This window comes from Myxine glutinosa, chromosome 9 (assembly GCF_964187855.1).
Source record: "Myxine glutinosa chromosome 9, kmMyxGlut1.1, whole genome shotgun sequence".
In the NCBI taxonomy this organism is placed as follows: Eukaryota; Metazoa; Chordata; class Myxini; order Myxiniformes; family Myxinidae; genus Myxine; species Myxine glutinosa.
The window spans coordinates 70,147,599-70,208,546 of record NC_136269.1 but is presented as its reverse complement, the minus strand read 5'-3'; the positions used below and the strand labels follow the sequence as shown (position 1 = coordinate 70,208,546).

Below are 60,948 nucleotides of genomic sequence, written 5' to 3'. Positions count from 1 at the left end.
TTTTGTTTTGTTTTTTTTTACGGCAGAAAATGGCACTAAACTCAAAACCAGCAATGATAGCATCAATGAAATATCTCAAAAAAAAAATCTGCTGAACCAGTTCCTCAATGCATCAACCATCTGTTTCCAGGGATGCTTTGTTTTGCTCTGAGGGCAAATATTTAGCCTGAAGGTCAAACCATAATCCACTGACAAGTAAAAGGGGTGGGAGGAGAGAAAGTGGGTGTAAGAGGGGCAGGATGGAGAGGAAATGTATGGATGGTTCGCATGGGACAAGGAAAATGAATCTTCATCTCTTTGCTTTAATTAAATTAAAGTCTCTCTCCCGCACCACTAACCCACAGATGAAACTCATTAACAAGAGTTCTGTACATCGTGACGATAGAACAACTTATTTGAGTCTTCATTTTATATTTATAGTTTTTGCCATTTCCTCTAAATATTTATTGTGATATAATATTAGTTGGAGAGGTGGAGGAGATGTCACTTAGCTATGTGCTCCAGCTGTGTAGTCAAGTATTTGATACCTTATAGAATATAGACGAAGACCATTGGTCTATTTTCATGCCTGTGGTATAGTATTGTGCACTGGATTGTAGTGTCCGTCAAGCATTTGATGAGCTACTTTTTCTTCTGGATGACATGCAATATGCATGGTGGAGATCCAACTATATGAGACAATGTTAGAGCAGGTATCATTGGTCCAAATTCATTGTGTTGGCTCCAAATTCAAACTCCAAACTCAAGCTCCAAATTCATTGTGTTGGTTCCAAATTCAAACTCAAACTCCACATTCATTGTGTTGGTTCCAAATTAAAACTCCAAACTCAAACTTCAAATTCATTGTGTTGGCTCCAAATTCAAACTCCACATTCATTGTGTTGGTTCCAAATTCAAACTCCAAACTCAAACTCCAAATTAATTGTTTTGGTTCCAAATTCAAATTCCAAACTCAAACTCCAAATTAATTGTGTTCGATCCAAATGCAAACTCCACATTCATTGTGTTGGTTCCAAATTCAAACTCCAAACTCAAACTCCAAATTAATTGTTTAGGTTCCAAATTCAAATTCCAAACTCAAACTCCAAATTAATTGTGTTGGATCCAAATTCAAACTCCACATTCATTGTGTTGGTTCCAAATTCAAGCTCCAAATTCATTGTGTTGGTTCCAAATTCATTGTGTTGGTTCCAAATTAATTGTGTTGGTTCCAAATTCATTGTGTTGGTTCCAAATACAAACTCCAAACTCAAGCTCCAAATTCATTGTGTTGGTTCCAAATACAAACTCCAAACTCAAGCTCCAAATTCATTGTGTTGGTTCCAAATTCAAACTCCAAACTCTAGCTCCAAATTCATTGTGTTGGCTCCAAATTCAAGCACTCAAGCTCCAAATTCAAGCACTCAAGCTCCAAATTCATTATGTTGGTTCCAAATTCAAGCACTCAAGCTCCAAATTCATTGTGTTGGATCCAAATTCAAGCTCCAAATTAATTGTGTTGGTTCCAAATTCAAACTCCACATTCATTGTGTTGGTTCCAAATTCAAACTCCAAACTCAAACTCCAAATTAATTGTGTTGGTTCCAAATTCAAACTCCAAATTAATTGTGTTGGTTCCAAATTCAAACTCCACATTCATTGTGTTGGTTCCAAATTCAAACTCCAAACTCAAACTCCAAATTAATTGTGTTGGTTCCAAATTCAAACTCCAAATTAATTGTGTTGGTTCCAAATTCAAATTCCAAACTCAAACTCCAAATTCATTGTGTTGATTCCAAATTCAAATTCCAAACTCAAGCTCCAAATTCAAATTCCAAACTCAAGCTCCAAATTCATTGTGTTGGCTCCAAATTCAAACTCCAAACTCAAACACAAAATTCATTGTGTTGGCTCCAAATTCAAATTCAAGCACTCAAGCTCCAAATTCATTTTGTTGGTTCCAAATTCAAGCACTCAAGCTCCAAATTCATTGTGTTGGCTCCAAATTCTAGCACTCAAGCTCCAAATTCATTGTGTTGGTTCCAAATTCAAGCACTCAAGCTCCAAATTCATTGTGTTGGCTCCAAATTCTAGCACTCAAGCTCCAAATTCATTGTGTTGGTTCCAAATTCAAGCACTCAAGCTGCAAATTCATTGTGTTGGTTCCAAATTCAAGCACTCAAGCTCCAAATTCATTGTGTTGGCTCCAAATTCAAGCACTCAAGCTCCAAATTCATTGTGTTGGTTCCAAATTCAAGCACGCAAGCTCCAAATTCATTGTGTTGGCTCCAAATTCAAGCACTCAAGCTTCAAATTCATTGTGTTGGCTCCAAATTCAAGCACGCAAGCTCCAAATTCATTGTGTTGGCTCCAAATTCAAGCACTCAAGCTCCAAATTCATTGTGTTGGCTCCACATTCAAGCACTCAAGCTTCAAATTCATTGTGTTGGCTCCAAATTCAAGCACGCAAGCTCCAAATTCATTGTGTTGGCTCCAAATTCAAGCACTCAAGCTCCAAATTCATTGTGTTGGCTCCAAATTCAAGCACTCAAGCTCCAAATTCATTTTGTTGGTTCCAAATTCAAGCACTCAAGCTCCAAATTCATTGTGTTGGCTCCAAATTCATTGTGTTGGCTTCAAATTCATTGTGTTGGCTCCAAATTCAAGCACTCAAGCTCCAAATTCATTGTGTTGGCTCCAAATTCAAGCAATCAAGCTCCAAATTCATTGTGTTGGTTCCAAATTCAAGCACTCAAGCTCCAAATTCATTGTGTTGGCTCCAAATTCATTGTGTTGGCTCCAAATTCAAGCACTCAAGCTTCAAATTCATTGTGTTGGCTCCAAATTCAAGCACGCAAGCTCCAAATTCATTGTGTTGGCTCCAAATTCAAGCACTCAAGCTCCAAATTCATTGTGTTGGCTCCACATTCAAGCACTCAAGCTTCAAATTCATTGTGTTGGCTCCAAATTCAAGCACGCAAGCTCCAAATTCATTGTGTTGGCTCCAAATTCAAGCACTCAAGCTCCAAATTCATTGTGTTGGCTCCAAATTCAAGCACTCAAGCTCCAAATTCATTTTGTTGGTTCCAAATTCAAGCACTCAAGCTCCAAATTCATTGTGTTGGCTCCAAATTCATTGTGTTGGCTTCAAATTCATTGTGTTGGCTCCAAATTCAAGCACTCAAGCTCCAAATTCATTGTGTTGGCTCCAAATTCAAGCACTCAAGCTCCAAATTCATTGTGTTGGTTCCAAATTCAAGCACTCAAGCTCCAAATTCATTGTGTTGGCTCCAAATTCAAGCACCCAAGCTCCAAATTCATTGTGTTGGTTCCAAATTGAAGCACTCAAGCTCCAAATTCATTGTGTTGGCTCCAAATTCAAGCACTCAAGCTCCAAATTCATTGTGTTGGCTCCAAATTCAAGCACGCAAGCTCCAAATTCATTGTGTTGGCTCCAAATTCAAGCACTCAAGCTCCAAATTCATTGTGTTGGTTCCAAATTCAAATTCAAGCACTCAAGCTCCAAATTCATTGTGTTGGCTCCAAAATCAAGCACTCAAGCTCCAAATTCATTGTGTTGGCTCCAAATTCAAGCACTCAAGCTCCAAATTCATTGTGTTGGCTCCAAATTCAAGCACGCAAGCTCCAAATTCATTGTGTTGGCTCCAAATTCAAGCACTCAAGCTTCAAATTCATTGTGTTGGCTCCAAATTCAAGCACTCAAGCTCCAAATTCATTGTGTTGGCTCCAAATTCAAGCACCCAAGCTCCAAATTCATTGTGTTGGCTCCAAATTCAAGCACTCAAGCTCCAAATTCATTGTGTTGGCTCCAAATTCATTGTGTTGGCTCCAAATTCAAACTCCAAACTCAAACACAAAATTCATTGTGTTGGCTCCAAATTCAAATTCAAGCACTCAAGCTCCAAATTCATTTTGTTGGTTCCAAATTCAAGCACTCAAGCTCCAAATTCATTGTGTTGGCTCCAAATTCTAGCACTCAAGCTCCAAATTCATTGTGTTGGTTCCAAATTCAAGCACTCAAGCTCCAAATTCATTGTGTTGGCTCCAAATTCTAGCACTCAAGCTCCAAATTCATTGTGTTGGTTCCAAATTCAAGCACTCAAGCTGCAAATTCATTGTGTTGGTTCCAAATTCAAGCACTCAAGCTCCAAATTCATTGTGTTGGCTCCAAATTCAAGCACTCAAGCTCCAAATTCATTGTGTTGGTTCCAAATTCAAGCACGCAAGCTCCAAATTCATTGTGTTGGCTCCAAATTCAAGCACTCAAGCTTCAAATTCATTGTGTTGGCTCCAAATTCAAGCACGCAAGCTCCAAATTCATTGTGTTGGCTCCAAATTCAAGCACTCAAGCTCCAAATTCATTGTGTTGGCTCCACATTCAAGCACTCAAGCTTCAAATTCATTGTGTTGGCTCCAAATTCAAGCACGCAAGCTCCAAATTCATTGTGTTGGCTCCAAATTCAAGCACTCAAGCTCCAAATTCATTGTGTTGGCTCCAAATTCAAGCACTCAAGCTCCAAATTCATTTTGTTGGTTCCAAATTCAAGCACTCAAGCTCCAAATTCATTGTGTTGGCTCCAAATTCATTGTGTTGGCTTCAAATTCATTGTGTTGGCTCCAAATTCAAGCACTCAAGCTCCAAATTCATTGTGTTGGCTCCAAATTCAAGCAATCAAGCTCCAAATTCATTGTGTTGGTTCCAAATTCAAGCACTCAAGCTCCAAATTCATTGTGTTGGCTCCAAATTCATTGTGTTGGCTCCAAATTCAAGCACTCAAGCTTCAAATTCATTGTGTTGGCTCCAAATTCAAGCACGCAAGCTCCAAATTCATTGTGTTGGCTCCAAATTCAAGCACTCAAGCTCCAAATTCATTGTGTTGGCTCCACATTCAAGCACTCAAGCTTCAAATTCATTGTGTTGGCTCCAAATTCAAGCACGCAAGCTCCAAATTCATTGTGTTGGCTCCAAATTCAAGCACTCAAGCTCCAAATTCATTGTGTTGGCTCCAAATTCAAGCACTCAAGCTCCAAATTCATTTTGTTGGTTCCAAATTCAAGCACTCAAGCTCCAAATTCATTGTGTTGGCTCCAAATTCATTGTGTTGGCTTCAAATTCATTGTGTTGGCTCCAAATTCAAGCACTCAAGCTCCAAATTCATTGTGTTGGCTCCAAATTCAAGCACTCAAGCTCCAAATTCATTGTGTTGGTTCCAAATTCAAGCACTCAAGCTCCAAATTCATTGTGTTGGCTCCAAATTCAAGCACCCAAGCTCCAAATTCATTGTGTTGGTTCCAAATTGAAGCACTCAAGCTCCAAATTCATTGTGTTGGCTCCAAATTCAAGCACTCAAGCTCCAAATTCATTGTGTTGGCTCCAAATTCAAGCACGCAAGCTCCAAATTCATTGTGTTGGCTCCAAATTCAAGCACTCAAGCTCCAAATTCATTGTGTTGGTTCCAAATTCAAATTCAAGCACTCAAGCTCCAAATTCATTGTGTTGGCTCCAAAATCAAGCACTCAAGCTCCAAATTCATTGTGTTGGCTCCAAATTCAAGCACTCAAGCTCCAAATTCATTGTGTTGGCTCCAAATTCAAGCACGCAAGCTCCAAATTCATTGTGTTGGCTCCAAATTCAAGCACTCAAGCTTCAAATTCATTGTGTTGGCTCCAAATTCAAGCACTCAAGCTCCAAATTCATTGTGTTGGCTCCAAATTCAAGCACCCAAGCTCCAAATTCATTGTGTTGGCTCCAAATTCAAGCACTCAAGCTCCAAATTCATTGTGTTGGCTCCAAATTCAAGCACGCAAGCTCCAAATTCATTGTGTTGGCTCCAAATTCAAGCACGCAAGCTCCAAATTCATTGTGTTGGCTCCAAATTCAAGCACTCAAGCTTCAAATTAATTGTGTTGGCTCCAAATTCAAGCACTCAAGCTCCAAATTCATTGTGTTGGCTCCAAATTCAAGCACTCAAGCTTCAAATTCATTGTGTTGGCTCCAAATTCAAGCACTCAAGCTCCAAATTCATTGTGTTGGCTCCAAATTCAAGCACTCAAGCTCCAAATTCATTGTGTTGGCTCCAAATTCAAGCATTCAAGCTCGAAATTCATTGTGTTTTTTTTTTGTTGTTGTTGTTGTTTTTTTGTATACAAGATCGAGGCTCGTGAAAGAGCTAACATTAATCACACAAAAAGATAAACCGACACACAAAACACAAAAAACAAGGGGAGCGGCAGACAAGATGGGGAGAGAGGGGGAAGGGCACAAACACAACATTTGAGAGCAGGGACATCAGGAGGACTTGGGGGGAGGTGGGAGAGGAATATAACATATGAACACTGCAAGGACTCTGGGGTGAATTACCGGGGGTAGAAAAGATCAAGGTTTTCGATGGGGGAAGATAAGAGATGGTGGTGAACAGCTGTTTTAAAGACCTGGAGGGAGGAGTGGGATTGAAGGGAGTGGGGGAGTTTGTTCCAAAGGCGGCAGAAAAGGGGAATGAAAGAGTGAAGGTGAGCAGAGAGCCTAGACATTGGCAGTTTAACCATAAGAGGGTTGCAGGCAGATCTTGTGTGGCCTGAAGGAATATTGGGGGGACAGAGCTCAGAGAGAGCTGGGGGAGCAAGGCCGGAGAGGAGTCGGTAGAAGACAGAAAGACCACCAACCTGCCTGCGGTGAGTGAGTGAAAGGCCCTCGGAGTTGACTACATCGCAGGAGATTCCAATGATTCTGAAAGCTTTGGCCTCAACAGCGTGAAGCCGAGCAAGGTGTGAGGCAGGAGCACCAGCCCAGAGGGGGGAACAGTATTCCATTGAGCTGCGGATGAAAGCCTGGTATGTGGTGAGGAGCTCAGGTGTGCCAAGGAAGGACTTCGCACGACGGAGGATGCCCAGTCGGCGACTGGCTTTGGAGGCCAGCTTGGAAATGTGGTTTTCCCAAGAAAGATCATGGCAGATAGTGAGACCCAAAATCTTGAGCGACAGAACTTCTTGGAGAGGATTGTGGAGAAAGTAGATGGGAGGGTTGTCCAGTCGGTCCTTTCGGAGAAAAATTGTAAGAGTGTGAGATTTGTCAGGATTGAAAGATATGTTCCACTTGTTTGACCAGTCTGTGATTTTGTCCAGGTCTGCAGAGAGTGAGGAGGCTGCAGACTGCCGATCTGAGGGATGAGGAATGGAGCGGCAGATAGTGGAGTCATCAGCAAAGAGATGGAGAGGATTTTCCAGAGAGTCGGAGAGGTCATTGATGAAGACCAGAAATAGCACAGGGCCCAGAACACTACCTTGGGGAACTCCAGCCAGAACAGGAAGGGAAGATGAGAGGAATCCATTCAGGGCCACACGTTGCCTACGCCCAGAGAGGAAATCCGCAAGACATGAGTGGAGATTTCCCTGAATACCATAGGAGGTGAGTTTGGTGAGCAGAGCTGGGTGCCAGACCGTATCGAAGGCACGTGATATGTCAAGTGAGACAGCTCTGATTTCCTGTTTGGCATTGAGGACCTCCATCCATTGTTGAGACAGCAGAAGCAACATGTCCAGAGTAGAATGACCTGGTCTGAATCCAAATTGATGATCAGAGATCAAGCCATTGGAGAAGAGGAAGGATTTGATATCTGAAGCAATGATGGATTCCATGACAAATTCAAGTGTTGGCTCCAAATTCAAGCACTCAAGCTCGAAATTCATTGTGTTGGTTCCAACTTCAAACTCCAAATTCATTGTGTTGGTTCCAAATTCATTGTGTTGGTTCCAAATTCATTGTGTTGGTTTCAAATTCATTGTGTTGGTTCCAAATTCATTGTGTTGGTTCCAAATTCAAACTCCAAACTCAAGCTCAAAATTCATTGGGTTGGTTCCAAATTCAAATTCCAAACTCAAGCTCAAAATTCATTGTGTTGGTTTCAAATTCATTGTGTTGGTTCCAAATTCATTGTGTTGGTTCCAAATTCATTGTGTTGGTTCCAAATTCATTGTGTTGGTTCCAAATTCAAACTCCAAACTCAAGCTCAAAATTCATTGGGTTGGTTCCAAATTCAAATTCCAAACTCAAACTCCAAATTAATTGTGTTGGTTCCAAATTCATTGTGTTGGTTCCAAATTCAAACTCCAAACTCAAGCTCAAAATTCATTGGGTTGGTTCCAAATTCATTGTGTTGGTTCCAAATTCATTGTGTTCGTTCCAAATTCAAACTCCAAACTCAAGCTCAAAATTCATTGGGTTGGTTCCAAATTCAAATTCCAAACTCAAACTTCAAATTCATTGTGTTGGATCCAAATTCAAATTCCAAACTCAAACCCCAAATTAATTGTGTTGGTTCCAAATTCATTGTGTTGGTTCCAAATTCAAACTCCAAACTCAAGCTCCAAATTCATTGTGTTGGTTCCAAATTCATTGTGTTGGTTCCAAATTCATTGAGTTGGTTCCAAATTCAAGCTCCAAACTCAAGCTCAAAATTCATTGGGTTGGTTCCAAATTCAAATTCCAAACTCAAACTCCAAATTCATTGTGTTGGATCCAAATTCAAATTCCAAACTCAAACTCCAAATTCATTGTGTTGGATCCAAATTCAAATTCCAAACTCAAACTCCAAATTCATTGTGTTGGATCCAAATTCAAGCTCCAAATTAATTGTGTTGGTTCCAAATTCAAATTCCAAACTCAAACTCCAAATTCATTGTGTTGGATCCAAATTCAAGCTCCAAATTCATTGTGTTGGATCCAAATTCAAGCTCCAAATTAATTGTGTTGGTTCCAAATTCAAATTCCAAACTCAAACTCCAAATTCATTGTGTTGGATCCAAATTCAAGCTCCAAATTCATTGTGTTGGATCCAAATTCAAGCTCCAAATTAATTGTGTTGGTTCCAAATTCAAACTCCACATTCATTGTGTTGGTTCCACATTCAAACTCCAAACTCAAGCTCCAGATTAATTGTGTTGGTTCCAAATTCAAACTCCAAAGTGTTGGTTCCAAATTCAAACTCCAAACTCAAGCTCAAAATTCATTGGGTTGGTTCCAAATTCAAACTCCAAGCTCAAATCCAAATTCATTGTGTTGGTTCCAAATTCAAACTCCAAACTCAAGCTCTGCAGGTAGTCTGCAGCCACCTCAATCTCTGCAGACCTGGACAAAATCACAGACTGGTCAAACAAGTGGAACATGTCTTTCAATCCTGACAAACCTCACACTCTTACTTTGTCTCTCCGAAAAGACCGACTGGAAAACCCTCCCATCTACTTTCTGAACAATCCTTTCCAAGAGGTTCTGTCACTCAATCTCTTGGGTCTCACAATCTGCCATGATCTTTCCTGGGAAAAACGCATTTTAATGCTGGCCTCCAAAGCCAGTCGCCGACTGGGCATCCTCCATCGTACGGAGTCCTTCTTTGGCACTCCTGAGATCCTCACCACATACAAGGCTTTCATCCGCAGCTCAATGGAATACTGCTCTCCCCTCTGGACTGGTGCTCCTGCCTCACACCTAGCTCGGCTTCATGCTGTTGAATCCAAAGCTTTCAGATTCATTGGAATCTCCAGTGATGAAGCTTATTCTGAGGGCCTTTCACTCACTCACCACAGGCAGGTTGGTGGTCTTTCTGTCTGCTACCGACTCCTCTCTGGCCTAGCCCCCCCCCCAGCCCTGTTTGTGCTCTGTACCCCCAAATACTCCTACAGGTCGCACAAGATCTGACTGCAACCCTCTTCTGATTAAACTGCCAAAATCAAGACTTATCTTCCCCCATCCAAAACCTTGATCTTTTCTACCCCTGTTAATTCTCCCCAGATCCACTTTTCTGAAATACCGACTTCTTTCCTGGAAGTCCTAGCTGTGTCCATGTGTTTTGTTTTTTTTACCTCTCCCACCCACACCTGTCTTCTCACACATCCTCCCCCCAAGCCCTCTCCCTCCCACAGATCTCCCTGCTCTCAAATGTTGTACTTGTGTGCTTCCCCCTCTCTCGCCCCATCTTGTCTCCCGCTCCCTTTATTTCGTCTTATGTGTCCGTTTCTTTTTTTGTCATGAATGTTAGCTCTTACACGGGCCTCGATCCTGTATACAAAAAAAAAAAAAAAGCTTCAAATTCAAATTCCAAACTCAAAGTGCAAATTCATTGTGTTGTTTCCAAATTCAATCTCCAAACTCAAGCTCCAAATTCATTGTGTTGGCTCCAAATTCAAATTCCAAACTCAAACTCCAAATTCATTGTGTTGGCTCCAAATTCAAATTCCAAACTCAAACTCCAAATTCATTGTGTTGGCTCCAAATTCAAATTCCAAACTCAAGCTCCAAATTCTCTGTGTTGGTTCCAAATTCAAACTCCAAACTCAAGCTCCAAATTCATTGTGTTGGTTCCAAATTCAAATTCCGAACTCAAGCTCCAAATTCATTGTGTTGGTTCCAAATTCAAATTCCAAACTCAAGCTCCAAATTCATTGTGTTGGTTCCAAATTCAAATTCCAAACTCAAGCTCCAAATTCATTGTGTTGGTTCCAAATTCAAATTCCAAACTCAAGCTCCAAATTCATTGTGTTGGTTCCAAATTCAAATTCCAAACTCAAGCTCCAAATTCATTGTGTTGGTTCCAAATTCAAACTCCAAACTCAAGCTCCAAATTCATTGTGTTGGTTGCAAATTCAAATTCCAAACTCAAGCTCCAAATTCTCTGTGTTGGTTCCAAATTCAAACTCCAAACTCAAGCTCCAAATTCATTGTGTTGGTTCCAAATTCAAATTCCAAACTCAAGCTCCAAATTCATTGTGTTGGTTCCAAATTCAAATTCCAAACTCAAGCTCCAAATTCATTGTGTTGGTTCCAAATTCAAATTCCAAACTCAAGCTCCAAATTCTCTGTGTTGGTTCCAAATTCAAACTCCAAACTCAAGCTCCAAATTCATTGTGTTGGTTCCAAATTCAAACTCCAAACTCAAGCTCCAAATTCTCTGTGTTGGTTCCAAATTCAAATTCCAAACTCAAGCTCCAAATTCTCTGTGTTGGTTCCAAATTCAAACTCCAAACTCAAGCTCCAAATTCATTGTGTTGGTTCCAAATTCCAATTCCAAACTCAAGCTCCAAATTCATTGTGTTGGTTCCAAATTCAAACTCCAAACTCAAGCTCCAAATTCATTGTGTTGGTTCCAAATTCAAACTCCAAACTCAAGCTCCAAATTCATTGTGTTGGCTCCAAATTCAAATTCCAAACTCAAGCTCCAAATTCTCTGTGTTGGTTCCAAATTCAAATTCCAAACTCAAGCTCCAAATTCATTGTGTTGGTTCCAAATTCAAACTCCAAACTCAAGCTCCAAATTCATTGTGTTGGTTCCAAATTCAAATTCCAAACTCAAGCTCCAAATTCTCTGTGTTGGTTCCAAATTCAAACTCCAAACTCAAGCTCCAAATTCATTGTGTTGGTTCCAAATTCAAATTCCAAACTCAAGCTCCAAATTCATTGTGTTGGTTCCAAATTCAAATTCCAAACTCAAGCTCCAAATTCTCTGTGTTGGTTCCAAATTCAAACTCCAAACTCAAGCTCCAAATTCATTGTGTTGGTTCCAAATTCAAACTCCAAACTCAAGCTCCAAATTCATTGTGTTGGTTCCAAATTCAAATTCCAAACTCAAGCTCCAAATTCTCTGTGTTGGTTCCAAATTCAAACTCCAAACTCAAGCTCCAAATTCATTGTGTTGGTTCCAAATTCAAATTCCAAACTCAAGCTCCAAATTCATTGTGTTGGTTCCAAATTCAAATTCCAAACTCAAGCTCCAAATTCTCTGTGTTGGTTCCAAATTCAAACTCCAAACTCAAGCTCCAAATTCATTGTGTTGGTTCCAAATTCAAATTCCAAACTCAAGCTCCAAATTCATTGTGTTGGTTCCAAATTCAAATTCCAAACTCAAGCTCCAAATTCTCTGTGTTGGTTCCAAATTCAAACTCCAAACTCAAGCTCCAAATTCATTGTGTTGGTTCCAAATTCAAACTCCAAACTCAAGCTCCAAATTCATTGTGTTGGTTCCAAATTCAAATTCCAAACTCAAGCTCCAAATTCTCTGTGTTGGTTCCAAATTCAAACTCCAAACTCAAGCTCCAAATTCATTGTGTTGGTTCCAAATTCAAACTCCAAACTCAAGCTCCAAATTCATTGTGTTGGTTCCAAATTCAAATTCCAAACTCAAGCTCCAAATTCTCTGTGTTGGTTCCAAATTCAAACTCCAAACTCAAGCTCCAAATTCATTGTGTTGGTTCCAAATTCAAATTCCAAACTCAAGCTCCAAATTCATTGTGTTGGCTCCAAATTCAAATTCCAAACTCAAGCTCCAAATTCTCTGTGTTGGTTCCAAATTCAAATTCCAAACTCAAGCTCCAAATTCATTGTGTTGGTTCCAAATTCAAATTCCAAACTCAAGCTCCAAATTCATTGTGTTGGTTCAAAATTCAAATTCCAAACTCAAACTCTAAATTCATTGTGTTGGTTCCAAATTCAAATTCCAAACTCAAGCTCCAAATTCATTGTGTTGGTTCCAAATTCAAATTCCAAACTCAAGCTCCAAATTCATTGTGTTGGTTCCAAATTCAAATTCCAAACTCAAGCTCCAAATTCATTGTGTTGGTTCCAAATTCAACTCCAAACTCAAGCTCCAAATTCTCTGTGTTGGTTCCAAATTCAAATTCCAAACTCAAGCTCCAAATTCTCTGTGTTGGTTCCAAATTCAAACTCCAAACTCAAGCTCCAAATTCATTGTGTTGGTTCCAAATTCAAATTCCAAACTCAAGCTCCAAATTCATTGTGTTGGCTCCAAATTCAAATTCCAAACTCAAGCTCCAAATTCATTGTGTTGGTTCCAAATTCAAACTCCAAACTCAAGCTCCAAATTCTCTGTGTTGGTTCCAAATTCAAACTCCAAACTCAAGCTCCAAATTCTCTGTGTTGGTTCCAAATTCAAACTCCAAACTCAAGCTCCAAATTCATTGTGTTGGTTCCAAATTCAAACTCCAAACTCAAGCTCCAAATTCATTGTGTTGGTTCCAAATTCAAATTCCAAACTCAAGCTCCAAATTCTCTGTGTTGGTTCCAAATTCAAACTCCAAACTCAAGCTCCAAATTCATTGTGTTGGTTCCAAATTCAAATTCCAAACTCAAGCTCCAAATTCATTGTGTTGGTTCCAAATTCAAATTCCAAACTCAAGCTCCAAATTCTCTGTGTTGGTTCCAAATTCAAACTCCAAACTCAAGCTCCAAATTCATTGTGTTGGTTCCAAATTCAAATTCCAAACTCAAGCTCCAAATTCATTGTGTTGGTTCCAAATTCAAATTCCAAACTCAAGCTCCAAATTCTCTGTGTTGGTTCCAAATTCAAACTCCAAACTCAAGCTCCAAATTCATTGTGTTGGTTCCAAATTCAAACTCCAAACTCAAGCTCCAAATTCATTGTGTTGGTTCCAAATTCAAATTCCAAACTCAAGCTCCAAATTCTCTGTGTTGGTTCCAAATTCAAACTCCAAACTCAAGCTCCAAATTCATTGTGTTGGTTCCAAATTCAAACTCCAAACTCAAGCTCCAAATTCATTGTGTTGGTTCCAAATTCAAATTCCAAACTCAAGCTCCAAATTCTCTGTGTTGGTTCCAAATTCAAACTCCAAACTCAAGCTCCAAATTCATTGTGTTGGTTCCAAATTCAAACTCCAAACTCAAGCTCCAAATTCTCTGTGTTGGTTCCAAATTCAAACTCCAAACTCAAGCTCCAAATTCATTGTGTTGGTTCCAAATTCAAATTCCAAACTCAAGCTCCAAATTCATTGTGTTGGCTCCAAATTCAAATTCCAAACTCAAGCTCCAAATTCTCTGTGTTGGTTCCAAATTCAAATTCCAAACTCAAGCTCCAAATTCATTGTGTTGGTTCCAAATTCAAATTCCAAACTCAAGCTCCAAATTCATTGTGTTGGTTCAAAATTCAAATTCCAAACTCAAACTCTAAATTCATTGTGTTGGTTCCAAATTCAAATTCCAAACTCAAGCTCCAAATTCATTGTGTTGGTTCCAAATTCAAATTCCAAACTCAAGCTCCAAATTCATTGTGTTGGTTCCAAATTCAAATTCCAAACTCAAGCTCCAAATTCATTGTGTTGGTTCCAAATTCAACTCCAAACTCAAGCTCCAAATTCTCTGTGTTGGTTCCAAATTCAAATTCCAAACTCAAGCTCCAAATTCTCTGTGTTGGTTCCAAATTCAAACTCCAAACTCAAGCTCCAAATTCATTGTGTTGGTTCCAAATTCAAATTCCAAACTCAAGCTCCAAATTCATTGTGTTGGCTCCAAATTCAAATTCCAAACTCAAGCTCCAAATTCATTGTGTTGGTTCCAAATTCAAACTCCAAACTCAAGCTCCAAATTCTCTGTGTTGGTTCCAAATTCAAACTCCAAACTCAAGCTCCAAATTCATTGTGTTGGTTCCAAATTCAAATTCCAAACTCAAGCTCCAAATTCATTGTGTTGGCTCCAAATTCAAATTCCAAACTCAAGCTCCAAATTCTCTGTGTTGGTTCCAAATTCAAATTCCAAACTCAAGCTCCAAATTCATTGTGTTGGTTCCAAATTCAAATTCCAAACTCAAGCTCCAAATTCATTGTGTTGGTTCAAAATTCAAATTCCAAACTCAAACTCCAAATTCATTGTGTTGGTTCCAAATTCAAATTCCAAACTCAAGCTCCAAATTCATTGTGTTGGTTCCAAATTCAAATTCCAAACTCAAGCTCCAAATTCATTGTGTTGGTTCCAAATTCAACTCCAAACTCAAGCTCCAAATTCTCTGTGTTGGTTCCAAATTCAAATTCCAAACTCAAACTCCAAATTCATTGTGTTGGTTCCAAATTCAAATTCCAAACTCAAGCTCCAAATTCATTGTGTTGGTTCCAAATTCAAATTCCAAACTCAAGCTCCAAATTCTCTGTGTTGGTTCCAAATTCAAACTCCAAACTCAAGCTCCACATTCATTGTGTTGGTTCCAAATTCAAATTCCAAACTCAAGCTCCAAATTCATTGTGTTGGTTCCAAATTCAAATTCCAAACTCAAGCTCCAAATTCTCTGTGTTGGTTCCAAATTCAAACTCCAAACTCAAGCTCCACATTCATTGTGTTGGTTCCAAATTCAAATTCCAAACTCAAGCTCCAAATTCATTGTGTTGGTTCCAAATTCAAATTCCAAACTCAAGCTCCAAATTCTCTGTGTTGGTTCCAAATTCAAACTCCAAACTCAAGCTCCACATTCATTGTGTTGGTTCCAAATTCAACTCCAAACTCAAGCTCCACATTCATTGTGTTGGTGGATCTCTTGCCTCATTAATCTATTTGGTGTAGACCAATAAGTGCATGTGTGATGATCCCACAATACGAGTGAAAAACTTGCATCAGATTAAATATCGCTAATTAAATAACTACCATGACCAAAAATCCAACCATCTCCAAACGAGCGATCTACTGGATATTTTTCCTTTTATTCCATCAAGAAAAAAGAAATATGGGGTGCATCACCAAACATGCTGATGAGTAGGTGGTGCTTGGATAATGAATCACGTGATCATGGAGGCGGTTCTTGATATGTTAATGAGTAGGCGGTGCCTGGTTGGGATATAGGCTTTTTATCGCCCTTTAAATACATTCCAGGTTTGTCCAAACCGAATCGTGCCATGATGGCTTTGCTGCATCTTCTTGTGGCTTTTACATCCATTTTCTTACACAGCGCGGAGTGTAAGTAACTTTAAACCTCAGGTTGACAATGGTTTACGTTAACATTTGAATTACTTCTTTAACAGGAACGAAAGTTAGTTGAACGGTGGGACAAATCTCATCTGTTTTGATGAGATTGTTGGGGTCGTTCGGGATTGTTGTCGGATTGTCATTAGGGATTAGGGTTAGGGATTAGGGATTATTATTGTTAGGGATTGTCGTTAGGGATTGTCGTTAGGGATTGTCGTTAGGGATTAGGGATTAGGGATTATTATTGTTAGGGATTGTCGTTAGGGATTAGGGTTAGGGATTAGGGATTATTATTGTTAGGGATTGTCGTTAGGGATTGTTGTTAGGGATTAGGGATTAGGGATTATTATTGTTAGGGATTGTCGTTAGGGATTAGGGTTAGGGATTAGGGATTATTATTGTTAGGGATTGTCGTTAGGGATTAGGGTTAGGGATTAGGGATTATTATTGTTTGGGATTGTCGTTGTTGTTGTCGTTAGGGATTGTTGTCGGATTGTCGTTAGGGATTGTCGTTAGGGATTAGGGATTATTATTGTTAGGGATTGTCGTTGTTGTTGTCGTTCGGGATTGTTGTCGGTTGTCGTTAGGGATTGATTGTTAGGATTGTTAGGGACACACATGCACTTTCATAGATCGAGGTAATTTATCGTTTTATCGATTGGGTGAAATAGTTCATGTTTAATACATCAATAGGTGGAGATAATAAAATCAACCATTGGAGTGAAGCAAGTTAAAGATACTTGTGCCTGAAAAAGTGGTTGAATAACTGTTGTTGTGTGTCCTTGCAGCTCAGGTAATTGTGCCGGAGTCTCATATTGTGCCCAATAAGATTCAAGAGTCCATTGTAATACCATGTTTTGATGAACCATGGAGACCCGGTGTCGACGAAACTTTATACTGGGAGTTCACCTCTTTAGACAAGACAACAGGTGAGATTAGTCGTTCTATAAAACAATATGGTGACTTAATTTTGTACATACCATGGTAAAGTTATAATTATAATAATAATAATGATAATCATAGTAAATAATAATAGGTATCATTATTATTGGTAATTGTCCTTCAGAAGTTTAATGTTACATTTGACTATTGCAAACATATTTCGCTTCATTTTGTCACTTATAATATTCGTGTTATTTTGTTTCCCTTTTTATTAAAACTACAATATAAGAACCGTCGCTTCGCTGACGAAAATAGAAATCGTTGTGTAATTGCAAAAAAAGAAGAGAAAAAAAGAAGAAGATTTTGTTAATGGGGAAAAAATAAAATTCGGCGGTGTATAGATACCGGCCGGCCTCGCTATACACTTAGGGAGCGAGGACATTGTTAATAGTATATTAATCACAGCACTTTTAGATGCTGAATTGCGAATAATATACAATAACACACCAAAAGGAAGATCAAAATAATAATAATTTTTTCATGCTCTCTTCTTTCTTTTGATCAAACTGTCTGGGGTACGGATTGTATTCGTTATGAGCCATGGCAGGCAACAAACTCTGAGGTCTCCTCGTCTCTGCCTTTGCGTAAATGCTAAAAAACATTAAACTGGGCCTGTTTCCTCGGCAGAGCTGTGATGGCTAATCTATGGAGTAAAAACAAAATAAATTAATCCTGGGAGATCCTGCCCTCCATCCGGAGATAACCAGCATCGTAAGTTGGTGTTTGCAGTTTTGCCACGTGTGCCCACGTACCCATTAAAAACAAAGATAAAAAAGAAGATTTTTTGAGTCCCAAACCTTCCCGGGAGTTCCCTGAATCCACTGTAGTTGGATTTATTGAAATCCGTTAATCCGTTCTCAACTTATAACACCACAAACAAACAGACAGACAGACATGACTCCTTTTATAATATAGATATGCAAAGTACCTTTGAACCACCTTTAGAGGCCATTTTCCCCGCTAGAGCGGGGGTTAGGCTTTTTTCGGGCACCGTGGTCCCCTTTTTGAAGCAATGTTTTATGGCCGGATGCCGTTCCTGCCGCCAACCCTGTTTGTCGCCTCTTGCGACACACAGGGAATTAACAGTGAGCTGGTACTCAATTTGCCGACCTCGGAAGGATGACAGACAGATGACAATCAACCCCCCTGGCGTTAATTCAGCGATCGACCGGGATTCGAACCCAGGATCCTAGGTATCCCAAGCCGGCACCCTAACCGCTAAGCCAACACCAGGATTCGAAGTACCTTTGTTTTTTATTAATTATTTTTTATTTCCTACGAAGGTATGACTTGAATTTTACTTTCGAACTGCACATACGAGTGTAGCATGAATGGGATGAGCCAAATGGTGCTTCAGTTTTCTAACTTTCCTTGCCATACTTTGTCGATCAACAAATCATAACTCCTCATCTATTTCGTGCAGTATGCAAGGATAAATTCGATGTCAATGGGCAAACAAATAAGTAGGGAATGAAAGTTAGAATGACTGCACTTTGAAGGTTTAAATTGCTACAAGAGCAGCAAGTAGAAATATGACTTTTGTTCATGTAGTATCTACTATAAATGGATGAGGTGTGTGTGTGTGTGTGTGTGTGTGTGTGTGTGTGTGTGTGTGTGTGTGTGTGTGTGTGTGTGTGTGTATGTGTGTGTGTCATACTTTTTGACATCCATTAATTAATTAATGATGTCGAGTCTCCTCGGGCAATGATGGCGTTTTTGTCCTCGTATTGCCTTTATATGGCTGGTACACACGAGTAAGTGTGTGGTATAGATGGGGGGGGTCACTCCTCTCCGTCCCTCTGCTGGCCATTGGTGAAGTCACCCTCTTCCACCCGTGCTGTTGAAGTTGACTGGACTCTCATCCACCAGATGTGCAAAGCCATCTGACATTTAAACCGCTTGGCTGCGGACTGTTACCCTGGTAAGCGGGGCTGACAGGTACTACACCTTTCCCACAGGTGACCTGGGATTATGCAAGGCAGGGGCATCCATCTCCCCGAGGTATCAAAATACACCCGCATACCCAGATATTGTGAGCAACGAGTAATTATTTCACAAAATGAACAACAGAAGAATTCAACATGTACCGTGACGTGGCAGATATGAATTGAAGCACAACTTTAAAAGATAATGATTTATACCTATCTGGAAATTAAAGGGAGAGAAACGTTTTCAACAGAAACAGAGTCTGTGAAATAAAGTACATACTCATTCCCTCCTGAAGCTTAAGTTGAGTGCGGTTCCAAGATTCCTTGGAAGTAAGGCTCTAAGCCTCCAAGGGAAGGGAGCAATTTGCATCGAAATACAGTAAAGTATATCGTAAAGAAGTATTACAAATTCTATATTGAGCTGTTTATGTGACAAATTCAACAGTAGTATTAGTTATTACGAGCAAATACCACCTGTCACTTCACTGAGAAATATTAAGAGAGGGGAGAGATAGAGGAGTGGTAGTTGGGAAAGAGAGTGAACAGAAGAGAGGGAGGGGTGGGAGAGAGATATAGGGGGAGAGGGAGAGATGGTGTCGGGAGAGAGAGTGAGGAGTAAGAGAGAGATAGAGGGGGAGAGGGAGAGATGGTGTCGGGAGAGAGAGTGAGGAGTAAGAGAGAGATAGAGGGGGAGAGGGAGAGATGGTGTCGGGAGAGAGAGTGAGGAGTAAGAGAGAGATAGAGGGGGAGAGGGAGAGATGGTGTGGGGAGAGAGAATGAGGATTAAGAGAGAGATAAAGGGGGAGAGGGAGAGACGGTGTCGGGAGAGAGTAAGGAGTAAGAGAGAGATAAAGGGGGAGAGGGAGAGACGGTGTCGGGAGAGAGAGTGAGGAGTAAGAGAGAGATAGAGGGGGAGAGGGAGAGATGGTGTAGGGAGAGAGAGTGAGGAGTAAGAGAGAGATAGAGGGGGAGAGGGAGAGATGGTGTGGGGAGAGAGAGTGAGGAGTAAGAGAGAGATAGAGGGGGAGGGGGAGAGACGGTGTAGGGAGAGAGAGTGAGGAGTAAGAGAGAGATAAAGATGGAAGAGAGGAGAGGGGAAGGGAGAGGGAGAGGGAGAGGGACAGGTGGTACAGTGAGAAGGGAGGCGGGGGTTGGGGGAGAGAGTGAGAGCGGTCGCAAATTGACGCTTGCCGTTTCACCACGTGTGCCCATACACAAATCTACCTCTCTTTAAAAAAAATTCTAAAAGCCTTCCTGGGAGTTCCCTGAATCCACCCTCATTTGTTTCATTTAAATCCATTAAACCCTAAAATATGACAAGCAAACAAAGATACAGACAGACAGAGACGGCTCCTTCCATAATTAAATTATTATAGTAATTTGTGAGGGGCACTGCTTTCTATCTAGCACTCCATTGCCCTTCCTAAGTTCTGTTAGACAGTGTCTATGCATAAAGCAGAAGTTGCAGACTGACCTCACATGTGGGAAAGAATTGCATCAGCAGCATTGTCAGCACCAGCAGCATCAGAAAAAGTCATTGCATCAGCAGCACCCTGTTCACCTTGAATTGTAGGCATGATATTTTCAGGGTCAAGTCACATATATTATATGTTTATGACTAGCGGGCACCCAATGCCTCACCAAGGATGCGATAAAAATGTTTCGTTTCATGGTCATTACCGAACCAGCTGTTTTTTTGACAATCCAATAGCAACATCTTTAGTAACGGGGCTGACCTCTCAACTTGCAGGTCTATCACCGTCTACAAAAAATTGTGGCAGTCTGTCTCTCAAACGTGCCCCTCATCTGCTCCTTCACCCCCGAAGATGGAGTCATGATAGTCGCTGCTCATGCTAAGGCTGACTGCCTAATGCTTCAGTCACATTTGGCTCGGCGGCCGTAGGGTCTAAAAAATCTACGGCCACTAGCAATTATAGGGCGGCCGCAGTATTTCCACGGTCACATAATGTAGCAGTCACATGTGTTTTTATTTTTCGGGTAGCCGCACGGGTTATTTAGAAATTGTGGAGACCGAAAACGTGGGGGTGCCGTACGGTCTTTGATTTGATGTCGCACGGTGACCTTAGGGCGTCCCTGCGGCGGCCATAGAATTTTCAGGGCAGACGCAAGGTAGCCTCAAGGTGCCCGCAAGGCGACCGCAGGGGGGCCCTAAGGCGAACGTGCGGCCAGACGGACGGTAACGAGTGGGTATATATACCAGTTCTTTTTCATATGTATAACAGCACTTACAGTTGTCATGGCTACGGCTTGTCGAATTGCTACGGCCACCCTAGAAATGAAAAAAGTTATAACTCCGCGCTATAATTCCACGGCGACCCCTACGGCCTGTAAAAGATAGCCATACGCCCTAGGGCCACCCTGAGGCCACCTCAGAAACTCTGCGGCCGCCGCACGTTTCTGTCAATTTAGGGGGGGTACGGCCGCCGTATCCTAGTCGTAGAGCAAATGTGACTGAGGAGTTAGCAATGCATTTGCAGAAAAGGCCAAAGTGCCAATAATTATATTCCTGTACCCATTCCAAAAGTACCTCCGCACTGAAAAACATCCTACAGAATGTGAACCTTCCACTTGCAAAGGTGCAGACATTTATTGTCTCTCTTACCTCTTCAATAGCTACTGGTCCTGACTGCATGACTGAGATAATAATCAAAAACGATCCATCTGCCTTGTTACAGGTGTTACAGGTATGTTTTCAACCCGATCTGTTTGTCTGTATGTTTGTCTGTTTATTTGTCTGTGAGCAGGACATCTCAATGGTATGGACAGAATCAGATTACGTTTGGTGAACAAGTTGGTTGTGTGACAACGGCTAATTGACTAGATTTTGGTGCAGATCCAGATATGGGACCGGATACTATAATTTAAAAAAAAGAAGAAGATTATTCACCGTTGAGAGATTGGACCAAAAACGATATATAGCACGATATCTCAAAACATCATAGACAGATTCGGAGGAAAATTGGTGGACAGATTGCTTGTGTGACGAGGACGAATTGATTCGATTTTGGTGAAGACCCGAATACGGATCCAGATAGTAGAATTTTTAAAGCGATTCTTCACAATTGGGAGTCGGGGCCAAAAATGATGTCGAGCACGATATCTCAAAAGTAATGGACGGATTCAGACGAAACTTAGTGGACAGGTTCGGTGTCTGACAAGGACGAATTGGTTCAATTTAGGTGAAGATCCGAATCCGGATATGAGAAATTTTTAATTTTATAACTGATTCTTCACCGTTGAGAGAGAAATGGGACCAAAAATGACGTATAGCATGATATTTCAAAAACTTGGGGATGGATTCGTATGATACTTGGTGGATGAGTTGTGTAGGTGATACTGACGACCCGATTAAATTTTGATGAAGATCCAGATGCAGATCTGGCCTATCAGTGGGATACAAAACGTAAACTGTTTAGCCTGGCAGAGGTATGTGCTCCACCAAGTGTCGTTCTCGCCTACTCCTGTTTCTGATATTTTCCGAGAGCCTTGCTTCATGAAAATTCAATATAACGTTATCTGAATTCATAAGAACGCTTTCAAATGGACCATCTTAACTATAGACTAGTGGGCATTCTCCCCATCAAAAGAAAAGTAATGGTGTCCTTTCCCACGATCTTTTCCATTTAGACTGGGGTTCCACAAGGCAGCGTCTTAGGACCTACGTTATTCTTAATCTACATTATGATCTGTCTGACTCTCTTGAAAAAAAACTTTCCCATTTTCCCAATGACTCCACACCATGCAGAACATTACATCACATATGTGATAGGCAAACTCCTGCTGAATCAATTTTGTCAGACCTGAACAAGAGAAACCCCTGGTCAGCTACTTGGAACATGCCGCTTGACACAGGCAAGTCCGATGCTCTCACACTGTCTCTTCATATGCATCAGCAATCAAACTATCCAATCCACTTTGCTGGACAGATAATGAAAGAAGTCCCTGGAACTCCTTGGCCTCACTATCTGTTATAACCTTTTGTGGGAGGAATATATCACCAAGCAAGTATCAAATTATCTGTAGATCTTAGGCATCCCCGAACCACACTGAGCTTGTCAAGGCTTTCAAATGGAACTCCATGGAGTATTTCTCTCCACTCTGGGATGGTGCTCCTGCTTACATTTGCTCCTCTTGAGGTGGTTGAAAACAAGGCCTTCCATACCATTGGTATCTCATGGTAGGAGACAGATTCCCAAGGAATATAACTCTCACTCACTATCACCACTATTCCTGCTCTCTCCTACCTTTGCCCTCTCACCCTCCCAAAGCCCAGTCTGGTTATCCACTTGTATTCCTTCTTCCCCTTATTCTCCCAATATGCAACTTTTGAAATGACACATGATGCTAAATTTGGCCTTTTGTGCATGCGCTGTATGTGTCTACACTGATTCGGTTCAGCTCGCTGGGCACTTTTAATCTGCCATTACTAGCACGAAATATATATGATTCCTCCCAACATGATTGAAAGTAAATATCATCATTTAAAACCCACTCTGCACATTCAAAAGCTCCAGATATGTCCTTGCCATTGGTGTTCAAAACACCTAATCCATATAAACAATCCATTCACTGGTAGCGATCCGTCGGGGGTTTCAACTTCGGCCTTGCACCAGTCCTTGGGTCAGGAGTTTGCAGTATGAGCAGCTGTACATTTGGCACGCTGAGAAAGTTCTCCAAGTTCTTTGTTGAGCTGAGGCACAGCCCTTTCTCTCAGGTACTTTTCCAAGTATTTCTGCATCTCCATTCCCCCATACCCTTTAATACGTTTTTGAACCTCCTCCCCTTTGTCATTGAGCCCCTCCATGAGCCGAGACGCGAATTTATTTCTGCAGTCATCCTCTGGGAGAGATAAATTCCATGGAGAATCTAGTTTTTACTCTCAGGTATAACCTGCATTCTTCCATATAAGCTCAACCACCCGGGAATTATCTGCAGGGCAAAGTTCTTTCTGTGCCATAATTGGCTTATAATAGTATTCGAAGCCTTAATATAGAGTGTCATGAAATATGACTCCTATATGAGAACTGGCGCTGCTGTCTCTAATCTTGTCCACCACTCCTGGAGGCCCTGGAACAGAAGACCCTCAGTGTCATTGGAATCCTGTGATGAGGGTGAATCACAATTCGTTATATTGCTCTCACATCGCAAGGTCGCTCTAGTTACTTTACCACCTTTCCTCTGGTTTAGCTCCCTCTGCTCCCTTAGCCCTTTGATCCTGACTAGAAATTACAGGATGCATGCCGTCCTCCAGTAACCCTCTCCTGATTCCACAATTAAGGCTGACTGCACACCTCAACTTTCATTCCTCAGTTCTCCCATCTGTGGAATTGTCTTCCCGAGGCTGTTCTATCCAACTATTTTCTCCAGGGCTTCAAGCTCGCAGTGCACCACCTTGTCCACAATGGTCAACAAATTTATTCTGCTCTTTCTTTGAAACCTTCCGTGAAGGATGAACTCCGGAATTTTTCTTTTTTTTTAACCTTTTATCCACATTTCCCATGCTAGCCTTGTTACAGGTTGTGTGTTCTGCAGGTTGGTGTGTTTCCTCCCTCATCTCTCTCCTCTTTTCCTGCTCGTTCATTCCCTTGCTTATTGTGTTTAACTGTTGCCCCACCGACACACTGTCATTTCATACCCTCCATCACCTCGCTCTTCCATGGAACTTGTAATGAAAAAATGTCTTATGGTCAGTTTCTTGCTCACTGTAACTAGGTTAGTAGCTTTGTAGTTTTTTACCAACTCTATTTCTCTCTCCCTCCCTCTCTCTCCAAGAGTGAGGCTTCTGGAATGTTCCTCCTGCCCTCTTACCTCTCTCTCTACCCCAGCCCCTGCACCTCCATGTGTTCTGCTCGAAACCATTTACTTGTTACCCTCCACAAGTCTAAACTGAATGCTCACAACCATTCATTCCTTCATATCCCCAATTTCCGTTGTCTCGGGTTCTTCCTTACAGGATTTCCGGTCTGCTGCCCACCATCAGCTCGACTCTTGCACATCCATTATTGAGCTGTTCATTACTGACCCTGTTCTCAGCCTTCTCCTACAATTCCCCTACTTGTGCTGTGGTGCATCCTCTTAACGTCATCTCACTGTTTTTCCTTTGCCCAATATTGTCTTTTGATCCATTTCCCCCTTGCTCTGCTCTTCAATCAGCCTCGATACCTGTATCTAAAAACAATTGCAATTAGACTAGTTTCTGAAAGCTATTGAAACTGCTATGATTATTTGTAATTGAACCAACAACATTTCAGATGCCTTGCTGATATTGCTTCAATGCTGATATTGAAACTGATATTGCTGACTACCCCCTCTATAATTATTGATTCAATGCCATCTAACCTTTGCTTTACCCACCCCAACCTCCTCTCATTCCCAACCTCCCCATTCATATTCAAGAACCACGCCGTGTCATCGTAGAGGCGCTACAAGTGGGAGATAAGGACATCGTCGTTGGGAATGTGGCGGTGGATCACTATGAGGTATCGGCAGAGCAATTGAAGAAAGGGAACCTGTCACTAACTCTCCACAATCCGGGACTTGCCGATTCTGGAACGTACAATTGCAATGTTGGGATTCCTGAAGAAAGGAAAATCGTAGCAAGTATTGAAGTTCATGTTCCAGGTATGTACACAATCTCATTTATGCACAACGAAATGGAATTTCAGTCTTGGATATCTCCGAAACAGAATTGTATTATTTTACAGATACATTGTAAACATAATTTAGTTTTGGTACATCAGAAATTTCCAGTAAAAAAGCTCCAAAAGTAGGTTGAGAACTTTCATTGTGAAAGTATAATCTTAAAAAATTGGAATAATTGTTAATTCTGGAGGAGGAAGTTTTGTAAATAGTCATTGGGAACTCAGGCAGGTTCATCTGGCTCACCTGTCCACCAGTGTTAGAGAGTAACATTATTCACCATTCCAGAGAAGGTTGGCGATTGCGGCTGCCGCAATGTGTACGAGTCCTGCGAGGACTTCCTCTTCTTTGTGGGAGCCGGTGCAACTCTCCCGACACTCTCTCTACTTTTCCCATTGGTTGGTTCAATCATCTGTCCTCCACGTATTCCCCAAATGTTATCACGTACGTATTGATTGACACATGCTCTATTAACACCTTTCTACTGTGCTTTTTTCACCTCGATCTCACTTCCCTTTTTACATAATGGTAGAAAACTTTGATGCCTAAAAAGACAATTCTGCTCAAGCAGTCCTTACTCTGCATCCTCATTTGATGCACAACAACAACACACATCACGCATCAGATAACAATCAGGAATAAAAACAAGACAACGTTTAACAGGGGCGCAGCTGGGCTTGTTTGATACTTTAGTTGAAGAGGATAGTATGACCTGGGTGGAGATACCAGTTAGCAAATAATGTAAGTATTAATTTTTTTTAAAGTTCTGTACGTCTCTAAGCTGTCTGTCACCATGGAAGTGAAGAGATTGCACTTAGACACTCACTGGTTTATTCTATATGTATCGAGTCAACAATGAACCAACCATACACCACTTCAATCCAGTAACTTTGCAGTCATGACAAAGGGATTGGGGTGTTACGATTATATTTATGATATTATTATTATTAACGTTATTATTATTATGAAAACGATATGACTGTATTAAGAAACCTCAGCTAATTTGTCTGAAATGGCTTGAAGGTGAGGCATGAAGCCTAAGGCCTATATGTACTGTGTAGTTGAAAGACCCATAAGGCCTATGCTTTTTATATTTGATAGTCATTTTAACAATAGGTTTGTTTGTGTTTCACACTGCATGAAAAACGAAGAGGTCGAGCATGGCAATTGTGATATATAACAGGTTCGATGATATGTTCGGCCTGAACAACATAGAAATAAAAATGGCGGTGTATGGAATCAGTTGTCGTTAGCCATAATGACATCACAGACTGAATCACATCACCCTGTCATGTGACCAGATCCTCAGCTCTGATTGGTGTACGCTTTTGAGAGACATACATGCACGGACAGACAAACACTGTTTTAAATGGCTTTGCCCTATGGGCTACGCCATAAAAAATGCAAGTACTGTAATAAAGAATGGAGTAGATAAAGGGGAGGAGAGTGTGTAGTGGAAGGAAGGAATAGGTGAACACAATTACGAAGAACCAACACACAAATACCTTACCATACGTGAACAGCTTATTCCCGCTAGTATGTATCTGCATATTTTTTCTACCATTAGGTATTTATCCAATTTGTTTTTGGATAAATTCACTGATATTACTTCCATTACCCTTCCTGGCAAACTTTTCTAAATAACTCCGAAGAGAGAAAGTCCATAACATCTGAGTTCCTGCTTTCCTTTTCATTATTGTCAAGTTATTGTCTTGCCTATACTGTATTTGAGTTATATGCATACCTCTCTGATTGTTTTCACTGTTTTGTATGTCAATACAAGTACATTTTAGTGTTGATATGAACTGGGCATGAACTGTCTGTCATCTTCTGTACATTTGCCATATAATTATCAAAGAGCAACTATATCAAACTACAACAAACTTTATTGAAGCAGACTCGACAGCGTAATGGTTAGAGTGTCCGCTCTTATTCTGTAAGATTAGTGGTTGGAATCCTGGCCGAGTCATACCAAGCACTTTTAAAATGCTATTTGCTGCTTCTTTGCTTGACACTCAGCATTTAGAGGACAGAGCACAGACAAACAATCCTGGAAGGCAATGGCAAACCTTCCAATTAAAAACCCTTGCCAGGAAACTGCTTCGGCAGCACTAATACTATGAAAGAGTTTGGTACATCAAAAATACTTTATTGAACTGAGCTAAACATTTTCATTCAATTTAACCCATGTCATCAGACCATTGATTACAATCCAAGTACAGCAATTGATTATTTTATTTTCTCCATTACATCTGTTTATATTGTGGGTTGATCATATCAATTCCCTTTGTTATTTTTAAATGTGGTTATGAACTTTCCTTTTCTCTGTGTTTTTTAACAGGAAGCGCAATGAAGGCAAAGCTAAGGAGGCAAGTGTGTTTCTCTCTGGTTTTTTTTCTCAGCAAAAACAATTTAAGGTTTGATCACAGATCTCACATAACTTTCTAAGACTGGAAAGGTAGCCTACAGATATGTGTACATGCCTCTGAGCTGTCAAACACAAGTTCGAATCGAGACCCAGCTATAAAATCTGCTGGACGTTTAACGTCGATCCAAAAGGACGGCACACATCAATGTAGGTGTCGTCCTTCGGAGGGACTTTAAACTGGGTGAACTGTGTGATAGCATTAGTTAGTGGACAATAAAGATTTGACTATGTCTTTTGTGAAGAGGAGGTGAGATGTCATCTGCAACCTGAAGAAATGACAAATTCCAGCTTGAATGTCGAAGGACACTGCAGTACATCTGCTCTCAGTAATTAACAGACTTAATTTAAAATTGAATCCCTGTACAATATGCATTCCCTAATGACAGCGCACTACCTAACTTCTCAGCTATAAGTTGTCTCTGGCTTACTTATACAATTACTGACATGAAAAACATGAATAGCTAGATGGTATTCATAGAATACTTACCCTGCGCAGTCAACTTGTTGCGAGCCAACTCTTCTGTTTTTGAACATTTTTTTTCTTTGATCCAATATGGCTGCCAGACCACGTGAGCGATGACATCATAAATTTATATTCCCTAATATAATTGTTGCATAGATCACGCTCAATACATTTCAAACTGATCAGACTAAGCGTTGTCCCTGTCGAATTATGACGTCATAATTATGGCACCAATGACGTCATCGTTAACAACACCTATTTCCCATATGGAGTTCTTTACAATGAGCCATGTTTCAATTTTGTCCATGCAGTGGTTTTGGAGATATAGAGGTGCAACATTTTTCGTTTTTTCCCAGATGGCACCTGTACCACATGACCGATGACGTCATGATTATCATTAAAATATTCCACATGAGGAGGTGCTCCTATGGTGAAAATTTCGTGCCCATCAGACCAACAGTTGCTGAAAAAAAAAAATTCACAATGATCGGATAAGTGTTGTACTTGTCGAATGATGACGTCATAATGAAGGCACCGATGACATCATCATTAACATATCTTATTCTATGAGGGCAGTACTTGACAATGAGCCATGTTTCAATTTTTTCCATGGATCGGTTTCAGAGATATAGAGGTGCAACTTTTTTTGATTTTTTTCCAAGATGGCGTCTGCACCACGTGACCTATGGCGCTATAATTATCATTTAAATATTCTACAGGAGGAGCCGCACATGTTCTGAAAATTTCGTGTCCATCGGACTAACAGTTGCAGAGGAATTTTTGTTTTATTCATATTGATCAGATCAAGCATTGTACTTGTTGAATTATGACGTCATAATTAAGGCACCGATGACATCACCATCAACATATCTTATTCACCATGGTGCGTACTTGACAATGAGCCACGTTTCAATTTTTTCCATTTAGCAGTTTGGGAGATGTAGAGGTGTAACCTTTTTCCAAGATGGCGTCCGTACCACGTGACCTATGACGTCATCATTAAGAATAAAAAATTATACAGGCGGTGGCGCTTCTATGGTAAAATTTCGTGTCGATCGGAAATCAACGGTTGCCGAGAAAATCAATTTTTTTTAAATGGAGACACGTACGGCACACGGCACACGTACACACCTGAATGCTTAACCCCGCTTTTCGCTTTGCGAGCGCAGGGTAATAATGTGGTAAATGTGCAAATTTATTTTAGAGCATTTACATTCATCACACAGATGTGTGCAAATGGAGTTTTTTTAAGTTTAAATGAGCACATCACCATTGTGGTCTATTTATCATGTCCTTCTGAGTACAAAGCTCAAGGCGCTCAGACCCCAGGTCTAAATCCCATATTAACATGCTGATTTGCATATAGTCTACTAGTATCGGTGTAATTCACGTAAGACATCCCTGATATGTCCTCGTTTGACAGGTGATGTATGTACAAGCTCCTGTGTGAACCTAAAACAAAAACTGTTAAATTAAAAAAAATTGTGGCAAGTGAAGGGTGAAATATCTAGATACCTAAGGTAAGAGCACATAAAATATAGCTCCAATAAATCCAGGTATAATACTATTGATATAATTTTTTAACACTACATGATGAGCTAGTTGATGATAAGTATGCAAGGGTGGCGAAAGTGCAATAAAACGAAAGGAAACATATGGACGTGTGACATATTGCCTCGTACTGTAGGTTGGCGAGAGATTAAACGATCCTGAGTCGATATTAGGATTCACTTGTGGACCAATCTGCTGATAAGAGTCCCATGGCTGACATCCAATTTCACTGACGGATATTCCAGGATTGTTGAACCCAATGATTTGCCATCTTTGGGCCTTGCTTTGTCTTATGTGGGCCATAGTAGCACAATCTGTCAATGGAAGTCTTCAATATGCTTACCTTCTCCAAACCTTCACCAGGTGAAAGTGTTTTTTTCAAGTCGATGCCCCTAGTGTGCTGTACGTGCTTGTGTGTACAAAATTGCCTTGGCCTAGTCATGAATGGAAAATATAGCCTGTGCATGGAGGGATCTTTCACCGATGTTTGAATTCGATTCGAATTTTGTTTTTCACGTACTACTATTTTTGAGGTGTGCATAACATTTCCATGTGTAAATCTAAATATGTATGGTGGAGGGAGGAATGGGGTGATAAAGTAATCGGTCTGGTCTGGGTTTCATCCCTGACCCAAATACAACTTTGCGGGCAGGGTGATGCATCAATAGGCATACCATGTATCGGAGGAATGGTAGTAGCTATAGGTGTCCCGTCCGTTAGTATGCACTGGTGGATGTTAAAAATACCATGGTGTCTTTTGAAAAGAGTAGGCCATTAAATGCTCCAGTACCCTGGACAAATTACAACGGGTGGCGACCTGTCCAGGGTTGACTCTGCCAAAAGGAATTGCTTTGGCAGAACTGATGCTCTGGAAAAGATCCCTCCATCCATGAAAAGCATCAGTTCTGCTTTTTTCCTCTCTTTTCGTTCAACTGATGCTTGTCATGGGTGGACGAGTAGCTTCTATTGTATAGCATATGGCATTTAAAATATGCATCCATTTTAGGTCATGTCATCTTGATTCTCGAACAGATGAACTTATAAAATGGGTCGTGATGTCCAGATGTCAGTCTGTCCATCTGTCCATCATCCGATAACTTTTTGCTATTTTTGCTGCTCCTCCCTTATCACCTGGCTGATTTTTCTGAAACTTGGCACATGAACACAAGACAGTAGCCCGCACAATCGTTTGGGCTTCAATTTTTCGATTTCGGATAACGGGGGCTCCCATGGTGGGTGGGGCGTTACACTCCCAAACTTTTGATCTCTACTCGTCCCTTATTTACCAACCAATTGCTCTGATACCCGTCGAAGCTCTTCTACTCGATGTCCCACACAATCGCTTAGGCTTTGATTTTTGGAATTCGGTCATGGAGCCCCCCGGGGGGTGAGGGGAAGTTACTCCCTGAAACTTTGGATCCCTACTCATCTCTTATTTGCCAACCGCTCGCTCTGAAATCCGATACAGCCCTTCTACTGGATGGTCCGCAGAATCAATTGGTCTTGGATTTCAGCCAAGCTGAAAGCGGTCATGCAGGGTAGACCAATATGTAAGACCAATATCTTACTATAACTCGTGTGAACTTAATCGATCCACAATTGGGTGTGACTGATTTGGAGGCTTACGAATATTTTGCTTTTACTTTTTGTCATTCATGATAGAAGGCATTCCTCTCGTGAATGACCAAAGCTCGAGGAGCCGTAATGGTTATAGTGTCCGGTCCGTGTCTTTGTGGTCGACGGTTCAAACCCCCACCGAATCATACCAAAGACTTTTTAAAAATGTAAATGGTACGTGCTGCTTCCTTGCTTGACATTCATCATTTAAAAGGCTAAAGCACCGACAATCCTCATAGGTTGTCATCCATGGGGAGGAGGAAATTCCTCCTTTGGAAATGCACTGCTGCGTGCGGTGAGAAACATGGAGCCATTGTTGTGACGTTGCTGGTACCCATTGTACCACAGGAAGTGATGGCACTTCCTTCAAGCTCAGTGTATATCCATTATAGCTCAGTGTAAGGCACTTCCTTCAAGCTCAGTGGCTGTGTTTGTCTCATCTAAGTTTCGTGTTGTTTCGTGTGTGTGTGTGTGTGTGTGTGTGTGTGTGTGTGTGTGTGTGTGTGTGTGTGTGTGTGTGTGTGTGTGTGTGTGTGTGTGTGTTAGCTCCAGTACGAGCCTTAGATCATGTGAAAACCCCCAAAAAACACATAGCTATAACGGATATACCTTGATAAATTTTCATCAATATTAAAAAGAAGTTCCTCTCATGTCTAGCCAAAATTTGAGGAGCCATCATCCCAAATCTATAAGGGATATATACACAAAGAATTAAGTTAAGCACCCCCCCCCGTTTTTTTACAACCTCGCACATTACAAGTTTGTTGTCGTCAAAACAGTGTAATATACCCATGATATTGCTATATTTTCTGGAGAAGTGATATTATGGTCACATAAAAACATAACAATCATGCCGTTTTCAATATTTTATTCTGAATAATTTAAGGTGAAATTTTTTGGGAATTTTAGGCATATTTTCATCTCAATTTAAGTATGGAGCTATAGGTCCATCACGGACAGTGTGGATGACGTTTATGTTTTCTAACGTACAGTCATTGTTCTGAGAAGACCTCTAGCGATCTTTGCGTCAATAACGTGTGTAGGACCCACGTGATCGGATCACTGACTCAACCCTACGTCTCATAGACCCTGTAAGCCGTCGTATGCGTTGCTGTGGCAGGTTGAACCCCCTCGAGCACGTTTGGGACATGTTGGGACGACAAATTGCGAAGATGGTCCCTCCAATAGCCAATCTGGATGAATTGGAACGTGCATTACATCGGGAATGGAACAACCTGCCACAGCAACGCATACGACGGCTTACAGGGTCTATGAGACGTAGGGTTGAGTCAGTGATCCGATCACGTGGGTCCTACACACGTTATTGACGCAAAGATCGCTAGAGGTCTTCTCAGAACAATGACTGTACGTTAGAAAACATAAACGTCATCCACACTGTCCGTGATGGACCTATAGCTCCATACTTAAATTGAGGTGAAAATATGCCTAAAATTCCCAAAAAATTTCACCTTAAATTATTCAGAATAAAATATTGAAAACGGCATGATTGTTATGTTTTTATGTGACCATAATATCACCTCTCCAGAAAATATAGCAATATCATGGGTATATTACACTGTTTTGACGACAACAAACTTGTAATGTGCGAGGTTGTAAAAAAACGGGGGGGGTGCTTAACTTAATTCTTTGTGTATACATTGATACTTCGATACTGAGCTTAAGTGCATGACTTAGTAGCCCCACCTGCAATTAATCTACAACAGTCGAACCTCAGCTCTGGTTCATCTCTTTGTACAAATACCTATTTCTGGTTATATTCAAAATCTTTCCAATTTTTTTTCAAAGACATGAATATTCTCATCTGTTGCAACCTCCTCTGGTACTGTAATTCATTCCAGACAGGTGAGTTTAAAGCAAATAAATCTACTGCCTCTCAAATTGATTTTTAGCTCACCTGGAACGAAGTTTAGGGGAGCTTATACGATGGCGTGTCCATCCGTTCATCCATAAACACTTGAAACTTCTTCTCCGAAACCGCTGATGGGATTGTGACCAAATTTGGCACAAATTATATTTGTTGTGTTGTGACTAAAGTTTGTTCACGGCATTAGAAAAAAAGGGGGTCAAAGGGGGAAAAAGCTCATTCCTATTTTGGGGGTCAAACCTGGATCCACTTTCACCCCCAAAATAGGAATTAGCTTTTTCCTTTGAAACAAACTACACACTCAATTTCGATGAAACTTGACCACAACCTTCACCACCCGTGATGTACCAAAGTTTATTCACGGCATTAAAAAAAATCTGCCCCTTTGGGGGAGTACGGGGGGGTTTCCCCCCCAAAGTAGGTATTTGCTTTCTTCTCAGAAACTACACATGCCATTCTGATTAAACGACCACAACCTTAATCACCTGTGTGGTACCAAAGTTTGTTCCTGACATTTAAAATATCAGGGGCTAGGTGATATATGGGGGGTGGGGGCGGGCGGTTTCCCCCCAAAATAGGTATTTTTTGTTTGTTTGTTTAAAGTCTATTGATTATGTGAGTATGATTCTACATGCTGTGTTGTCTTCTTGCAACCACTGAAATTGGTTTAAAATACCTTCAGTCAGTGCAGTGTACTGTTTATTCTACCAGGTAGGTGCCAGGGGTATCGCCCCAATGTTTTAATTCCTCGTAAACAAAGGTATACTATGCCGTCGAGTTCTCTGATAAGTTGCCTTAATAGAAAATTGAGATTGACAATTATACTATTATTGTAAGGGATACAGCAAAATTACAAAAATTATAAAAGAATAAAAGTTGAGAAAAATTTTAAGTAGCTGAAAAAAGGAGAGAAATAAGAGTAGAATTTAAAAGCAACTTGTTGTAAATATGTCTAATGATTGGGATTTGTACATATAGTACTCCTTAATGCCCCGCCATACAGACGGTTCTGTTGCACCTGCTTATACAGTCGTTTAACTCTCCTCTAACCCTCCGTCCCCCATTCCCACCTTGTGTATGACTCAAAATATCAAATGATAATGATGTATTTTTCTTTCAGGAGGCGAAAGATCATTCGTCGAATGAACAATAATTCATTAAAACTGCACCCAGTGAATGAAGAAAAGACAGAAGGGACTGAAATTTGTAAGTCTATGAATCAACAAAATGGCAGCCACTGCACCCTGATAATGTTACACACAATTTGGTTGATAAGTGAATGGGAAACCACAAACAGCTTCAACGATTAGAGTAAGGGTTTCTTTACTAACACTTGCAACTATTTTGTTTGTTTTGCAGTGATTGATCCCAAAGCCCTGGCGAAGGCAAAGCCATCTTGCCCACGTCCTCGGGTTGATCATATTGTTTAATCGAAGAAGAACCTCAAGGAAATCCAATCATTCACAAATTAGGTCGTGCTTGTGTTGCTGCAATGCCACCACTGGAATATAACTTTTTGGTGTTGCTCATCATCATTACCATCTCCATCCCTGTCTCTATTAGGGTTACCATGTGATTGTTTGTCATGCACCAAACTTGCTTTTATTATGTACACGACTATGAAGCAACCTTGGAACAGTTGTATGTCCAATGAAATTAAATCGTTTATTCAGTTTGTCTGATTCGTTGTTGAACCTTCCGTTATTTCACTGACAACCTTTTTTGTCATTTCATTGAATAGCTTAAATAAAAGTCATGTTCACTTTCTGCTGTATTGGTTATCTCTGTAATAAATAAAACCACACCCATATCTGAAGGAAGCAGTTCAGTTTGCCATTTTTTAAATGAAATAGGCAAAGCCTCGAAGCAAATGAAACCCATTAGATTTATCATTTAGAACCCTTCAGAATTACCTTTTAGAACCCTCTAGAATTACCATTTAGAATTAGCCTTCAGCATTACCCTTTGGAATTTACCTTTAGAATTACCCTTGAGAACCCATTAGAAGTACTGGTACCCTTTGGAATCAGCATTTAGAATCACCCTTCAGAACCCATTACAATTAACCTTTAAAACCCATTATAATTACCCATTAGAATTACCCTTCAGAATTACACTATAGAATTACTCTTTAGAATTACCATGTGGAATTACACTTTAGAATTACCATTTAGAATTACCATGTGGAATTACCCTTTAGAATTACCCTTTAGAATTACCATTTAGAATTACCATTTAGAATTACCATGTAGAATTACCATTTAGAATTACCCTTCATAATTACACTTTAGAATTACCATTTAGAATTACCATCTAGAATTACTCTTTAGAATTACCATTTAGAATTACTCTTTAGAATTACCATTTAGAATTACCATCTAGAATTACTCTTTAGAATTACCATTTAGAATTACCCTTTAGAATTACTCTTTAGAATTACCATGTGGAATTACACTTTAGAATTACCATTTAGAATTACTCTTTAGAATTACCATGTGGAATTACACTTTAGAATTACCCTTCATAATTACACTTTAGAATTACCATTTAGAATTACCATCTAGAATTACTCTTTAGAATTACCATTTAGAATTACCATCTAGAATTACTCTTTAGAATTACCATTTAGAATTACTCTTTAGAATTACCATTTAGAATTACCATCTAGAATTACTCTTTAGAATTACCATTTAGAATTACCCTTTAGAATTACCATTTAGAATTACTCTTTAGAATTACCATTTAGAATTACTCTTTAGAATTACCCTTCATAATTACACTTTAGAATTACCATTTAGAATTACTCTTTAGAATTACTCTTTAGAATTACCATTTAGAATTACTCTTTAGAATTACCATTTAGAATTACACTTTAGAATTACCATTTAGAATTACTCTTTAGAATTACCATTTAGAATTACTCTTTAGAATTACCATTTAGAATTACTCTTTAGAATTACCATTTAGAATTACTCTTTAGAATTACCATTTAGAATTACCATTTAGAATTACCATTTAGAATTACTCTTTAGAATTACCATTTAGAATTACTCTTTAGAATTACCATTTAGAATTACCCTTTAGAATTACCATTTAGAATTACTCTTTAGAATTACCATTTAGAATTACACTTTAGAATTACCATTTAGAATTACTCTTTAGAATTACCATTTAGAATTACTCTTTAGAATTACCATTTAGAATTACCCTTTAGAATTACCATTTAGAATTACTCTTTAGAATTACCATTTAGAATTACTCTTTAGAATTACCCTTCATAATTACACTTTAGAATTACCATTTAGAATTACTCTTTAGAATTACTCTTTAGAATTACCATTTAGAATTACTCTTTAGAATTACCATTTAGAATTACTCTTTAGAATTACCATTTAGAATTACTCTTTAGAATTACCATTTAGAATTACTCTTTAGAATTACCATTTAGAATTACCCTTTAGAATTACCATTTAGAATTACTCTTTAGAATTACCATTTAGAATTACCCTTTAGAATTACCATTTAGAATTACTCTTTAGAATTACCATTTAGAATTACTCTTTAGAATTACCATTTAGAATTACCCTTTAGAATTACCATTTAGAATTACCCTTTAGAATTACCATTTAGAATTACTCTTTAGAATTACCATTTAGAATTACCCTTTAGAATTACCATTTAGAATTACTCTTTAGAATTACCATTTAGAATTACCCTTTAGAATTACCATTTAGAATTACTCTTTAGAATTACCATTTAGAATTACACTTTAGAATTACCATCTAGAATTACTCTTTAGAATTACCATGTGGAATTACACTTTAGAATTACCCTTCATAATTACACTTTAGAATTACCATTTAGAATTACCATCTAGAATTACTCTTTAGAATTACCATTTAGAATTACCATCTAGAATTACTCTTTAGAATTACCATTTAGAATTACTCTTTAGAATTACCATTTAGAATTACCATCTAGAATTACTCTTTAGAATTACCATTTAGAATTACCCTTTAGAATTACCATTTAGAATTACTCTTTAGAATTACCATTTAGAATTACCATGTAGAATTACCATGTAGAATTACCATTTAGAATTACTCTTTAGAATTACCATTTAGAATTACTCTTTAGAATTACCATTTAGAATTACCCTTTAGAATTACACTTTCGAATTACCCTTTAGAATTACACTTCAGAATTACCATGTAGAATTACCCTTTAGAATTACACTTCAGAATTACCATCTAGAATTACTCTTTAGAATTACCATTTAGAATTACCATTTAGAATTACTCTTTAGAATTACCATTTAGAATTACCATTTAGAATTACCATTTAGAATTACTCTTTAGAATTACCATTTAGAATTACCATTTAGAATTACTCTTTAGAATTACCATTTAGAATTACCATCTAGAATTACTCTTTAGAATTACCATCTAGAATTACTCTTTAGAATTACCATTTAGAATTACTCTTTAGAATTACCATGTGGAATTACACTTTAGAATTACCATTTAGAATTACCCTTTGGAATTACCCTTTAGAATTACCATTTAGAATTACCATTTAGAATTACCATTTAGAATTACCATTTAGAATTACTCTTTAGAATTACCATTTAGAATTACCCTTTAGAATTACCATTTAGAATTACTCTTTAGAATTACCATGTAGAATTACCATTTAGAATTACTCTTTAGAATTACTCTTTAGAATTACCATTTAGAATTACTCTTTAGAATTACCATTTAGAATTACCCTTTAGAATTACCATTTAGAATTACTCTTTAGAATTACCATCTAGAATTACTCTTTAGAATTACCATGTGGAATTACACTTTAGAATTACCATTTAGAATTACCATCTAGAATTACTCTTTAGAATTACCATTTAGAATTACCATCTAGAATTACTCTTTAGAATTACCATTTAGAATTACTCTTTAGAATTACCATTTAGAATTACCATCTAGAATTACTCTTTAGAATTACCATTTAGAATTACCCTTTAGAATTACCATTTAGAATTACTCTTTAGAATTACCATTTAGAATTACCATGTAGAATTACCATGTAGAATTACCATTTAGAATTACTCTTTAGAATTACCATTTAGAATTACTCTTTAGAATTACCATTTAGAATTACCCTTTAGAATTACACTTTCGAATTACCCTTTAGAATTACACTTCAGAATTACCATGTAGAATTACCCTTTAGAATTACACTTCAGAATTACCATCTAGAATTACTCTTTAGAATTACCATTTAGAATTACCATTTAGAATTACTCTTTAGAATTACCATTTAGAATTACCATTTAGAATTACCATTTAGAATTACTCTTTAGAATTACCATTTAGAATTACCATTTAGAATTACTCTTTAGAATTACCATTTAGAATTACCATCTAGAATTACTCTTTAGAATTACCATCTAGAATTACTCTTTAGAATTACCATTTAGAATTACTCTTTAGAATTACCATGTGGAATTACACTTTAGAATTACCATTTAGAATTACCCTTTGGAATTACCCTTTAGAATTACCATTTAGAATTACCATTTAGAATTACCATTTAGAATTACCATCTAGAATTACTCTTTAGAATTACCATGTAGAATTACACTTTAGAATTACCATTTAGAATTACACTTTAGAATTACCCTTTAGAATTACCCTTTGGAATTACACTTTAGAATTACCATTTAGAATTACACTTTAGAATTACCATTTAGAATTACACTTTAGAATTACCCTTTAGAATTACCCTTTGGAATTACCATGCAGAATTACCCTTTAGAATTACCATGTAGAATTACACTTTAGAATTACTCTTTAGAATTACCATTTAGAATTACCCTTTAGAATTACCCTTTAGAATTACCCTTTGGAATTACCATGCAGAATTACCCTTTAGAATTACCCTTTAGAATTACCCTTTGGAATTACCATGCAGAATTACCCTTTAGAATTACCATGTGGAATTACACTTTAGAATTACCATTTAGAATTACCCTTTAGAATTACCCTTTAGAATTACCATTTAGAATTACCATTTAGAATTACCATCTAGAATTACACTTTAGAATTACCCTTTAGAATTACCCTTTGGAATTACTCTTTAGAATTACCATGTCGAATTACACTTTAGAATTACCATTTAGAATTACACTTTAGAATTACCCTTTAGAATTACCCTTTGGAATTACCATGCAGAATTACCCTTTAGAATTACCATGTAGAATTACACTTTAGAATTACTCTTTAGAATTACCCTTTAGAATTACCCTTTAGAATTACCCTTTGGAATTACCATGCAGAATTACCCTTTAGAATTACCCTTTAGAATTACCCTTTGGAATTACCATGCAGAATTACCCTTTAGAATTACCATGTGGAATTACACTTTAGAATTACCATTTAGAATTACCCTTTAGAATTACCCTTTAGAATTACCATTTAGAATTACCATTTAGAATTACCATCTAGAATTACTCTTTAGAATTACCATTTAGAATTACTCTTTAGAATTACCATTTAGAATTACCATCTAGAATTACTCTTTAGAATTACCATTTAGAATTACCATCTAGAATTACACTTTCGAATTACCCTTTAGAATTACACTTCAGAATTACCCTTTAGAATTACCCTTTAGAATTACACTTCAGAATTACCATCTAGAATTACTCTTTAGAATTACCATTTAGAATTACCATCTAGAATTACTCTTTAGAATTACCATTTAGAATTACTCTTTAGAATTACCATTTAGAATTACCATCTAGAATTACACTTTCGAATTACCCTTTAGAATTACACTTCAGAATTACCCTTTAGAATTACCCTTTAGAATTACACTTCAGAATTACCATCTAGAATTACTCTTTAGAATTACCATTTAGAATTACACTTCAGAATTACACTTCAGAATTACCATCTAGAATTACTCTTTAGAATTACCATTTAGAATTACCATTTAGAATTACTCTTTAGAATTACACTTCAGAATTACACTTCAGAATTACCATGTGGAATTACACTTTAGAATTACCATTTAGAATTACACTTTAGAATTACTCTTTAGAATTACCATTTAGAATTACCATTTAGAATTACACTTCAGAATTACACTTCAGAATTACCATCTAGAATTACTCTTTAGAATTACCATTTAGAATTACCATTTAGAATTACTCTTTAGAATTACCATTTAGAATTACCATCTAGAATTACTCTTTAGAATTACCATGTAGAATTACCCTTTAGAATTACACTTCAGAATTACCATGTAGAATTACTCTTTAGAATTACCATTTAGAATTACCATTTAGAATTACTCTTTAGAATTACCATTTAGAATTACCATTTAGAATTACTCTTTAGAATTACCATGTAGAATTACCCTTTAGAATTACACTTCAGAATTACCATCTAGAATTACTCTTTAGAATTACCATTTAGAATTACCATTTAGAATTACTCTTTAGAATTACCATTTAGAATTACCATCTAGAATTACTCTTTAGAATTACCATTTAGAATTACCATTTAGAATTACCATTTAGAATTACTCTTTAGAATTACCATTTAGAATTACCATCTAGAATTACTCTTTAGAATTACCATTTAGAATTACCATTTAGAATTACTCTTTAGAATTACACTTTAGAATTACCATTTAGAATTACTCTTTAGAATTACCATTTAGAATTACCATTTAGAATTACTCTTTAGAATTACCATTTAGAATTACCATCTAGAATTACTCTTTAGAATTACCATTTAGAATTACCATCTAGAATTACTCTTTAGAATTACCATCTAGAATTACTCTTTAGAATTACCATTTAGAATTACTCTTTAGAATTACCATTTAGAATTACCCTTTGGAATTACCCTTTAGAATTACCATTTAGAATTACCATTTAGAATTACCATTTAGAATTACCATCTAGAATTACTCTTTAGAATTACCATGTGGAATTACACTTTAGAATTACCATTTAGAATTACACTTTAGAATTACCATTTAGAATTACCCTTTGGAATTACCCTTTAGAATTACCATTTAGAATTACCATTTAGAATTACCATTTAGAATTACCATCTAGAATTACTCTTTGGAATTACCATGTGGAATTACACTTTAGAATTACCATTTAGAATTACACTTTAGAATTACCCTTTAGAATTACCCTTTGGAATTACCATGCAGAATTACCCTTTAGAATTACCATGTAGAATTACACTTTAGAATTACTCTTTAGAATTACCATTTAGAATTACCCTTTAGAATTACCCTTTAGAATTACCCTTTGGAATTACCATGCAGAATTACCCTTTAGAATTACCCTTTAGAATTACCCTTTGGAATTACCATGCAGAATTACCCTTTAGAATTACCATGTGGAATTACACTTTAGAATTACCATTTAGAATTACCCTTTAGAATTACCCTTTAGAATTACCATTTAGAATTACCCTTTAGAATTACCCTTTAGAATTACCATTTAGAATTACCATTTAGAATTACCATTTAGAATTACCATGTAGAATTACCCTTTGGAATTACCATGCAGAATTACCCTTTAGAATTACCATTTAGAATTACCATTTAGAATTACCCTTTAGAATTACCCTTTAGAATTACCCTTTGGAATTACCATGCAGAATTACCCTTTAGAATTACCATGTGGAATTACACTTTAGAATTACCATTTAGAATTACCCTTTAGAATTACCCTTTAGAATTACCATTTAGAATTACCCTTTAGAATTACCCTTTAGAATTACCCTTTAGAATTACCATTTAGAATTACCATTTAGAATTACCCTTTAGAATTACCCTTTGGAATTACCATGCAGAATTACCCTTTAGAATTACCCTTTAGAATTACCCTTTAGAATTACCCTTTAGAATTACCCTTTGGAATTACCATGCAGAATTACCCTTTAGAATTACCCTTTAGAATTACCATGTAGAATTACACTTTAGAATTACTCTTTAGAATTACCATGTGGAATTACACTTTAGAATTACCATTTAGAATTACCCTTTAGAATTACCCTTTAGAATTACCATTTAGAATTACCATGTGGAATTACACTTTAGAATTATCCTTTAGAATTATCCTTTAGAATTACCCTTTAGAATTACCCTTTAGAATTACCCTTTAGAATTACCATTTAGAATTACCCTTTGGAATTACCCTTTAAAATTACCACGTAGAATTACACTTTAGAATTACCCTTTAGAATTACCCTTTAGAATTACCCTTTAGAATTACCATGTAGAATTACACTTTAGAATTACCATTTAGAATTACCATGTAGAATTACTCTTTAGAATTACCATGTGGAATTACCCTTTAGAATTACCATTTAGAATTACCCTTTAGAATTACCATGTAGAATTACACTTTAGAATTACCATTTAGAATTACCCTTTGGAATTACCATGTAGAATTACTCTTTAGAATTACCATGTGGAATTACACTTTAGAATTACCATGTAGAATTACACTTTAGAATTACCATTTAGAATTACCCTTTAGAATTACCATGTAGAATTACCCTTTGGAATTACCATGTAGAATTACTCTTTAGAATTCCCATGTGGAATTAAACTTTAGAATTACCATGTAGAATTACCATTTAGAATTACCATTTAGAATTACCCTTTAGAATTACCATGTAGAATTACACTTTAGAATTACCCTTTAGAATTACCCTTTAGAATTACCCTTTAGAATTACCCTTTAGAATTACCATGTAGAATTACACTTTAGAATTACCCTTTAGAATTACCCTTTGGAATTACCCTTTAGAATTACCACGTAGAATTACACTTTAGAATTACCCTTTAGAATTACCGTTTACCATTTACCATTACCATTTAGAATTACCCTTTAGAATTACCATGTAGAATTACACTTTAGAATTACCCTTTAGAATTACCCTTTAGAATTACCATGTGGAATTACACTTTAGAATTACCATTTAGAATTACCATCTAGAATTACCATCTAGAATTACTCTTTAGAATTACCATGTGGAATTACACTTTAGAATTACCATTTAGAATTACCCTTTAGAATTACCCTTTAGAATTACCATTTAGAATTACCATTTAGAATTACCATTTAGAATTACCATCTAGAATTACTCTTTAGAATTACCATGTGGAATTACACTTTAGAATTACCATTTAGAATTACACTTTAGAATTACTCTTTAGAATTACCCTTTAGAATTACCCTTTAGAATTACCCTTTGGAATTACCATGCAGAATTACCCTTTAGAATTACCATGTAGAATTACACTTTAGAATTACTCTTTAGAATTACCATTTAGAATTACACTTTAGAATTACCATTTAGAATTACCCTTTGGAATTACCATGCAGAATTACCCTTTAGAATTACCCTTTAGAATTACCCTTTGGAATTACCATGCAGAATTACCCTTTAGAATTACCATGTAGAATTACACTTTAGAATTACTCTTTAGAATTACCATTTAGAATTACCATTTAGAATTACCCTTTAGAATTACCCTTTAGAATTACCCTTTGGAATTACCATGCAGAATTACCCTTTAGAATTACCATGTGGAATTACACTTTAGAATTACCATTTAGAATTACCCTTTAGAATTACCCTTTAGAATTACCATTTAGAATTACCATTTAGAATTACCATTTAGAATTACCCTTTAGAATTACCCTTTAGAATTACCCTTTGGAATTACTATGCAGAATTACACTTTAGAATTACCATGTAGAATTACACTTTAGAATTACTCTTTAGAATTACCATGTGGAATTACACTTTAGAATTACCATTTAGAATTACCCTTTAGAATTACCCTTTAGAATTACCATTTAGAATTACCATGTGGAATTACACTTTAGAATTATCCTTTAGAATTATCCTTTAGAATTACCCTTTAGAATTACCCTTTAGAATTACCCTTTAGAATTACCATTTAGAATTACCCTTTGGAATTACCCTTTAGAATTACCACATAGAATTACACTTTAGAATTACCCTTTAGAATTACCGTTTAGAATTACCATTTAGAATTACCCTTTAGAATTACCATGTAGAATTACACTTTAGAATTACCCTTTAGAATTACCATTTAGAATTACCCTTTAGAATTACCATGTAGAATTACACTTTAGAATTACCATTTAGAATTACCCTTTGGAATTACCATGTAGAATTACACTTTAGAATTACCATTTAGAATTACCCTTTGGAATTACCATGTAGAATTACTCTTTAGAATTACCATGTGGAATTACACTTTAGAATTACCATTTAGAATTACCCTTTAGAATTACCCTTTAGAATTACTCTTTAGAATTACCCTTTAGAATTGCACTTTAGAATTACACTTTAGAATTACCATTTAGAATTACCATGTAGAATTACTCTTTAGAATTACCATGTGGAATTACACTTTAGAATTATCCTTTAGAATTACCATTTAGAATTACACTTTAGAATTACCATTTAGAATTACCCTTTAGAATTACTCTTTAGAATTACTCTTTAGAATTACCCTTTAGAATTACACTTTAGAATTACACTTTAGAATTACCCTTTAGAATTACTCTTTAGAATTACTCTTTAGAATTACCATGTGGAATTACACTTTAGAATTATCCTTTAGAATTACCATTTAGAATTACACTTTAGAATTACCATTTAGAATTACCATGTAGAATTACCCTTTAGAATTACCATGTAGAATTACCATTTAGAATTACCATGTAGAATTACCCTTTAGAATTACTCTTTAGAATTACCATGTGGAATTACACTTTAGAATTACCATTTAGAATTACCCTTTAGAATTACCCTTTAGAATTACTCTTTAGAATTACCCTGTGGAATTACACTTTAGAATTATCCTTTAGAATTACCCTTTAGAATTACCCTTTAGAATTACCATTTAGAATTACCCTTTAGAATTGCCCTTTAGAATTACCATGTAGAATTACACTTTAGAATTACCCTTTAGAATTACCCTTTAGAATTACCCTTTAGAATTACCCTTTAGAATTACCCTTTGGAATTACCCTTTAGAATTACCACGTAGAATTACACTTTAGAATTACCCTTTAGAATTACCGTTTAGAATTACCCTTTAGAATTACCCTTTGGAATTACCATTTAGAATTACACATTAGCATTACCGTTTATTAATACCCTTTGGAATTACCATTTAGAATTACACATTAGCATTACCGTTTATTAATACCCTTTGGAATTACCATTTAGAATTATCATGTGGAATTACACATTAGAATTACCCTTTATTATTGTCCCCCGTCCCACCGCGGAGCGAAAGGGGGACTATGGTTTTCCCCTCCGTCCGTGTGTGCGTCCGTCCGTGCGTCCGTCTGTGCGTCCGTCCATCCGTGCATGTGTGCGTCCGTGCTAGCGTGCGTAAGCGAAGGATCGAATTCTAATTCGGTGTGTGGGTGCAACCCACGTCAAAATCCAAGATGGCCACCGCCATGTATGTCTGAAACTTGTGAGTGGAATATCTTGAAAAATAAGCGAAATACCAACTTTTAATCTGGTGTGTGGGTGTATCTCGGCATAAGGAAAAACGCCATTGAAAATTGGGTCGCCACGTCAAAATCCAAGATGGCCGCCACCATATGTATATGTCTGAACCTTGTGAGTGAAATATCTTGAAAAATAAACGAACTACTAACTTCTAATCTGGTGTGTGGGTGTATCTACACATAAGGAAGAACGCCATTGAAAATTGGGTCGCCACGTCAAAATCCAAGATGGCCGCCGCTATGTACGTCTGAAACTTGTGAGCGGCATATCCTGAAAAATAAGCGAAGTACCAACTTATAATCTGGTGTGTGGGTGTATCTAGGCATAAGGAAGAATGCTATTGAAAATTGGGTCACCACGTCAAAATTCAAGATGGCCGCCTTGCGTCTTCCACTTTGTCAACTCACATCACTTCACCGACGGGGGACCGAGGCGTACCGCTTGTTACCCTTCAGAATTACCTTGTAGAATTACACTTTATAATTACCATTTGGAATTGCACATGAGAATTACCCTTTATTAATACCATTTAGAATTACCATTTAGAATTACCATGTAGAATTACACTTTGGAATTACCATTTAGAATTACACATTATAATTACCCTTTAGAATTACCATTTAGAATTACCATTTAGAATTACCATTTAGAATTACCATGTAGAATTACCCTTTAGAATTACCCTTTAGAATTACCCTTTAGAATTACCCTTTAGAATTACCATTTAGAATTACCATTTAGAATTACCATTTAGAATTACCATGTAGAATTACACTTTAGAATTACCATTTAGAATTACCCTTTAGAATTACCCTTTAGAATTACCCCTCAGAATTACACTTTAGAATTACACTTTAGAATTACCCTTTAGAATTACCCTTTAGAATTACCCTTTAGAATTACCATTTAGAATTACCATTTAGAATTACCATTTAGAATTACCATGTAGAATTACACTTTAGAATTACCATTTAGAATTACCCTTTAGAATTACCCTTTAGAATTACCCCTCAGAATTACACTTTAGAATTACACTTTAGAATTACCCTTTATAATTACACTTTGGAATTACACTTTAGAATTACCCTTTAGAATTACCCTTTAGAATTACCCCTCAGAATTACACTTTAGAATTACACTTTAGAATTACACTTTAGAATTACCCTTTATTATTACCCTTCAGAATTACCATGTAGAATTACACTTTAGAATTACCCTTTAGAATTACCATGTAGAATTACACTTTAGAATTACCATGTAGAATTACACTTTAGAATTACCCTTTATTATTACCCTTCAGAATTACCATGTAGAATTACACTTTAGAATTACCATGTAGAATTACACTTTGGAATTACCCTTTAGAATTACCATGTAGAATTACTCTTCAGAATTACCATGTAGAATTACCCTTTAGAATTACCCTTTAGAATTACCCTTCAGAATTACCCTTCAGAATTACCCTTTAGAATTACCCTTTAGAATTACCCTTCAGAATTACCCTTTAGAATTACCCTTTAGAATTACGCTTTAGAATTACACTTTAGAATCACCCTTCAGAAGTACCCTCTAGACCAGGGGTCAGCAACCTTTTTGACATGAAGTGCCAGTTTAAAATGTTCTTGTTAATTAGTGTGCCATATCAACATTAAGTTTAACATTAACTTTAATTATGACACCACATCCAAAAAATATTTCCAACAGACATGGAATTTTATTCCATCCATATAGGCTACATGCATAGCAACAACATCCATTCCATGTAGGCCACATGCATAGCAACAACATTTTAAAGAAACATTTATCTCATAATCAGGACATTGTAATGATCAATTTATCATTGTAAAATTTGTCCCCCATGATGTTACAAATTATATTCACGGACCCCATTTCAAAACACTGCTTTCAGTATCTCATTTACAAAGTATTGCATTGGGAACAAATGTCAAAAAGGGAGAATAAACTGTATCAAACAGTAATACCAGTACTATACATGAATGCTGCCATCCTCATGAAAACATCCACATCTGAGTTGGAAAAAAAGAGATGGACAAACAGCTACATATACAAACTCATGTGTACTGTTACGTGGTCCCCTCGGTGACTACCTGGTCTCGGTGACCCCCGGACCGTGAGAGGAACTTCGCCAGAAAGTTGTATCATATATGCGCTTTCGCCACGCAATCCATATGAATTCCACCCAAGAGAAAACTGAGTTTCAATGATATATTTCAAGGGTAATGTTACCATACAATTTCAATGCTACAATCAAGGATATTTTCCCCGAGCAATCCACCATCAACAATTCACAATCCACAATCAATCCCCTAGATGATTAAGATGGCCATCTTATATATGTGTGTCCCCTTTTGTACTCACGACCCCCTTTGGTCTCTGTCCCTCACAATGTCTCTGGGCCCCTCCTGACCAAGATGATGGTCGGCTTCGCCGCACTCGGGCGGTTGAACGAACCCCGGGTGGACGTGTTTCCACCGGGCATGTATCGTACCGGGAACCACGGCTGCAGCCCCCTCGTGGCCACGCGAAGCGGGTACTGTAAAGCAAGCAAAAGCCACACGCCGCTTGCAACGCGTGTTAGGCCCCAACGTGCGACCCGTACGCATCTTTGTAGACGGTGCCGCGAACGGTGGCAGACGCTGGGTCGGTGCACGGCCCCACGGCAACTTGACGTGTCCACCGGGTAGGTACACGTCCCGGTAACTCCTCTCGCCAGACGGGCTTGGGAACGCCGCTTTTCCACGCGGCTCAAGATCGATCCCACCTTTCGTCGGAGCGGGGCGAGGAAGAAGAAGAATCCTCGTCGCTTCTCTTCACCTCGTGTCTTTCTTCTACCGTTTCCGGTCTCTTTTCCCAGAAGGGCTCCTGACCCTCCAACCACAACAACCCTTAATCGACTACACATTGATAAGCAAAGACCTGAATAGTAATTCACATAAATATGTAACAGTACCACAAATAAACAGATGCCTACCAGTCAGTGTGATCCCTGGCCCTGCTTTCCTTTGCTGAGCTCCATTATCTGGGGGTTGTAGTTGGTCACTTTAAGTTGCACACATGCTTCGGAGTTGCCGGTTGTCAAACGACTGCGGGAGGGGCTGAGCACGTTCTTCATGTGTGAGAATATCTGCTCACAGAGGTACGTTGACCCGAAGACTGACAGCAAAGCCAGTGCAACGTTCCGGAGACAGCTGAACTTCTCCGGCACAGATGTCCAGCAGGTGAAGATGCAGGTTCCGTGATCTTGCACTGCCGTGGTTTCTAGTCGTTTCCGTAGCTCTGCAAACTTAGTCACCCACAGTGTTGAACTCTTCAGCTCAATCAGCTGCATTTCCATGTCCTGTGTATCCAACCAGTCTATCAGAGATAAATCCAATTCGTGTCCATCAAAGCTGTCTGGCTTGATCAAGAAAGAGAACATGGGTCCATACTTCTGAAAGTCCCCAAATCGTGTTGTGAACTCCGACTCAAGCTCGCTCATGTATTTGCATATTTCAGCGGTGCTGATGCTGTGCTGCGAGGACAGCTCCCTTACGTGTCTGAAGTAGCGGAAAGTGGAGGTAGCAACATCGCTTGAAAAGATTGCTAGCTTGCCGACAAAAGCCGTCCATGTGTTGAACATGTCCAAAACAGTTTGCCCTGCACCTTGCAGTCGGAGATTGAGCTCGTTGGGGTGTCCCGTAATATCCGTGAGAAACATAAGTTTCACAACCCACTTCTCGTCCTCGAGTTCTGGGTAGTTTTGGCCCTTTTCAGCCAGGAAGGCCTTGATGGCATCAAAGCAAATGACAAACCGCTCCAAAACTTTTCCGCAGCTTCGCCACCTAACCGCTGAGTGGAGAGGGATATCTATGTATGTGCAGTCCATTTCCTCGAGCAGGGACTGGAACTGTCGGTGTGTCAGAGCAGACCGCTTGACGATGAAGTTGATAACCTTTACTACCGTAGCCATAACCTCATTAAGATCTGAATTTGACATCTTTGCACAGAGGCTTTCTTGGTGTATTATGCAGTGGAGTTTCATGATGGGGTGACCGACTTTTTCGTCAATTAATCGGACAGCTCCCCTCTGTTTCCCGAACATGACGGGGGTACCATCTGTTGTCACTGCAAAAATCTTCCTGATGTCAATCCCTCGCTCCTCAAAATGTTCCATAAACATCTTGGCTATGTCCTCACCTTTTGTTGTGTCAGACATTGGCTTTAAGCAGCAGAGTTCCTCTCTTACGGTCCAATCACAGTATCTTGCCATGACTGCCAAACGTGGTATGTCATTCACGTCCACGCTCTCGTCAAGTGCAATGCTAAATACCACAGCATCTTTTAACCCAGCTATTTGCTGCGCGCTGACATTTTCTGCCATTTATTCGATGCGTCGCTCAACACTTCTAGCTGACATGGGAATATCTTTTATTCTTGATTTGATTGTCTCTGTTTGGTAAGCCTTCAAACAGAACCTCTGAGCGACAGAGAAAAGCCTCCTTAATATACTCGCCATCCGTGAATGGCTTTCCGCGTTTCGCAATACAATGAGCAATGCGATAGCTTGCTTCAGTCGCATGGTTTTTAGCAATGGCAAAGATTTTGAGGGTGTTGGCTTGCTTCCCGTACCTGGACACGGCACGTTTGATGGATTCTGCCTTGTTTGCCTGATCTTTGAAAGTTTTCTCGTGCTTCGTCTCAAAATGGCGCTTTACACTCGACGTTCTACAAACATTTTCAAAACATAAAGTACACACAGCCCGGTCCTTCTGAAAAACAAAACCCCACTCTTCTGTCCATGAGGGCTGGAATGCCCGAACCTTTACTTCAGCTTTCTTAGCTAGCGGGGTTGCCATCATCTACCGAACCTGAACCGCTTCACTGCAATTCCTGTGGGAAATGTGAGCGGGAGGCCGTACCGCCAATCAAACTAAATAAGACAGGCCGCGTGTTAAGAGAAAAACTACTAGCCCCATTTTCATTACTACCACCCCATAAAAAAAACTCAAAATAATGACGAGATTAATATTAAAACGCAGAAGGCAGCCTGAATGATAACAAAGAGTGGAGATGCAACCGCCGACCACCGGGTGTTAACTGCACAGTCGCTCTTACACCACCTCAAGTTGCCACGAACGGCATATCGGAGGGCACCAAGCCTGCATCTCCTGTTTTATATCTGCGATTATTATACAATTCAGAATAATGATGAGATTAATATTAAAACTCAGAAACCAGTCCGAATAATAATAATGAGTGGAGATGCAGCCTCGGACCATCTGCTGTGAACAACACCACTGCTCTTACATCACATCCGGTTGCCGCGAATATTGTGTTTGAATGCGCCAGGCCGGCATCTCATGTTGTGCACCTTTGATTATTATTCCAGAAAAAGAATTTGGAATTGGAATGGCGACTCTGTTCTGATCCATCTACCTCATCACCCTGCACCATCACACCGGAATACTGTTATAGTGCAACACGCGCAACAGCCAATGGCTGTTCAAGCGGTGATTTGGCATCCAGCGGAGAGGGCACTGCTTTTGCCAGTGTGCCAATGATTATGCTGCCGCGTGCCAATGGTGGCACGCGTACCTAAGGTTGCCGACTGCTGCTTTAGAATTACCCTTTAGAATTACCCTTTAGAATTACCATGTAGAATTACACTTTAGAATTACCATTTAGAATTACCATTTAGAATTACACTTTAGAATTACTCTTTAGAATTACCATTTAGAATTACCCTTTAGAATTACACTTTAGAATTACCATTTAGAATTACACTTTAGAATTACCATTTAGAATTACCCTTTAGAATTACCATGTAGAATTACACTTTAGAATTACCATTTAGAATTACCATTTAGAATTACACTTTAGAATTACTCTTTAGAATTACCATTTAGAATTACCATGTAGAATTACACTTTAGAATTACCATTTAGAATTACCATGTAGAATTACACTTTAGAATTACCATTTAGAATTACCATGAAGAATTACACTTTAGAATTACCATTTAGAATTACCATGTAGAATTACTCTTTAGAATTACCATTTAGAATTACCATGTAGAATTACCCTTTAGAATTACACTTTAGAATTACCATTTAGAATTACACTTTAGAATTACCATTTAGAATTACCCTTTAGAATTACCATGTAGAATTACACTTTAGAATTACCATTTAGAATTACCATTTAGAATTACACTTTAGAATTACCATTTAGAATTACCATTTAGAATTACCCTTTAGAATTACACTTTAGAATTACCATGTAGAATTACACTTTAGAATTACCATTTCGAATTACCATTTAGAATTACCATTTAGAATTACACTTTAGAATTACCCTTTAGAATTACACTTTAGAATTACACTTTAGAATTACCATGTAGAATTACCATTTAGAATTACACTTTAGAATTACCATTTAGAATTACACTTTAGAATTACCCTTTAGAATTACCATGTAGAATTACACTTTAGAATTACCATTTAGAATTACCATTTAGAATTACCATTTAGAATTACACTTTAGAATTACCCTTTAGAATTACCATGTAGAATTACACTTTAGAATTACCATTTAGAATTACACTTTAGAATTACCCTTTAGAATTACCATGTAGAATTACACTTTAGAATTACCATTTAGAATTACCCTTTAGAATTACCATTTAGAATTACCATGTAGAATTACACTTTAGAATTACCATTTAGAATTACCATTTAGAATTACACTTTAGAATTACCCTTTAGAATTACCATGTAGAATTACACTTTAGAATTACCATTTAGAATTACACTTTAGAATTACCATGTAGAATTACACTTTAGAATTACCATTTAGAATTACACTTTAGAATTACTCTTTAGAATTACACTTTAGAATTACTCTTTAGAATTACCATTTAGAATTACACTTTAGAATTACCATTTAGAATTACACTTTAGAATTACTCTTTAGAATTACCATTTAGAATTACACTTTAGAATTACCATTTAGAATTACACTTTAGAATTATTCTTTAGAATTACCATTTAGAATTACCCTTTAGAATTACCATGTAGAATTACACTTTAGAATTACCATTTAGAATTACCCTTTAGAATTACCATTTAGAATTACCATGTAGAATTACACTTTAGAATTACCATTTAGAATTACACTTTAGAATTACCCTTTAGAATTACCATGTAGAATTACACTTTAGAATTACCATTTAGAATTACACTTTAGAATTACCATTTAGAATTACCATGTAGAATTACACTTTAGAATTACCCTTTAGAATTACACTTTAGAATTACCCTTTAGAATTACCATGTAGAATTACACTTTAGAATTACCATTTAGAATTACCATTTAGAATTACCATTTAGAATTACACTTTAGAATTACCCTTTAGAATTACCATGTAGAATTACACTTTAGAATTACCATTTAGAATTACACTTTAGAATTACCCTTTAGAATTACCATGTAGAATTACACTTTAGAATTACCATTTAGAATTACACTTTAGAATTACTCTTTAGAATTACCATTTAGAATTACACTTTAGAATTACCATTTAAAATTACACTTTAGAATTACCATTTAGAATTACACTTTAGAATTACCCTTTAGAATTACCATGTAGAATTACACTTTAGAATTACCATTTAGAATTACCATTTAGAATTACACTTTAGAATTACTCTTTAGAATTACCATGTAGAATTACACTTTAGAATTACCATTTAGAATTACACTTTAGAATTACCATTTAGAATTACACTTTAGAATTACCATTTAGAATTACACTTTAGAATTACCATTTAGAATTACACTTTAGAATTACCATTTAGAATTACACTTTAGAATTACTCTTTAGAATTACCATTTAGAATTACACTTTAGAATTACACTTTAGAATTACCATTTAGAATTACACTTTAGAATTACCATTTAGAATTACACTTTAGAATTACCATTTAGAATTACACTTTAGAATTACCATTTAGAATTACACTTTAGAATTACCATTTAGAATTACACTTTAGAATTACCCTTTAGAATTACCATGTCGAATTACACTTTAGAATTACCATTTAGAATTACCATTTAGAATTACACTTTAGAATTACTCTTTAGAATTACCATGTAGAATTACACTTTAGAATTACCATTTAGAATTACACTTTAGAATTACCATTTAGAATTACACTTTAGAATTACCATTTAGAATTACACTTTAGAATTACCATTTAGAATTACACTTTAGAATTACCATTTAGAATTACACTTTAGAATTACTCTTTAGAATTACCATTTAGAATTACACTTTAGAATTACACTTTAGAATTACCATTTAGAATTACACTTTAGAATTACCATTTAGAATTACACTTTAGAATTACCATTTAGAATTACACTTTAGAATTACTCTTTAGAATTACCATTTAGAATTACACTTTAGAATTACCATTTAAAATTACACTTTAGAATTACCATTTAGAATTACACTTTAGAATTACCCTTTAGAATTACCATGTAGAATTACACTTTAGAATTACCATTTAGAATTACCATTTAGAATTACACTTTAGAATTACTCTTTAGAATTACCATGTAGAATTACACTTTAGAATTACCATTTAGAATTACCATTTAGAATTACACTTTAGAATTACTCTTTAGAATTACCATTTAGAATTACCATTTAGAATTACCATTTAGAATTACCCTTTAGAATTACTATGTAGAATTACACTTTAGAATTACCATTTAGAATTACCATTTAGAATTACCATTTAGAATTACCCTTTAGAATTACACTTTAGAATTACCATGTAGAATTACACTTTAGAATTACCATTTAGAATTACCATTTAGAATTACCATTTAGAATTACACTTTAGAATTACCCTTTAGAATTACACTTTAGAATTACACTTTAGAATTACCATGTAGAATTACCATTTAGAATTACACTTTAGAATTACCATTTAGAATTACACTTTAGAATTACCCTTTAGAATTACCATGTAGAATTACACTTTAGAATTACCATTTAGAATTACCATTTAGAATTACACTTTAGAATTACCCTTTAGAATTACCATGTAGAATTACACTTTAGAATTACCATTTAGAATTACACTTTAGAATTACCCTTTAGAATTACCATGTAGAATTACACTTTAGAATTACCATTTAGAATTACCCTTTAGAATTACCATTTAGAATTACCATGTAGAATTACACTTTAGAATTACCATTTAGAATTACACTTTAGAATTACCCTTTAGAATTACCATGTAGAATTACACTTTAGAATTACCATTTAGAATTACACTTTAGAATTACCATGTAGAATTACACTTTAGAATTACCATTTAGAATTACACTTTAGAATTACCCTTTAGAATTACACTTTAGAATTACACTTTAGAATTACCATGTAGAATTACCATTTAGAATTACACTTTAGAATTACCATTTAGAATTACACTTTAGAATTACCCTTTAGAATTACCATGTAGAATTACACTTTAGAATTACCATTTAGAATTACCATTTAGAATTACACTTTAGAATTACCCTTTAGAATTACCATGTAGAATTACACTTTAGAATTACCATTTAGAATTACACTTTAGAATTACCCTTTAGAATTACCATGTAGAATTACACTTTAGAATTACCATTTAGAATTACCCTTTAGAATTACCATTTAGAATTACCATGTAGAATTACACTTTAGAATTACCATTTAGAATTACCATTTAGAATTACACTTTAGAATTACCCTTTAGAATTACCATGTAGAATTACACTTTAGAATTACCATTTAGAATTACACTTTAGAATTACCATGTAGAATTACACTTTAGAATTACCATTTAGAATTACACTTTAGAATTACTCTTTAGAATTACACTTTAGAATTACTCTTTAGAATTACCATTTAGAATTACACTTTAGAATTACCATTTAGAATTACACTTTAGAATTACTCTTTAGAATTACCATTTAGAATTACACTTTAGAATTACCATTTAGAATTACACTTTAGAATTATTCTTTAGAATTACCATTTAGAATTACCCTTTAGAATTACCATGTAGAATTACACTTTAGAATTACCATTTAGAATTACCCTTTAGAATTACCATTTAGAATTACCATGTAGAATTACACTTTAGAATTACCATTTAGAATTACACTTTAGAATTACCCTTTAGAATTACACTTTAGAATTACCCTTTAGAATTACCATGTAGAATTACACTTTAGAATTACCATTTAGAATTACACTTTAGAATTACCATTTAGAATTACCATGTAGAATTACACTTTAGAATTACCCTTTAGAATTACACTTTAGAATTACCATTTAGAATTACACTTTAGAATTACCCTTTAGAATTACCATGTAGAATTACACTTTAGAATTACCATGTAGAATTACACTTTAGAATTACCCTTTAGAATTACCATGTAGAATTACCATTTAGAATTACCATTTAGAATTACACTTTAGAATTACCCTTTAGAATTACCATGTAGAATTACACTTTAGAATTACCATTTAGAATTACACTTTAGAATTACCCTTTAGAATTACCATGTAGAATTACACTTTAGAATTACCATTTAGAATTACACTTTAGAATTACTCTTTAGAATTACCATTTAGAATTACACTTTAGAATTACCATTTAAAATTACACTTTAGAATTACCATTTAGAATTACACTTTAGAATTACCCTTTAGAATTACCATGTAGAATTACACTTTAGAATTACCATTTAGAATTACCATTTAGAATTACACTTTAGAATTACTCTTTAGAATTACCATGTAGAATTACACTTTAGAATTACCATTTAGAATTACACTTTAGAATTACCATTTAGAATTACACTTTAGAATTACCATTTAGAATTACACTTTAGAATTACCATTTAGAATTACACTTTAGAATTACCATTTAGAATTACACTTTAGAATTACTCTTTAGAATTACCATTTAGAATTACACTTTAGAATTACACTTTAGAATTACCATTTAGAATTACACTTTAGAATTACCATTTAGAATTACACTTTAGAATTACCATTTAGAATTACACTTTAGAATTACCATTTAGAATTACACTTTAGAATTACCATTTAGAATTACACTTTAGAATTACCCTTTAGAATTACCATGTAGAATTACACTTTAGAATTACCATTTAGAATTACCATTTAGAATTACACTTTAGAATTACTCTTTAGAATTACCATGTAGAATTACACTTTAGAATTACCATTTAGAATTACACTTTAGAATTACCATTTAGAATTACACTTTAGAATTACCATTTAGAATTACACTTTAGAATTACCATTTAGAATTACACTTTAGAATTACCATTTAGAATTACACTTTAGAATTACTCTTTAGAATTACCATTTAGAATTACACTTTAGAATTACACTTTAGAATTACCATTTAGAATTACACTTTAGAATTACCATTTAGAATTACACTTTAGAATTACCATTTAGAATTACACTTTAGAATTACTCTTTAGAATTACCATTTAGAATTACACTTTAGAATTACCATTTAAAATTACACTTTAGAATTACCATTTAGAATTACACTTTAGAATTACCCTTTAGAATTACCATGTAGAATTACACTTTAGAATTACCATTTAGAATTACCATTTAGAATTACACTTTAGAATTACTCTTTAGAATTACCATGTAGAATTACACTTTAGAATTACCATTTAGAATTACCATTTAGAATTACACTTTAGAATTACTCTTTAGAATTACCATTTAGAATTACCATTTAGAATTACCATTTAGAATTACCCTTTAGAATTACTATGTAGAATTACACTTTAGAATTACCATTTAGAATTACCATTTAGAATTACCATTTAGAATTACCCTTTAGAATTACACTTTAGAATTACCATGTAGAATTACACTTTAGAATTACCATTTAGAATTACCATTTAGAATTACCATTTAGAATTACACTTTAGAATTACCCTTTAGAATTACACTTTAGAATTACACTTTAGAATTACCATGTAGAATTACCATTTAGAATTACACTTTAGAATTACCATTTAGAATTACACTTTAGAATTACCCTTTAGAATTACCATGTAGAATTACACTTTAGAATTACCATTTAGAATTACCCTTTAGAATTACCATTTAGAATTACCATGTAGAATTACACTTTAGAATTACCATTTAGAATTACCATTTAGAATTACACTTTAGAATTACCCTTTAGAATTACCATGTAGAATTACACTTTAGAATTACCATTTAGAATTACACTTTAGAATTACCATGTAGAATTACACTTTAGAATTACCATTTAGAATTACACTTTAGAATTACTCTTTAGAATTACACTTTAGAATTACTCTTTAGAATTACCATTTAGAATTACACTTTAGAATTACCATTTAGAATTACACTTTAGAATTACTCTTTAGAATTACCATTTAGAATTACACTTTAGAATTACCATTTAGAATTACACTTTAGAATTATTCTTTAGAATTACCATTTAGAATTACACTTTAGAATTACCATTTAGAATTACCATGTAGAATTACACTTTAGAATTACCCTTTAGAATTACACTTTAGAATTACCATTTAGAATTACACTTTAGAATTACCATGTAGAATTACACTTTAGAATTACCATGTAGAATTACACTTTAGAATTACCCTTTAGAATTACCATGTAGAATTACACTTTAGAATTACCATTTAGAATTACCATTTAGAATTACCATTTAGAATTACACTTTAGAATTACCCTTTAGAATTACCATGTAGAATTACACTTTAGAATTACCATTTAGAATTACACTTTAGAATTACCCTTTAGAATTACCATGTAGAATTACACTTTAGAATTACCATTTAGAATTACACTTTAGAATTACCATTTAGAATTACACTTTAGAATTACCATTTAGAATTACACTTTAGAATTACCCTTTAGAATTACCATGTAGAATTACACTTCAGAATTACCATTTAGAATTACCATTTAGAATTACACTTTAGAATTACTCTTTAGAATTACCATGTAGAATTACACTTTAGAATTACCATTTAGAATTACCATTTAGAATTACACTTTAGAATTACTCTTTAGAATTACCATTTAGAATTACCATTTAGAATTACCATTTAGAATTACCCTTTAGAATTACTATGTAGAATTACACTTTAGAATTACCATTTAGAATTACCATTTAGAATTACCATTTAGAATTACCCTTTAGAATTACCATTTAGAATTACCATTTAGAATTACCATTTAGAATTACCATTTAGAATTACCCTTTAGAATTACTATGTAGAATTACACTTTAGAATTACCATTTAGAATTACCATTTAGAATTACCATTTAGAATTACCCTTTAGAATTACCATTTAGAATTACCATTTAGAATTACACTTTAGAATTACTCTTTAGAATTACCATGTAGAATTACACTTTAGAATTACCATTTAGAATTACCATGTAGAATTACACTTTAGAATTACCATTTAGAATTACCATTTAGAATTACACTTTAGAATTACTCTTTAGAATTACCATGTAGAATTACACTTTAGAATTACCATTTAGAATTACACTTTAGAATTACCATTTAGAATTACCATTTAGAATTACACTTTAGAATTACTCTTTAGAATTACCATGTAGAATTACACTTTAGAATTACCATTTAGAATTACCCTTTAGAATTACCATGTAGAATTACACTTTAGAATTACCATTTAGAATTACCATTTAGAATTACACTTTAGAATTACCATTTAGAATTACCATTTAGAATTACCCTTTCGAATTACCATGTAGAATTACACTTTAGAATTACCATTTAGAATTACACTTTAGAATTACCATTTAGAATTACACTTTAGAATTACCCTTTAGAATTACCATGTAGAATTACACTTTAGAATTACCATTTAGAATTACCATTTAGAATTACACTTTAGAATTACTCTTTAGAATTACCATGTAGAATTACCATGTAGAATTACACTTTAGAATTACCATTTAGAATTACCATGTAGAATTACACTTTAGAATTACCATTTAGAATTACCATTTAGAATTACCATGTAGAATTACACTTTAGAATTACCATTTAGAATTACCATTTAGAATTACACTTTAGAATTACCCTTTAGAATTACCATGTAGAATTACACTTTAGAATTACCATTTAGAATTACCATTTAGAATTACACTTTAGAATTACTCTTTAGAATTACCATGTAGAATTACACTTTAGAATTACCATTTAGAATTACCATTTAGAATTACACTTTAGAATTACTCTTTAGAATTACCATTTAGAATTACCATTTAGAATTACACTTTAGAATTACACTTTAGAATTACTCTTTAGAATTACCATTTAGAATTACCATTTAGAATTACCATTTAGAATTACACTTTAGAATTACCCTTTAGAATTACCATGTAGAATTACACTTTAGAATTACCATTTAGAATTACCATGTAGAATTACACTTTAGAATTACCATTTAGAATTACCATGTAGAATTACACTTTAGAATTACCATTTAGAATTACACTTTAGAATTACCATGTAGAATTACACTTTAGAATTACCATTTAGAATTACCATGTAGAATTACACTTTAGAATTACCATTTAGAATTACCATGTAGAATTACACTTTAGAATTACCATTTAGAATTACACTTTAGAATTACCATGTAGAATTACACTTTAGAATTACCATTTAGAATTACCATGTAGAATTACACTTTAGAATTACCATTTAGAATTACCATGTAGAATTACACTTTAGAATTACCATTTAGAATTACACTTTAGAATTACCATGTAGAATTACACTTTAGAATTACCATTTAGAATTACCATGTAGAATTACACTTTAGAATTACTCTTTAGAATTACCATTTAGAATTACACTTTAGAATTACCATTTAGAATTACACTTTAGAATTATTCTTTAGAATTACCATTTAGAATTACCCTTTAGAATTACCATGTAGAATTACACTTTAGAATTACCATTTAGA

General features: G+C 36.2%; 2 protein-coding genes across 2 annotated transcripts; one reads left to right on the top strand and one right to left on the bottom strand.

Moving 5' to 3' along the window:
- The first annotated feature begins 239 nt into the window (after positions 1-239).
- On the top strand, positions 240-34,987 carry LOC137435752 (uncharacterized). Its single transcript, XM_078785102.1, has 9 exons — positions 240-368; positions 580-682; positions 15,626-15,739; positions 16,537-16,677; positions 25,036-25,260; positions 25,567-25,722; positions 27,620-27,647; positions 34,343-34,428; positions 34,582-34,987. The coding sequence occupies exons 1-9, from the start codon at positions 240-242 to the stop codon at positions 34,650-34,652; spliced, it is 1,053 nt and encodes a 350-aa protein (XP_078641228.1). The 3' UTR covers positions 34,653-34,987.
- Positions 34,988-48,819: 13,832 nt separating this feature from the next.
- LOC144893723 (general transcription factor II-I repeat domain-containing protein 2-like) lies at positions 48,820-50,205 on the bottom strand. Its single transcript, XM_078785101.1, has one exon. It carries the CDS (start codon positions 50,203-50,205, stop codon positions 48,820-48,822), a length of 1,386 nt encoding a protein of 461 aa, XP_078641227.1.
- Positions 50,206-60,948: the final 10,743 nt, after the last annotated feature.

Coding starts and splice junctions, on each gene's coding strand:
- LOC137435752 (XM_078785102.1), top strand. CDS start 240: ATGGAGAGGAAATGTATGGATGGTTCGCATGGGACAAGGAAAATGAAT. Junction 15,740..16,536: donor TTTCTTACACAGCGCGGAGT/GTAAGTAACTTT, acceptor GTGTCCTTGCAG/CTCAGGTAATTGTGCCGGAG. Junction 25,261..25,566: donor TATTGAAGTTCATGTTCCAG/GTATGTACACAA, acceptor TCACCATTCCAG/AGAAGGTTGGCGATTGCGGC.
- LOC144893723 (XM_078785101.1), bottom strand. CDS start 50,205: ATGGCAGAAAATGTCAGCGCGCAGCAAATAGCTGGGTTAAAAGATGCT.